Source organism: Hipposideros armiger, unplaced genomic scaffold (assembly GCF_001890085.2).
Source record: "Hipposideros armiger isolate ML-2016 unplaced genomic scaffold, ASM189008v1 scaffold_58, whole genome shotgun sequence".
NCBI lineage: Eukaryota > Metazoa > Chordata > Mammalia > Chiroptera > Hipposideridae > Hipposideros > Hipposideros armiger.
The window spans coordinates 4132198-4204286 of NW_017731408.1; positions in this window are offsets into that span (position 1 = coordinate 4132198).

Genomic DNA, 72089 nt, shown 5'->3' on the forward strand with positions numbered 1-72089 from the left:
GGGAGCAAAATCAGTTGATGACCAAGGATTATTCACTCCACTTTCAGGATACAAAAGCTGGGGCTGAGGTAGAGATAGCATGCAACTGAACATCTTGGGGCTGGTGATGCTAAAAATGGGACACAGATTCCCCGTCCTGGGCTTATACAGGGAGCCACACCACAAGTCTGTCAAATTTGTAAGATGTCCTTGCATTTGCTTAAAAGCAGGACACGTTCTTCTCAAAGAAGACTTTGCAGTTCACATTTGGGTCATTGCTTGAATACTTACAAGCACTGTGTGCTCAGCACCCCTCGGTGTTATGGCCAATTTATTTTTTATTAAATCACTTAGTGGTAGTCTTGATAGAGCCATAATTCTAAACGTGTTATGGTGGTTATTTCAAACAGTTAAGCACCAGAAAAAAAGGCTACTGCTGCTGATGTGGGATGAAGCTGGTCTTGGTCCAATTAACGGCTCACACGTGCTGAGACAGCCAGTTCGACCCTGGATCTACCTCTGGGAAACTGTGACACTTTATTTTTTCTCACATGCCCAATAATGTACCTCTTTTCCCATTTATTTTGCATAACGTTTTTCACTTTCTGGCCTAATTTGTATTTTTACCTAAGCTACATTTTTGGGGCAATGAAGTGGGATGGTCATGTGCAGGGCTTCTTTACATAGTCCATTATTATCTTTAAAAACAAAACAGCTTTTTAAAATTATTATTATCACAAAAGTGACACCTAATCATTGGAGCATTTAGGATATTCATAGTTAATGTTTTAGAACATATATACATTTATATCTTTATATTTTATGTTTTAAAATAAACTTGGATCACACTGTGGTGTGTGTACTGTTTCTGGACCTTTTTTCATATGAGAATATATTGTGAACATTTTCCCACACCTTTATATAGTTCTCTACAATATAATTTTTAAAGACTGTATAATATTTATTTTTGTGTATGTATGTTCCATAATTTAGACAATACTCATTTTTTGGACATCTTTATAGATTCCAGTTTTCAGCTATTATAAACAGTGCTCCTATGGATATACTTGTAAACAAATCTTGGAGTGCGTTCATACTGGTTTCTTTAAAATTAGTTCCTAGGAGTAAAAATGTTGAGCCAGAGAACAGGACCATTGTTAAGGCTTTTCATGTGTATTATCAAATTGCCTTCCAGAAAAAACTGTACCACATTATAGCTCCATCCCATGTCCTCCTGGCCTTTCCTGTCCTTTTCTTTCAACTCATTTACTGCTTCTCTCGTTTGACTTGATGCTTCCTCAAAAAATTGCTACCCCAGGTTTTCAAATGAAGTGATAGATTTCCCCCCTGTTTTTTAAATGCTTTTCCCCAAATGCAGATACATCCTTAGACTCTTTCTCAATACGGAATTTTAGGCATTTAAAAAAAAAAAAAGGAAAAAAAGCTGATTAGAATTGTTCCAGAATAGAAAACATGTTTGCCATCCCGACTTTATGGCTGAAATAAGATAGCAGATGGTTAGAGACCAGTCAGCCACTGGTGTCACATGTCACCCTTCACCATCTGGACTTGGTGGGACAAGAGGCAGGACAAGCAGGAGGCCAGCTTTAGCGATTTTGTGCCTGCTAAGAAATCATACCTACTAAGAAGGACCAGGGTTCGGAGTACTGCTGATGGCCTTCCTTCCAGAGGCAAGGTTTGGCTACGGCATGAGGAACTGCGGGAGGTCGAGGAAAAACTAGACATATTCCTCACGGCTTAGGTAGCTAAAGAGGGCCCATGAGGGAAGCTCCCCACTCTGTTAGCTACTTGAGCACTTATCCAATTCTAAGATGGCAGCGATTTTTAAAATCCAAGTTAAGCCACTGTATCTTTTCCCCATGTCTGAATTTTCTGTTACAACTTGTCTGGAGGTATTCTTAGGAGCTGCTAAGGGGAATACTAATGATTAGTATAAGGCTAAGAGCAGAGGTTATCGACTCAGACATGAGCCCTTATTGGCAGCACTGCCTGATGAGTATGTCCTGGCTTGTCCTTTCTCTTCTCTTGGCTGCTCATGAATCGCCTGTAGAACCAGACCTTTTAACCTCTGCACTGGTCTCTGTCAGTGCTGAGTGTGACCCCGTGGGACAGCTTTTCTGATCAGGCCTGAGCATTTGAAAGCTGGAAGGGGCGGGGATATGAGAGCTGGCTTGTGATTGAGAACAAATCCCAAAAAATCAGCTTTTAACTGCCTTAGCTCTCACTTTGTCAAGCATTTCTCAACTTTTTCTTTGTTGTGACAATGAAATGTTTCTTCTGCCAACATTTAAAACATCCTTTTAAGTTTAATGGTTTGCCTTAATTTTCTAAAGAAAACTATACACAATAATTCAGGAAAAAAAATATCCCCCAAAAACCTTGATGCTTTGGACCTTCTTCAGCTAGATTGCTGGCAGACTTATAAAAGCCTTTTTAATTGTGAAATATGCCAGGAAGCGGTGAACGTTTTTATTCCTAATTCAAATATCTTTCTTAAAAGAAAACATGGTTTCCCAGATAACCTTCTTACCTTCCTATGAACTCTATACTTAGGGAGGCTGTAGTCTGGCTGCATGAGGCCTGAAGAAGCCCTCCGGACTGGCAGGAGCCTCGTTTGTGCTCACTGGGATGTCGCCCTGCTCGCCACATCTCGTCCTCCCATTCCTTTTGCTCACCTCCCCCTCTCCCCACTGCCCTTTGTCTTTAGTTCTTGTGGGTCCTGCTGCTTTTCATTGTGACTTAGCATGGCTCTTGGTAATATGAAAGCTTAGTCATTGCAAACAAGTCTGCAGTGTGTGTGTGTGTGTGTGTGTGTGTGTGTGTGTGTGTGTGTGTGTGTGTGTGTGTGTTAATGCCATAATAGTTTCATGGGTGTGTTTCTTCCCTCACTTGCCCATTTATATAAACTGATAACTGAAATGTGGGAAAGAAGCTAATTTCACATCTGACAGGTAGGCCCATTTCCTAAGACTGAAACCCCCTACCTCTTCAGAATGAAACATGGCTGCCTTTAAAAGAAGTTTCACCGGGGGTGCTTGACACTCATTTTCTTTTTGCATCCCCGGGACTTATTTATTTTATAGCTCAAAGTTCTACCTCTTGACTTCCTTCACCCATGTTGTGCTCCTCCGTCTCTATTTCTGGCAATCACCACTCTGTTTTCTGAGTTTAGTTTTTTGTTTTCTTTAGATTCCACATATAAATGAGATCAGATGGTAGTTTTCTTTCTCTAACTTATTTTACTTAGTATAATGCCTTCAAGGTCCACCCATTTTTATGCAAATGGATGATTGCCTTCTTTTTTTCACTCTGTGTGTGTGTGTGTGTGTGTGTGTGTGTGTGTATCACATTTTATTTATCCACTCATCCATTGATAGGCCCTTTTGTTACAAATTTTTGTGCATTTTTTCTTTATTCTCTTTGTCTTTTCTCCCAACACACACACACACACACACACACACACACACACACACACACTCTCACACACACTCCAGACCAGCCCATTTTATAGCTCTGAGTAGCTTCGTTTTGGCATGAATTTAGATCATTGTCATGCTTGTTCTCTGACTCTAGTTCCACTCTCAATTCTGATTCAAGTTTATAGGCATCTGGGAATGGAGAGAAAGGGGCCATGACAATCTTCATTTACCCTTCTCAGAATGCTTGTTTTTCCGATACCTAGTGAATGAATTGGCTTTGTTTCAGAGAAGGCCAGTAGTTAGTGGGGTTGAAAGCCAGGCATGTTCCCATGTTAATGTGGTGGGGATCATTTGCTCATGAAAGCCAACTTGTGTGTCACCTATCCTCTCTCCCACAGTCTGTATGATTGGGAAAAAGAGAAATTTCCTGGAAAGTCAACTCCAATGAAGCCTCATTAACTCCTCCTAAGAAAGGAATAGTTGGATATTTCTATCCAACTTAGAATCGAGTTAAAGCTTGTGTTTGTACTATCTCTGGAAGCTTGTTGAACAAGAGAATAGTATATGTAAGATGAAGAAAACATTCACTTACAGCATTTCAAATGGATCAGAAGCATCCTGTCTTTTATAAATAATTGTTATGATAACCACAACAATTTTTACATTATCACCACAATACAAAAACCTTAGAGTGATAAAGTCAGATTTCTTTAAAATATGACTGAAGCAATAATAAGCCTTAAATCTACATAAGGATAAGGTTACCAAGTATTTATTTCATATTCTTATTTGAAAAAGATAATGTAATGTGGCATGGCAGATGTTATTATCCCCATGTGCTAGTTGGGGTTAATTAATTAACTTTAGTTGCCATAGCAGGTAAACCCTGAAATCTCAGTGCTTTAATACAATAAAGGTTTCTTCTTACTCAGAAAAACTCTGATGACAAGTGGGCCACCCTTCTCAATCTTGCAGCTATACATCTGGAACATGTGGCCTCTAAGGTTGCTTCAGCTGAGAAAGAAAGAGATGAATGAGGTACACTGGCTTATACCTGCTTTGACTTAGAGTGATCCAAGTCATGTGCTTTCATATTTCACTGGCCAAAATTAGCCACATGGCCACAACCTAACTGCAGGGAGGTTGGGAAGTGTATCTGGAGAGCTCTACTTTTCTCTGCCACACACACCTTTACAAATAAGAAAACTCTTAATAATAAGTAACTTGTGCAAATTCATACAGGTAGTAAATGGAGAAGCTGGGTCTTTACTCAGGTCTTTTGACCCCAATTGCAATGAATTTATATTGTACAATGGCATCGTTTTACATAATCTAACAATATAGTTTCCTAATCAATCAGACTCCCATTTAATCCTTAAGACTTTGAGCCAGTTGCATTTGTGCACACTTGGGGGGAATATAAGGAAGGACCCTGATTATCCCTGTTATAAATATCATGTAGAATCCTGCTTTAATGATGATATTTAACGATGGTCACTCTTCCAGCTTGTTATGTTTTCTTTAATCCCCATCCAGTCAGATCTGTGATGAGGCATTATGGTGGAAGACCATTGGTTTTGCTGCAAGACACATCTCATTCATATCTCTGTATCACCACTTATGAGCTGTGTAATATTTTGAGCAAGTTACTTTCATTCTCTCCATCCATATAATAACAATAACAATATCTATTATGTTGACTTCTTAAAAGTATAATTATGGTAGTATTTATAAAGTGCTTGGAAATAGTAGATACTCAGTAAGTGTTATTTTTCTTCTTTTGTCCTTTAAAAAGTAGCAAGTTTAAGTTCATGAAACAGATCTCTTAGATTTAGAGGATGAAATACAATGCAGTCTTAATGCAAAGGAATCCCATCAAAGCTCTAAAAAACATAATTTCCAATACTTAAACAATGAAAAAAACCTGCTCATGTCAACAGTAAAAAACAATGTGAAGAAATGCAGGGATATAGTCACTGGCTGGATTTGTGAGGTTAGATTGATGAAATACGGGCTGATCTGTGTTTCCTGAAGTTGATAAGTGTGGGTTTTGATGGACCATCTGGCACTGTTTGGCTCTGCATAGCCCAATGTTTTTATGTCAATGATGATCTGTGTTACACAGGAAGAAACAATGGGGTGATAAAGTCTAATCGCAGCAGTGATGAGCTTTCCATATGAAAGCCTGAAGCTGTTGTCAGTTGGAGAAAGCAGAGGAAATGTCATAACCAGGGTGGGGAAGGGTGGCAATTGAGATTTTTGTGTGTTTGACTTGTAGGTCACATCCAGCTCCCCACATATCCCAAAGTCATTATCACACAGGGTAAATATTTTCTAGTTTTCTTGGGCAATGAAAATAGTGCTAGATTTTAAGCATACTGTGACAGAATATGTTCATAGCTTTATGGGAATTATGTATATTGACATGTGGAATCCAGTAGATACAGGCACTTTCAGATTTTCCTGATTCGAATGTTTTCAAAGTCCAAGTTTTAAGATGAATGCAAACCCCCGTTGCATAGTTTTTTAACTTCATCCTCCCACCTTCTGGAGGTGTGTGCTCCTCTTGGTTTGTTTTGTTATAAAAAGTGAACAGTGAAAAACAGAATGGTGAGAATTGCATAGAAGTTGGAATTCTTCATGTTACAGAATGAACTTTCACAGAAATTGCCAAAAGCAGATCTCAAATGCTCTGGGTTATTATTTCTTCCTGGTGTTTTATAACCCTTCTGATTGGAGGAGTCTTATATCTGATAGGCAGGGGCGCTTCATCAGTGAGGTGTGGTGTGGACTGGATATACACCAGTGACTGTAAATCCCAGAGCAGACAAAATGCTGAAGAGATAAATGGTTGCTTTCTGTTCACAGAACTTCCTCTTACCATTTTACAAAACAATTTTAAGAAGCTCTGATTTTTGTTAAAACCTAGCCTGAGCATTCGGGATATATGGGAAAATAGTATTTTGTGACTGGGTGGATTTTTGTTTGTTTGTTCCATAAGTTTTCCCTCCTAAAGTATCAAATGCCAGTCACATTTCCATTTTGCCTTTTAGCTTATTGAGCCCCAACTGTTTTGAGGCCGTATTTTAGATTTTGGAGACACAGAGGTAAAAAAACAGAATAGGTCTCTGCTCTCACGGAGCTCATTCTAGCACTCAGTCTAAGCAGACAGTGTGGGACCTGTGTCACATCCAGTTTTCCCTGGATCACTGGCCTCTTTCGTGTTGTTGGTCACTTCCACATGATTGATGGTTTCCCTATGTTCATTCATTTTTTTAAGCTGTCCATCAATTTATTTATTTACAGAGGGCCTAGGACTCACCTAGGACTTCTGAGTAAACATATTCTACAATCACTGAATAAAGAGGTTATGGTAGCCTTCCCAAGGATTCCACGTTCCATGGACTACCCTTTTTAGCCTGTGGTTCCAATGTAGGGATGTTGGAACCTGGAGATGATGAAGGTTCGCTGACAATAACAGACTTCAAATTCGTTGTTCATGCTATTAGGAGGGGTTTAAAATTTGCAATGTGGCTTTACAGAAAATAAAAATCAGAGTCAAAACGGATACAAGTTATTGAAGATGACTTAACCAGAATATATTCAAGTTATTAAACTTGGAGATGGGAACTTGACAGACCTCATGCCCTTCCAATGTTCCAATGTCCTTTTCTTTCAATGTGCTCTGAAGCGTAATAAGGAGGAAAAAACCCCACTGGGTAAGAAAAAAATATTGCCTAGCTGTGCTGTAATTCAAAACAGATTTCTACATCTTCCTTCTGAAAATTTCTTGGGTCTCCGAAATAACCACAGGCTGTGAGTGTGTATGTTTCTCCCAGCATGAGGGCTGGGAACCCAGCACCTTTTTACAAATATTTCGTCAAGGCAAATAAGTAGAAATCAAACCATCTCTCTGTACCTCCCACCTCTTACCCAGCCTAGGAACTTGTGCCTATGCATTCCGTGAGTTTAAGAACTCTTCACTGAATAGCTTTGTAAACAGAAGCTGGACAAAGCAGTAGAGCAAGTAGGACATTAATTTATCTCCTTTCACACGCCACACCCACTCCTCCTGGCTTTTCTGTTTATGAAAGGTACTTTTCATTCTTTGGCCACTTGGCATGGAGACATCTATGAATTCTCTTCTTTCTTTGCTCCTAACATCCACTAGTTTCCAAAGATTCTTTTTATTCTACTGCCAAAATATCTTTTTTTCCTGCTCTATTTACTCACTTTCTTTCTACTTTTTTAATGTGCTAATCACTCTTCTAATACTTCACTCTACTGGAATTGCTTTCTTTAAGGCGACTAAGGACCCCCATTTGTTTTTAACCTTAGCCCTTCTCTCAGTCTGATTTAATGCTGTTGTTGAAGGGCACTTGCTCCCTTTGAAACATCCTCATCCCTCAGCTACTACATGCCACCCTTGACTGCTTTTTTTCCTTCTCTCTAGCCTCTTGATCTCCATGGCTGATGCTTTCACCCCTACGCAGCCTCTAATGGGCAGAATTCATTCCTCTTCTCTACCGTTTCTAGATGATGTCATCCATTCTTAGTTACTTATTATTTTTTAAGATAATGCATTCACTTGGCTGAAAATTTTAAAACATACTTGTAAATGTACAAAAGATAAATGTGAAAGTTTGCCTTCATTTCTACATCCCAGTAGTTCCTTGGACTCGTTATTTTAATCATTTTTTTTTTTTTAGCTCTTTTGCTTCACCACCCCAATACTCAAAGTAGTATATTTGTACCTCTATTAATTGATTTACCTTTAGATAACATCTACTAATTCCTCACGATGAAAGAACAGGAATTTGCTTATTTATACTTCCCTCCAAATTTTTTGTTGTTATATTATTTTTAGTTGTTTTATTGCTTACCTTAATAAAATACTTAAACTCCCATAGATACGTCACAATTTTAGATAGTAATGCTTGCCTTTTTACCATGACAGACAGGAAGTAATCGTGCCGGCACTTTTTCACTTTATCCCCTCCAACTAGCCTCTGTGACCTATGCATCGCTATCTAATCCCCTTGTTTTCGCTTCTATTCTTTCCTGTCTTCTATTAGAGTGATTAGTCTTTCTCTATTCCTCAGCTCTCTCTACTGATTTGAAAAGTTGTACCTATCCTTCACATTCTTTTCCATGGTTACCCTTAGAATTTTAATATGCATACTTCCAGTCATCTAACATGAATCAAGGTCTCTATCCTCTTCTGAAAGAAAGTGGAATCATAAAATTCTTCAACCCAAACTCTCTCTTCCTGTTTTCCATGTTATTGTTATTTGCTATTTTGGTTAAGCCTAGTTTTATAACTCCCTAAAATAGATTATTTAGAATTAACAGATGTGAGAGCCGTGAAGGTGCCCTGCACAGATGTTCCTTCAAAGTGAGAACTTATTGCAAGGGGGGTAGTTAGCTGACAACCTCCATTTGCTGCACCTCCAGGATCCACAGAAGTGTTCACACTGTCTCCAGCTAGAGGGTAAGCTCGGGAAGAGCACTGAAGCTAGGTATTTCTGCCTCAAATGGGCCTCCTTTACCAGGCCACCCTGCTGCTGGTGCTCCCTGCTGGCCTGAGACTTGCTCAGAGATGCACGGCCATCTCAGACTCTTTCTTCCCAATTCTTCGCCATTCCCCCTCTCCTTTCACAGGTGTCAGACCTGTGTCATATCTGAAGTATTTCCCTGACTACTTTTGATTCCTCTCCTCTTTATTTTCACAGGCATTTCCCTCCAATAAATCTTTTGTACTTCTGATTCCATCATGGTGTCTGCTCCCTGGAGAATCTAAAATTACACCAATGTTTTCTAATCCTTCCTTTGTTGATTTGTGCTTCTTGTACTCCTGACATTCTGTTCAGCCTAGAGGTTTTCTTAGAGCATCAGCCTTTAGTTGGCCTATAAGGTCCTGTATGACCGAAATATCCTTTCCTATCCAACCCCATCCCACACCTCCACCAATAAACATGTATCAGCCCCATAGGCCTTATTTTAACTTCTCAAATAAACTAGGCCTTTCCTTCTTTAGGGTTTTTTTTTTGTTGTTCTGGCTCCTTTGCCTGGAGGTTCCTTCTCCCATTCTTTGTACAGCTAACTCCTTCTCATCTTTACATCTCAGCTTAGATGCTACCCTTCAAAGATACCTTTCCCTGGTTACATCCCCCGTAACTTTTTATTTTCTAATACATCAGCTACTTATTTTTATTGCTGATATCATTTAAAAAAATAATTAATTACGTGTCTATTTTCCACTGTGAATAAGTTTATGTTTGTTTCCATCACCACTGTGGACCCAGCACTTAGCACAAGACCTGGAACAAACAGATGTTTAAGCGATGTCTATTTAATGAATGAATAGCTCCTCCTTTCGTTTTCACTGACACCATTCTTGTTTCTTATTTGAATGATTGCTACACAGTCTTTAACAGTCTTACTGCTCACCACTGCAAGATTAATGTTTCCAAAGTATAGCACTTTTAATCTTTATTTTTGCTCAAAAAAGCATCAAGAACTCCCCATTACTAATGACTGACATTGCTCAAGGACCACCAGCACATCTGTCTTTCTAGCCTCATTTCCCTACATTATCCTCATCCTCAAGTCAAACTGGAAAATCACTAGTACCAAACACATTCTGGGCTTTGTGCTACTCTAGATCAATCACTAGACCGTTTCTCCCCTTCCTTCCTCCCTTTTATTTTTTAAGTCAAAATCTATGAGGACCCCCTCTTAGAGCAAATTCTTCCTCAACTTCCTAAATGAATGCACCCCTCCTGCTCTAAAGTTTCATAGCACATCGTTTGAGGCTTAGTGTATTCCCATACTTTCTTTACATTAAAATAATTGTTTACTTGTTTTATTTTCTTTTACCAGAGTCTAAGATCCTTCATGACAGGAACTCTCTCTTGTACATCTTTTTGTCCTCTACAATGCTGACAATACCTTTCTATTAATATGTTTTTTATTTTTTAAACCTTACTTTTATTCATAAATAATAGTTTAATATAAATACTACTTTATTTTTATGAGTATAAAATAATTCGTGTATATTATAAAATAAGGAAAGAAAAAAATACAGAGAATAAGAAATAAAATTAACTGCAATTGTACTACCTCCCAATCATTGTATCTTAGCATTCTGTTGTATCCCTTTTTATTCTTTTTCTTCTATAAATAATAATTATAACAGAGAGCATACAGATTGTAAAATTATGTGTTTGGAAAGTTCCAAATTTTACCAGGAACTGTCTTTAGAATTCACAGTAGTATGAGTTTTCTAGTGACAAATTTCCTTAGTTTTCTTTTAACTAAGATGTTTTTATTTTGTCTTCATAATTAAAGAATATACTTGCTGGATATAGAATTTTGGATTAATAAGTTTTTCTTACATCACTTTAAAAAAATGTTGTTCCACTCTCTTCTGAGCTCCGTAGTTCCTGATGAGAAATCAGCCCAATATTTGAATTGTTCCTTTGTATAAAATGTGTCATTTTTTTCCTCCCTCCTTTCCAGATTTTCTCTTTAGAATTAGCTTCTGATTCTGACTCTGACTTCTGACTTCTGAGTCTGACTCCGATGTGTGGTTAGCCTTGTTAGTGTTCATAGAGTAGCTTGAATCTATACATTTATATTTTTTATCAAATTTAGAAAATATTTGGTCATTACTAATTCAAATAGTTTTCTCCCCATATTTTCTTATTCTTCCTCTTTCTGGGACTTTAATTACATGCACATTCTACCACTTGATATTATCTAACAGGTCCTTGAGACTCTGTTCATTTTTACCCCAAAACCTTTCTCCATCCTCTCTGTATGTGAATTGGTTAGGAATCCAAGAAAAACTTGAGGCAATTACACTTTTAATTTCAAATGGGAAACAGAATACATGCTACAGTAATGAACAGACAGACATATAAGTATAGTAACAAGGAAGAAGGTATGTAGCTCTAGGAGGAGAGGTCTTACCAATGTACCTATTGAACGTTCCAGTTTCACAGAGAAAATATTTAGTGTAATTGACAAAAACATGAAATAACATGCAACTAATAGCATAAGTTTTATAAAATATTATATGTAAGCCATAGTTCTATGTGCTCTGTGAGAGTGTAAAAAAATTTTTTTTAAAATCTTTATCACCGGAGAAATTAGGGGGGAAAAAAAATCTGATTTCAAGCTTATGGTGACATTTAGTAGTATCTATTTTTGAGTTCTTTCCATGTGCATTCTATTTAAATCGTGAATACTTTTTCATGGGGGGAAATTTCTGACAGTGGTATGTTTATTTGGAAAAAAATATAGTGAGGAGTGAGAGATGGGGAAAATTTGGATATTATGCATTGTTTCACACAGCTCACAAAAAAATCAAAGGGAAGTAAACTTGGTGGTTTCAGTCTTGTTTCCCAGAATAGAAAGGCAAAAACAATATTGAAAGATAACATTTCTATGGAAGTCAAAGATTTGTTCTTTCAGGATTTTATTTATACTTAATTGCATAATTAGAAAATATTTATTTGTTATTTCTCTAATTCATTAGCTTTTTAGTAATCCTTATCGCTTTTCTCTTCTATAAAATTTTATAAATCATATTTTATTATTATGGCTCTGTTAATGTGTGTTTTCTTAAAGGCAGGGTAACAATGCTTTAAAATATTTGAAGACAATGTTTGAATAATTCTCTAATAATACTCACATATAAATATTCACCCACATTTAGTCAGCAAGATGTACCCACATGCACATGCATATATCTCAAGGGAAAATTGGCTCAAATAAGTTTTTGAACCTTTTTTGGTAAAAATTTTAATTTTTAATTTAGTAGAGTAGGTTATAGCATATAAATAAATAAATCTGTCTTCTACCCCCAATTTATTAATGCTCAATTTAAATTTAAGAATTTCAAGATAAACTAATCAGATACAGTTTTCCTCAAATCAAGCCAACCATCAAAACTTCTTTGAAGAATACATTTTCCCTTCTACTTTGAGAATAATCATTGATCTTTCATTTGTTTCTTTACTTGTGGACAAATGAAAGCATAGGAAGGTCAGGGAAGCCCATGAAATATGGCCATCTCATTGACATTAAAATCTGCAAGTGGGGTCATTAGTCTCTTGAGATGGTGCTCAGCCCTGGGCAGCTGCTCTCTTTCCCACTCCTTGGAGTTGTGACCTCTGAAACTGGGTGTGACTGGAAGTGGGGTTAACAAGAGAGAAATTTAGGCCCTCTGGGATCTTACAGAAAGTATTTGGTTTCCTTGAGAACCCTCACAACTTTAGCTCTTCCAGCTTTTTGTCGTAGCCTGCAGTAGGGAACAGGGGAGAGAAATGGTGTGGGCGGTGATCGGGCTGGTGTCTTGCTACAGACATGGAAGATGAACTTCTTGCTGAGTCTTCAGTCAGTGATTCTTGACCAGTCCACAGGCTGTGACTTGTGACTGTTGTTTGCTAAAACTTCAGGAAAGGAAGAAAACTCAGATGCCCAGGTGTCCTAACTGTGTGAGTCCTCTGGTTATCTCAGGGGTAAACAGGCCCCCTGCTTGGTGCTCCAGGTCTCTTGGTTTCTCAGCTGTTTCAGCCTTCTTTTCACACTTCTTTTCTCAATGCCCAGCCCTTAGGTCCTCCTCTTCTTGCTCAATCTGTGGAATCTCAGGAAAGAATCTAATAACAGACATTTGCATTTTTTTGTTAGAGGGAGTTGGTAGAACTATTTTAAGACTTAGATCTCACCATGAAATGGAAGTATTTCCTGTTAACCAAATCAAGGAGGTATTTGCAGGAAGTGAGAGGTTCATCTCATCTGTTTAGGTGATAGGTTGACATTAGAGAGAAGATGTCATCTAACAAATTTATGTATGAATTATAAATCCCTAAAATGTGGTCTTGTGAGGTGCTAGAATTTGCATTGAAGTACTGGATGAGCTGAATTGGTGATTAACTGGAACCTTCCTGTGCAGGACAGAAAATCTCAATAGGTATTTCCGGATTACCAGTTTCTCTCTCTCATTCCTCCAACAGACTGGACATCCCTTGCTCAGAAGCTGCTTGAACATTTTGATAAGAAAATTCAATCCCTTAATGCCATTTTCAAGGAATGTTTACTGGTTGAGGCTGATCACCATCCCAAAGCAGTCTAGTTTGATAATGGGCTATCAAATTATATCAGTCTTGGAACTGTTCTTCCTGGTTTTTGTACTTGTTCATTAATCCTGATCCTGTTGTCTCCTAGAACTGCAATCCAAGCTTAATCTCAACTGTAGACGTCCATTTATTTATTCAAGCGTTCCATATTTATTGGGCCTCAACTCGTGTCTCGGTGCTAAACTCTGGGTGGGGAGAGGGATACTAAGATGAGTAAAACCCCAGAATTTGGAGACGTTAGATATCATCTAGTCAAAATTAAGATAGTCAGGATAAAATGCCCCATGCTGCATGAAAACTGGTTTCTCTGCTCAAGAGCAGTGAGAAGCCAAGAATTTCAGACTCAGGCTTTTACAGCCTCCAAGTACCATGGAGATTCTGTTGTCTTTTAGTACTTTTTGCTGTTTGTGTTACAGTTAACAAGGTCAGCCTTGCTGAGAAATAAACAAGCAACACAGGTGATCTCAGGAGGGGAGGAAAAGTGCCTTTTTCCTGCCCCTCCAAACTCCCTCCGCTCTTGCTCACTGAAGCCTAGGATTTTGCTAATAGAAACTGAGGTCATTACTTATTTTAGGGATGTTTAAAAATCCAAATTAGTCCAGAGAGATAACATTGACTTAAATCTAAAAATGGTGTTAATAGCAGAAATCTTTCCCTTTTTTGGAAAAGAGAGGGGGGCTGGAGGGCGCTGGGAATTTGGGTAAAGGGTTTCTGCTCAGAAAGGAAGAAGAAAAATTTTGATGCATCCAGCTTCATTGCATAGCTACCAGCCCGTTAAACAGAATTGTAGTTAAGCTTGTGTTAATACAGCGAAATGCGGACTTTTACATATTTAAAATCCCCAGAGAGTGGTTCATTAGCATGTGAGCTAATGTTTAGACTGAGCATCAAGGGAGTGCTTCAAAAAATATAAACATCCTGCTTTGCATATATATGGTTTTGAATATTGGAAATGCTCTGCAGCAGAAGTTTTTTATTGTGATTTTTAACTGCCCATTTATTACCTTTTTAGGAACTAGTGGAAAATAATCTTATCGTTCTTAGTGTTTGTGTAACATAAGCTTTCTTTCCTATAGCTCTCCTATTCCCAGAAACTGTGTGGGTGGGTGCCAGAGTGCACGCACACACACACACACACACACACACACACACACACACACACACACACACTCTTTAGAAGCAACAATGCAGGATTTCTGAACACCTTTATTGAGGCTATTTTCTTTCAAAATAATAACATATATTACACGTCCTTCTTAATGAAGAGAAAGCAAACACTCTACAAGATATAACATCTGCTGGAAAGATAATCTAAATTGAAAACTTGTGCAGACATAAGAAGCAAGGGAGAAAATACAGGGACAGGAAGTATGGCAAGATGTGAATGCTAAAAGCAGTTTTTTTACAAACATCATGCATGATAGAAAGTGCATGGATGAAATTTTTTTGGAACAACAACAAAAAAATAAAACCCCAATTCTAATCTTATCTGAAGATTGACAGCTGTGCTTACTTGCTCTAGGCACAATTAATCTTGTGTTATATTCCCACTGAGTTTTCAGATCTTAGAAGGTGGAAAGGCCATATGCACTGACCATCTGAGAATTTATGCTTTCTTTAAGGAACAGTAATTCTTACCTAAATAACTAAAATAATTAATCCCTTACAAGGGATGAAGGACCACTTATGTTTTTCCATGTTAATCACCTAAAGGAAGTCTTGTGATTTTTAGCTGATATAATATCGTCTTCTAAGTTAACCAGGACCATCCAGTCCTTTTGGTAAGAGAATTTCTGTTTGGTATAGAGAAGAGAAAATCACCTGGTAGAGAGCTCTGTTACCTAGTGATGTAGAGGTGTTATGAGGATCAAGTGAGATAAAAGCGAATTGAAAAATTATGCAGCACATAAAGTGCAAGGTGAAATGATATCTGAGTAATGGCATATAGCTGTAGGGAAATACTGTATTGCACCTCCCTCAAGCTTCGGAGGCCAGTGCTGTCTGTGGGTGGTGTCTTAGTTAGTTCTGGCTGCTATAACACGATACCATAGACTGGGTGGCTTAAACAGCAAACATTTATCTCACAGTCTGGAGGCTGGAAGTTTGGGATCAGGGTGTCAGCATGGTGGGGTTCTGGTGAGGATGCTCATCCCGGTTATATCCTCACATCGCCTTCCTTGGGCTCTCTTCCGCCCTTCCCCCATCCTATTTCTCAGAGAGAGAAATCCCACACCACCTCCTCTTCTTATAAGGGCATACTCCCATCATGACAGCCCCACTGTCATGACCCCATCTAACCCTAATCACCTCCCAAAGGGCCCCACCTCCAAATACCATCATGTTGAGGGGTAGGATTTCAACATATTAATTTTTAGGGGACACAAACATTCAGGCCATAGTAGTGTGTAAATTAGGCAACCACTGGTGTGGCATAATTTCAAAAGTGCCTCAAACTCTACCCACTTCCTCAACAATAGAACCACTGCTTTGGACTGAGATATTGGCTCCAGAAAGCCTCTACTAAAAGGCCTTCCATACACAATAAAGGCAAAAGTCTATTTACTTTATCAGATCAACCAGCTCTCACCTAGGAGATGGCCGAGCTGTGAGGGAAGGAAACACAGGACAGATAATGATTGAAGGCACAAGTGCGAGGGTAGGATGGAAAGTACTAGACATAGTTTATTGTGGGCAGGACAAGCCCTCAGCAGTGTCATGGTGGGAGGTCCTAGTAATAGAGGAACAGCCCTGGGTGCTATGTCACGTGTGGGGAATAGGAGACAAAGGAGAAGGAGTATGGGAAGTGGGGGACACACTTAAGCCATATGTTACCTGTGACACAGTATACCTGCAGCCTAGCCCTATATGCCTGACCTCAGTTCATTTATCTCTGAGCATGTCCATTCTCCTCATAAATGCACCTTTGTTTTCTGCCCAGTGCACAAACATCACGACCCATGTCTGAGAATGTTGGGAATTTTATTAGGTCCATAAAGTTTTAGCTGTGGTCTAGTCCACCGAGGCCAAAATAAATAAATAGAGAGAGTGTAAGGTTAACAATTTTTTTAAAAACCTGGCTTAAAGAAAAACTACTGAAGTTCTAAAATAACTTTGTCACAGTGGCTTTTGAGGGGATTTCTCCTTACCAACCAAGAATTCCGCAAAGTGCAAGCTGAGAAACTGCGGTCAAAATGCAGCCAACCAATTTACTTTTCAGGTTTCTCTGAGAATATCAAAATGGGAGTAATAATCATATCTGCCTCATAGGGACGTGTGCGGATTATGTGATCTATTATATGGAGGGGTCTTACTTAGAGTGTTTGCTGCTATTAATAATAGCGTGTGTGCATGTGCATGTGCGTGTGTGTGTGCATGCTTCTATTCCATGGCTAGAATCTTGGAGAATGATTTCTGGAATGTAATGTTTTAAAGTGAGTGCTTCCACCTCTCATTTGGTCTCTCTCTTTCATTGCAAATTCTCTTGCTTGAAGTTCATGGGTTATTTTATACATTATTTTATTAGGTAACTCAGATGGTCTTGACTTTGTTGTCTTCTGGACATTACGAGTGTTACAAAGACTTGAATTGTCCTGGGCAGCCATGATGTAAAACTTGGCCTGTCTTTCCTATTAGATGATAAAATATAAAGAGAATGGATGGAGCCAAGCAGGGCTAATGGAGGATGTGACTCAGGTTGGGGCCCCAAAGGAAGATTGACCAATGTTAAAGGGAGTGCACAAACCCGAGTCCTAGATTTACACTCTGAGAGAGCAGGGGGCTCTGCAGGGTGACCTTGGTCTAGTAGCATGGGGTTTGGGGTACACAGAAGGCCCAGCCTAGCTCTCTACACTGACTGGCTTCTAAAATCCCACACTCTGGTCCCAGTCCCACATGGACTTGTTTCAAATGCTGTATGCTTGGGGAGCAGACCTCTGCCCTTTGAAAGAGTCTTGACTTAATTTTCAAATTGAATTGGGTAGCAAAGAAGTCACTCTAAGAACAGAGAAGGAAATGTTTGCTTTCCGGGGAACAGTGACAAGTACAAAAAAATATTCATTTAAAAAGTGAATATAGTATGCAAAGTCTTGAATTCTAAGGCGTTTGAAATCTGAAGAAAAGAGACCGCACAAACTGAGAAAAATATGTGCCAATGTGTACATAGAAATATGAACTTACACATGAACTCTGAGGGGTAGAGGTCTATCTCATGGCTAGGTGAGTTACTGAAGGTGTTACTAGGAGAGAAACCTGGAGAGATGGGTCTGGGAAGAAATGAGGAACGTAAGCATTTTAAAGCAGGGGAGATCATGGTCATTGGAAGAAAGGACTCCCTCGAGAATACAAGTTCGTGAGTTCCTTGCATGCAGAAATCATGTGTCTTCCACTTTGGCATTCCAGGACTTTGCATAGCATCTGGCACACAGTAGGTCTCAAAAAATGTTGGTTGAACTGAGAGTAATCAGTCAGGCAGCTGTGTAGGGGGTGGACTGGAGTGGATGGGAACAAAAGCAGAGAGGGAAGATGTGGCCATGAGCAGGAGATCATAGGCCTAGAAGAGGGCATGATGGGGACACTGGGATTGGACAAAAAAGGTCTGAGATGTGTTGTAGATTTGTGTTTCCCAATCAGGGTCTGTAGGCATATTCTCAGTGTCAGCATGTTCTCCCTCAGAATTTGAAAATGCTGCCTTTTCTTTTTGATCATTCTGGATGACCGCATTATAACTGAACCCTGCCGTGTGATTTAGGTGTTGTGTTTTCTTTGTATTTGTGGTTGAGTGTTGGGACCATGTAATTACCAAAATGATAGCATTTAACTTTTAAATATGCTGGTAAGCATGTCTGGCTGCCATTAGGTTGGCCACTTCTCACGTCAAAATCACAATAACCATTCCTTACCCACTGCTGTTCAGTAGATGGTTGTTTATCCAGGAGTCTAAACACTGGAAGTGCCCAAAGAACAAAATTGTCCTAAACGATTTTAGCATAATGGTTTTAAAAAAATCTCTTTATGGCAATAAAAATGATTAGCTCTAGTGTGTTTGCTCTAGTGAATGGCCTGGGAATTCAGAGGCTCAGGCAGCATGGGGCAAAAAGGATATGTAAGTAACCATAAATGGTCACTGTAGAGTCACAGCAGCTCATTCTCTCTCTCTCTGTCTGTCTGTCTGTCTGTCTGTCTGTCTGTCTGTCTGTCTCTCTCTCTCTCTCTCTGTTTCCCCCCCTCTCTCCCTCTCTCTCCCTCCCTCTCCCTCTCTCTCCCTCTCTCCCCCTTGCTAGTAAGATGTAATTGTGGTGGTTCTGGGTCATTCAAGTTTTGGCAGGTAACAACTAAGCCAAAGTATTACATTTAAAATATTAAATTGAAATTTGATAGATATGATTTATGCATTCCATTTCTTAATTTAAATACTAAAAAGAAAAAACAAGAGGAGGCATTCATGAAATATTGGGGTGGAGCAAGTGTTTTTCCACACTGGTGTACTTTTGGAGTTAAGGCTCTAGAAATATAAGGAATGCCAATCAAGCCATAAGCCAGGACATTTAAAAAAGAGAGAGAAAAAAAGATCCAGACTGTGTATGCCAAATTATTTTAATCAGTTTTAAAGACAAAATTACATAGTTACAGTGATACTTGCACTTGAAAGGTGCTTTCATAGAACAAGATTTGGGTTTCTGGAATTGTTTAATATGTTGACATGTTGATTTGGGAGGAGACAAGATGGAATATTGTGGCTGAGTAATGTACTGTTCAGTTGCTGAGAGCTAATGAGGAAAGACCAAGGTAGGGTTCATATGTAAATGATGCAACAGTGCTAAATGATGTCCTAATTCATTATGTGGAGGAAATGTTTGCAGTTGCTGACCTAGAGGAAACAGGTTGCTTACCATTGTTTGATAGGTAAACAGCATAGATATGCTGGATTCAAATGACATCACACAGTAGCAGTTAGTCCCAAGTAGTCATGTTGTGAGTTGCGTTTGGTTTTGACATGTTAATATTATCTGGTTCTTTTCATCCTGGTTACTAATATACTGTAATGTAATCCACGAAAGCAGGTATTTTTGCCAGTTTGGTTTATTGCTGTGTCTCCAGCACCTCTGACAGTACATAATAGATAATAAAAACCATTCAGAATGATTATATTTGGATTTTCTTTGTGGCATACTTTTGTGTACTTAATTTGTAGATTTATTTTTGTGCTATTATGGTATAAGAACTTTAAGCCTAGTTCTATGTTGTGCCCATTTAAATAAGATTAAACATAGTTAAATTCAACAATGAGAATCTACGAAAGTTCTTATTTTTATAGGTGTCTATCCTTAGTTCCAGTTTGTCTAATGCTGTAATGGAGTAGGAGTAATCAAGTTATAAACTCTGTGTTTTGTGTAGGTTACAGAAGAAGAGAAGTAGAAAGGGGAACAGAGTAAAGAGAAGAGGAGAAAGATTAGAGATAACACTAAAATCACGAGCCTCAGGGACTGGCTGGAGAGTGACACCCTTACTGCAGCAGTGAGTTAAATAGTGACTCCCCACCACCCGCTGCCCCCTCCAAAAACAAAGACGGTGTACCCAGAACCTGTGAATGTGACCTTATTTGGGATAAGAGTCTTTGCTGTTGTAATTGAGATAAGGGTCTCTAGATCACCTTGGACTAGGGTGGGCCCTAACCCAATGACAGGTGTCCTTCTGAGAGGCAGAAGGGAGAAGACTCACAGACACAGAGAGGCCATGTGAAGAAGGGGGCCGAGTCTGGAGTGACTTGGCATTTACGAGCCAAGACACCAAGAACTGTGGGCAGCTGCTAGAAGCCAGGAGAGAGGCCTGGAGCAGATTCTCCCTCAGAGCCTCCAGAAGGAACCAGCCCTGCTGACACTTTAATTTCAGACTCCTGGCCTCCAGAACTGGGAGAGAATAAAGACCTGTTGTTTTAAGCCACCAACTTTGAGGTAATTGGTACAGAAGCCCCAGGAAACTAACACAACTGCAGGATATCAAGAGAAATCAAGCAAATCTTTTGAACTCATGAAACATTTAAAAAATATATTTTAAATATTTTGTTTTCCTATAGTTAATTTTTTTTTTAAAAGTCCGGTTAATAATGGGTCTCCTAAGTGGATTAACATTTGAGAAAAAGGAACCGCAACAGAAAGACCTTTAAAAACTGCCTGAGCCCAACAGTGTTTTATGTTCACTATGCAGATTTCTTGCCCTCAGGGCATTGTTTCCATGACCAGTGACTTGGTTACTGTCACACATCCCATCCTGTCTCATACAAACACTCACGGGCTTGTGCGCACACACCCGCTGCAGTCAGGGCTCGACTTTCATTCTTCCTCTCTCACTTACCATAAAGAAAGGGCAAAAAGAAGAGGCGACTGCCTTGCTAAGAAAGTTCTTGCAAATGATTGTTGCTAACATCAGAAACCAACGCCAGAGACAATACTACACGTCTCTCATTGACTAACATTATAGTCTGTCCATGGGCCTAATAATTGTCACATTTTCACGTGTTGTCCTGTAGTCATTAATTTCCTTCTTCGTGTAAGGAATACTTTCCATGTGGCTGTCTAGAAGTTAAAAGAGGAAAAGAGTGTTTTTCCTTGTTTTTTGTTTTATCTTATAGGTAGTTTAAAAACTCAATTTAAAAAAATATTTCCATATATGCACTGACTACATAAAATATCAAATAATCATTGAATAAGTGCCACAACCATGAGGTTTTATTCCTGGCAGGAAGATACATAAATTAGATCAGCATGGGCCCTGCAGTCTTCTCTTGAGAAACCTGTGCATTCCTTTCCTGTCACAATGGCTAGAAAAGGCACTTTATATTCTATTTCCCAAATAAAGCCTCGAGTTTAGAAATGCTAGTGTTTTCATCTGCTTAAATCAGAGTGGACTCTGAAGGGTGGGGAGGGGGTATTATTTTTCATTTCAACCATTCAAAAGAATTAGCTTTCCAGAAGAACTTTTGTTCCTATAATAAACCTAACTAGACTTACTTATTCACTCAGAGAAAAAAAAAAAAAGGAAGAGCCAAGAATCTGTCAGCTCCATAATAGTGGTTGACCAAGCTCTGGCATGGAACTCTTATAAGATCTCTGCAGAGCCAGAAGGCTTTCAGAGTGGAGGCGAGTCTTACAGGGAAGCAACCCCGGGGCGAAAAGATCTCAGTCTGACTTGTGCTGATAATGTGTTCTGTAGTCAGGGAAGAAATGTTTCATCTCTGAACTTAATTTATCAGTTAGGATTTCTTACAAAACAAAACAGCTGTCTCCCCCACCCAGAGGCGATAGGGATTGTCTCGCAGTGAAAAAGGCCTCAGTAGAGGAGTAGTTTGATCGATGTTACACACATGTTCCTGAAAGTTGAGTGTAAGTTAACTTTAAAAATTAAACTAGGCTTTAAAAAAATTATTATTTTGACCCCCCATTTTATTGAGATATAACGGACATATAACTTTGTAGAAGCTTAAAGTGTATAATAGGATGATTTGATATATGTATATATTGTGAAACGATCACCACAAGAAGGTTTGTTAACGCATCCATCACCTCACATCCGTTACCTTTTTGTGTGAGTGTAATAAGAACATTTCAGATTTACTCTCTTATTGCAACTTTTAGGTATATAATACAGTATTGTTAACTAGTCACCATGCTGTACATTAGACCCCCAGGGCTTACTCATCTTATACCTGGTTTGTACCCTTTGACCAACATCTGCCAGTTCCCCCACACCCCGACCTCTGGCAATCACCATTCTACTCTCTGTTTCTGTGAGTTTGACTTTTTCAGATTCCACATTAAGTGAGATCATTCCATTTTTGTCTTCCTCTGACTTACTTCACTTAGCGTCGTGCCCCCAAGGTCCATCCATATTGTTGCAAATGGCAGGATCGCTTTCTTTTTATGACTGAATAATATTCTGTTGTAAAACAGCTAGGTTTTGAACAGATTAGGAAACTCAAGTAACTTTTGTGTTATGTATCCATGTGTTGTGTCCACACACAATAAAGCCCCCAGACCAAGAAAGTAGGAGACGGGGGTCAAGTAGTGGGGAGATCAGAGGCTTTGGAGACAGTTCCACATGGGCACAAATTGTCCTTTTCTCACTTACTAGCACTGTGACCTGAGGAAAAAATACTTACCCTGCCTGACTCTCTATTCCCTTAGTTGTAAAATGAGGATAGCCATAGAGAATTCAGAGGGTTGATGCTGGGGAATTAAACAAGGTAATGTAGGTCAAATGTCTAGTATGGTATCCGGCTCCAAAAATGAAAGAACAACAATGAACTTATTTCTCCATACTCTAACCAAGCGAGCATCCTCTACTCTTCATTAGTCCTATTTGTCTATCTATTTTCCTATGCTCTGACTTGCTTACATATTGCTTTATTTCTGGACTCAGTTAAGAGACTTGGTTAGGCTGTAAGTAATAGAAGGTGGCCCCAAATATTGTCAGCTTAAACAAGATGGGAATTTATTTCTGTCCAGTAGAAGTCTGGAGGTAGACAGGGTAGATGGCTGTTCTGTGCATAAGCCCTGTGGACCCAGGCAAATTTGGTTTTGCTCCTCCAAAATAGTGCTTGGCCCATAGCAGGCACTTCCTAGGTGTGGTGCTGTTCTAGATCTTTTTGTAAATTACTTAGAGTTTTTTTTTGGCGGGTCTCGGGTGCAGATGTTTGAATTACTTTTACTCCTCTGTTCATGGCAAAGTTAATCATTTTGGGAAGCAAGTATTCTGTAATTTACAAACTTAATGTTGCCAGGTTTTTATAGATTGAGATTTGCTTCAAACAAGGTAAATCTACATACTTAGAATGAAAACATGGCGCCGTTTCTCTGACAGTTATTTGTTGTAATTCCCTACATCAGTCCAGTGCTATAGATGAGATATAGCTTTTGGAAACTATCAATTCCATCATACCTGTTACCTAAGCAAGAGCAGGTCTGTGACATTAGAATCACAAAGGCAGCTGACTGTGTGGATAGCAGAACTTTAGAAATCATGAAGAATCAGGAGTCCAAATCAATGAAATAGCTGGACCCTAATGAGCAGATATTAAGAATTAGGTTAGCGTGTGCTCTGAGCAACAGGGTTTCTGGTTCAATTCCCACATGGGCCAGTGAGCTGTGCCCTCCGCAACTAGATTGAAGACAACGGCTTGAGCTGAGCTGCCGTTGAGCTGCTGGTGGGCGGCCAGATGGTTCAGTTGGTTAGAGCGTGTGCTCTTAACAACAAGGTTGCCGGTTCGACTTCTGCATGAAATGGTGGGCTGCGCCCCCCGCAACTAGATTGAAAAACAGCGGCTGGACTTGGAGCTGAGCTGCACCCTCCACAACTAAAATTGAAGGACAACAACTTGACTTGGAGCTGATGGGTCCTGGGAAAAACACATTGTTCCCCAATAAAGTTAAAAAAAAAAAAGAATTAGGTTACATTAATGTAATCTGCATCTGACCAGCTGATGGTCGCTGAATCCCCTTGAGGATGATGCCACCTGTGTGATATGTCCTGGAGTTAAATAATCTGGGTGCACTTGGGGAGGGAACACCAGCTCTTGGTTATATATGTGTAAAATACTTGGTACTCACCAGGGGCAAGATAGCACAGAAATATACATTTAGACGTTAATAGTGCTGCAAGAATTGCAGACCCTCATCCAGACACCCAGAAGAACTCCCTCTCTCCTGTAGGCCAGGCTGGTATCTGCCTTATCACGAGGAAAGGGTTGCCCTGGTCTGCAACAACAGTCTCTTGTAAATTCTCAAGGCTGGTTGTTTTAAACTTCAAGAACCGTCTTTCCTGTCCTGACCCCTCTGTATGGATAGACATTTTCTTCCAAAGCTAAATCACAGATTGCTAGAGCCTGAGATGACTGCCGAGATCCTGTTCACTTCCTACTTGATTTTACAGATGAGAAAAGAGAGGCTCAGAGGGGAAGAACCTGTCCAAGGTGACCCAGCCAACAGCAGTGTCAGGACGAGGACCCAGACCGTATTTGGTATCCTGAAACATTGCCGATTGTTATTAATTCAAGCAAAGAGGCAGTTTTTCTCTGTGACTGGATTTCCATGTAACATACTAGCATGTATAACATACTAGCATACTAGATTCCATGACATCAGTAAATCCAAGGGACAGCGAAGCAGGAATTGGAGCCAGCAGGGACAGTTCAACTGTACAACCCCAGGACAGACTCGCTGTTACTAGCTGACACTCCAAAGCCAGCCACACAACTGACATGGCAATCTGAGTTGTCACCACTGCGAGGAAGTCTTTGCAAAGAGTGCCAGCTGGAAATTGTCACGCTTGTCATCAGAACAGAGGGTAAAACGTTTCATTAGGTAAACCCAGCCTGTTTCTAGTGCCCTAACGGGTGTGTAAAAGTCCGTGGTTGGTTCCTAGCTTGTGACAAATCGTTACAGGCAGGAAAAGGCTATTTATACAGTTGGCATCAGGTCTAGATTGTATTTCCACACCTAAATGTATTCTCAAAGCTAATAACATGTTGCTGCTCATGATTACTGCCAAGCTGATAGGACTGCCAAATTTTAATTTTTAAACCTATTCCTATCGTGAGCTTTTTGGCTCTTGGCTGCAGTGCACGCTGGGATCTCGTTACTAGCTGGCCCGCTCAAGGAAATGTAGCTGAGGTGCCAGAGAAGATGTAAGTTAAGCAAATAAATGGAATCTGAATTTTATCTAGTTCCGAACTTGAGCAAACATTGATAAGGAGAGTAGAAATTCTCTGATAATAGTTGTCATTGAAACAGGCTTTTAAAAGGTCAAGGCTTGATTTTGAAATGCTTCTGACCTGTGTTTTCCTTACTGTCTCTTTAATTGTCTACACATCCACAAGCATGCTTTGATTTCTTTCCATCCTTTTCTCTCTCTCCTTTCTTTAGTCATTCCAAATTTCCTTTCATGATCGCTAGGTTGGAATTCAGGGAAGAGTCACTTGCTCCGGTGACTCCTAGCTGCGAGGCACTGTGGCATTTGTTCTGCTGCCTGGCGGAGGTTTTCTCTTTCCTGGATGGCCCAGCTCTGTTGCTGTAGGGGACATGAGGCACGTGGCGGAGTTGTGGGAGACAGTTCCTGAAGCTTATCCTGGGACCATTGGGGAACCAGCCGAGACCACCGGCAGTGGACTTGGCAGGGGCTTGTGTACACTGTGCCCAGGGCAAGGCTGCTGGCTTCTGGTCCTCATTTCTGTGTGGTCCTGGACAGACTACTCAATGTCTCTGAGCATCTTTTCCTTTATCTATGAGGCAACACGTTGGAATATGTAATCTCTAATTCCTTTCCAGCCCCAGTGGTTATTATTCAGGAGACTCAATTTGATCTGAGGCATATCCAATTCCATCTAATAAGACTCATGTTATGATGGGATTCTGCTTTACATTCTCAGAAGAAAACAAAAATAGATATTTGTCTGGGAGTTCCAGTAACTGAATGTGACTGCTTTTAGTGTAATGCCAACGTCAGGGAGCTTACGAAGCATTAATGGAGGAGCAGAATGAGCTGTGGTTTGAATCTGACTTTTCATTTTCAATTGCGGATGATGGTTCCTCTTCCATTTGTGTACCCTGAAAGTAACAGATAGCAACAGAGCAGAGTCAGAATTCCATGCGCATCAGTTATTCCCGTGGCAGGTAAAGTTGCACAGTTCGCCACTCAAGAGTGTCACTATGGTTACCAGCAGGGGATCCTGTCCCAAATGTTCCCCCTGTTCACCCATTGTAAGGAGCTACAATCACCCTTAATCTCTATATTTCGCTGGGTACATTCACATAGATGGGACTTTTTCAACAGAACAACCGAATCTGTGGTTAAATACTAGTGATGGGAGAGAAAAGACAAAACTAAATGAGACCTCTCCTTTATGAAATGCTGAAAAAAAAAGAATCAGTGCCCTCCAGCAGTCTGATTCAATAATCATTGAAACCAGAGTCCCTCCGCTTGGTCTGGGGACTCACTGGTGACTGTCTGTTCATTTGGGATGTGTTGAAACTAATATGAGAGGAAGTATTTAGTGTCATAGTTTAAAGTAATCCATTTGCAAAATTTCACTTAAAAAATTAAAACAGGTTCAAGTCTATCCCTTTAATGTTTATTTCTGTCTCACTGCATTCCAGTGGAGGGAGGAAGGGGCTTGAATTACAATTAAGGTACAGGGAACTGTGTGTTATTCTGGGAGTGTCCATGAGACTGGGTTTTGCAAATGAACTTATCTGACCTGGCAGAAAAAAATGTTGAAGATCTGCTGAACTAAAAGCCTATTTGTGAAGCAACCTCATATCCACCTAGACTGAGCAATCACCAGGGACTTGCCAAGCACAAACATTTTTAATAAATATATCATTTTTTTTGTCACTGGGATTTTTATACACACACACACATACACACTCAACTTTCCTTTATTATGTGAAGTGTGCATGTTGATTGCAGAGAATGCTAGCATATTTAGATAAATCTAAAAGTAAACCATATTCCCAAGTGCAATAATAGTAACCTATCTCAAGGAACTACTGTGAAAATTAAATGAGTGAATATAAAAGTAAAGCAGTTACAACAACCTCTGGCCCAGAACAAGCAAGAACTTACATGCGTGTTAGCTATGATCATTATCATATATTTGGTATATATCCTTTTTATTTCCCCTTCCCACTGTTCCTCCTCCAGTATCTCCTAACTCATTAAGTGGCTTTATCATTTTTTAAAGATATTCATGCCAAAAACTTCACTCCTCTGTCTACTTCATGCTGTGAACTCAGTACATTGGATAATCCTGGCGATTCTATGTTTAATATACATCCAGAATTTAACTACTTCTCACCAAGTCCATTACTATCACCTTTGTACAAACCATAAGCATCTGCTACCTAAACTGGGGCCATGGCCTTTGAGCTGGTCTTCCTGCTTCCTCCCTTGTGCCCCCTCAGGCTATTCTCCACACAGCAGCCCGAGTCCTCTTGTCATTTGCCAGCTCAAAACCCTCCAGTGGTTTCCAAAAGACCTTGGTCCTTGCTAGCCCACTGGCTTCATCTCCCACTGGCTCCCAGCCATGGGTCCTTCTTGCTGTGCCTTGAATGCGCCCACCATGCTTTATTCCCAGCATTTGAACCTGGTGTCATCCAGAGAGAGCCTTGTTCTCCCTCTCTGTTCCTGCAGATCTCTCACTAAGTGTTATCTTATTGCCTCAGAGAGTTCTTCCCTGATCACACTATTTAAAATAGTCCCCTCCTCCACACTCTCATTTTTTACCCTACCTTATTTTTATTTATATAGTGTTTATCCCTCTCTGACATTATATTCATTTGTTTATTCTCCCCACCCTTCTAGATTATAAACAGTCTAAGGGTGGGGACTCTGGGTGTTTTGATCACTGCTGTCTCCCCAGTGCCTGGAAGAGTGCCTGGAACAGTGAGAACATAGAAGCGCTCCATCCATATTTGGAGAATGATGAATGAATGAATATCCTCTATATTCATATATATATATATATATATATATATATATGTTATAAAGTTTATCATACTGTACATTTTTTTTGTGGTCCACTTTAGCATTCTGTACTGCATTGTGTACATTTTCCCTGTTGGTAAATAGACCTTCATGAGACTATTCTTTTTTTTTTTTTCTTTTTTTAAAGATTAGTTTCAGATATACAAGACAATGTAGCAGTTGACATTTAAACCCTCACAAAGTGATAACCCTCCCCCCAATCTACTACCCCTCTGACATGGTATATAGCTGTTACAATTCCATTGACTCTATTCCTTATGCTGTACTCCACAAAATTATAATTGACATTCATTATTATTCAGCTTCAGCCTCAGGTGTACAGTACAGTGGTCAGGCATCTACACCGTCCATAAGTGGTCTCCCTAATAAGACAAGTGTCCATCTGACCCCCTACAAAAGATTTACAACATTATTGATTATATTCACCAAACTGCCTTTCGTATCCCCGTGGCAATCTTGTGGTTACCAATTTGTGCTTTCTAATCCCTTCACCTTCTCCCTCATCCCCACCCCCCTCCCATCTGGCAACCCTCAGTTTTGTCTCTATATCTCATGAGACTATTCTTGTTGGTGGCACAAAAGATCTTTGTATGGTACATGGATGTACAATAATTAATTGAAACAATATCTTATTAATGGACCTTCAGGCTGATTTCAAATTTTTCCAATTGCAAAAAACTGCTGACACAAACATCTTTAGGGATACTCTTAAATATAACCACAGGATAAGTTGTTGGCAATGAAGCGTGACTCCAGGTATTCTCGTTTTGGGGATTTTATTATAATACATAGCACCTATAATCTTTCAGAGTAGTTGCTGCTGATTTTGATCCCACCATCAATGCTGAAGCAACCTTTACTTAAGCCTTGTTTCATATAGAAAGATCCTGGCAGCAGAGAGCAGTGTTTCATTTATTGAACTTGAATAGCACCCAGGAAAAGTGAAATGCCCTCGGCCGCATTTAAAATGTTTCTGTGGTGCTAAGTATGAGGATTGTGTTGAAGACCATTTTGATTTGAAGTGGAAATGCGCTTCAGGACTGCTGATTTGCAGAGCAGTGAGAGACCCAAACATCAAGCAGCATAGCAACATTGCTTCTCCCAACCATTGGGCAAAAATTCTGTAAGACGAATCACAAAGCTTATGTTTCCGCTCTAGCAAAGGATGGTTACATCAATGTGTATGTGGGTAAGGAGGAGAGAGCTCTCCCTGGAAAACAGTGCAGGATTTCAAGGACTGCTGGAGCAAAGATGGCTGGACAACATTCCTTATGGCAAGGATAGACATTTCAGTTTTGTCTACATGCGTTTCCCCATGATAGGCTATCTCCGCTATCCAATAGTTTTCCTTCTGATGCTGCTAAAATGAGAGATGCCCATGCCAAGAATGAATGGCCTAAAGAAGTGTGCATTTCCGTGGTGCTCTAACTATCAGTCTGCATTGGACATTCCACAGAAATGAGAATGGAGGGCGGTTGCCCTGCCCTAGGAAGCTAGCTCTAGGGAGGCTTAGCAGGCACCTGCTGTTGTGACAGGCGCCTCCAAAGTGTTTGCTACCCAGGGTTGGAAATGTAAGCACTCTTCAGCTCTTGCAATTTTATGAAACTGTGTTTAGAGATAAGAGAGTGATAATGTCATAGCACAGAGGGTGGGATGGGTCCTTTAGGTATTCCTGTCAGTGACCAGGAGAGCAAGAAAGCCCTGGTGGGGCTGGTCCAGAAAAGCTGGACCTGTGACCTCATATATGAACTTCCATGGAAATAGTCCCTTGTTCCTTATCCCTGAATTCTGTTCCTGGAGACTTGAGTGTTGTGTTTCCTGAGGATGAAGGGAACATTAAATCTGTGTTTCCTGAACCCCCAGGGCTGCAGCCCCCACAGGTGCTCAGGGACCATGCTGGCGTCTTAGCTCCCCTCTCCCTGTCTTCAGCCTCCTGTACTTTTGACCCTGGCAGTTGTGGCAGAGAAATTAAATAGGTTACCACCCTGCTAGGATCAGACACGCTTCTCTAGATATTCTTTCACCATCTCTCCCATCCTATAATGCATCTCTGTGAGATAGCTGACCCCCAAGTTTTCTGATCAAGAGCAGAATACAAATTCCTCAAATGTTACCATGGCCATCAAGCTCCTAAAGAACAAAGAGGATTTTTTGAAAACATTTTGTGCTCTACCCTGCACTCTGCACATGCTCTATAACACTTCATCTCTACAGCAAGTATTTCTCCTCCCAGGAGTAATTTTAAATTTATCACTGTGGAAGCCCCAGCGATAGGCTCAGTAATTCTGACTTCGGTGCACAGACATGTGGAATAAGTACAGAGAAACTACGAGAATGAACCTACTTCTCTGAGACTCTTTAAAGAGCTCCCTTCTGCCTCCCAGGCCTTCTTTCAGGGCACTGGTTTCCATATGTTATCCTGTCAGTCTCTCGCAGGTCCACCCTCCCATGTTGGAGAGTTTAGTCATTCCGTGTTTTCCAAACACCGCTGCCCTCGGGGCCAGCAGGAGCAGGAGACATGCATTAGCTCCGTACCCCCTGCTTCCTGGACCTGTATAATGGAAACTGGGCTCCCCCATGACTCAGGGCAAGGGGGCTGTACTGGGGACACTGCTGTTCCCCCTCGGGGCCTCTGATTTTTATCTCCCTGATTTCACAGTTTGTTAATGACATTTTCAAAAGCTCTGTGGGCTCCAACATTGTTTCCACAATTTCATTTTTTTTTAATTAAAGTTTTAATTTTGCTGGTTTTTGAGACAATTTAAAGTGTTGTGACATTACAGCTCTGTGTCCTAGAGCTGTAAACGGACTCCTTGGGCCGCTTGAAGGAGGGCTGAATGGTTCTCTCTTATTTTGATGGCAGGTCCCACCCTGCGGGAGCTGTACCCAGGCTGTCCTTGTTTAGCAGATAGAGGGAGGAGGGGTTTGGGGGCTGGGTTCTGCTGGAAATTCTCCTGGGCTAATAAACCAGGTGAAACTCCTTCAGGACCCTGCCTATTTCAGTCAATGGATTTTGGTTGGGCATTTCCTATGAGCCAAGCACAGTGTTACCAGGGGGAAAACGCAATCTCTGTCCCCCAAAGGTTCCGTTATATTGGAGTCTGGGGCTATGTCAGAGCTCTGCCACTTCTTATTTGCATGACTTGGTTAAGCCCCTTGACCTTGCTGAGCCTCAGTTTTCTCATCAATAGAATGGCTTCACAAAATGACTTTACCTGTCCCACTGAGTTGTGATGAGAGTCAATTGTTACTTCCATCCACAGACTACCTGGGACTCACACTCAGAAATATGAAGACATACCTGCAACCAAGTTCTTCATCTTTTAGGGACTTAGTCTCTCACCTGGAAAACACCTTCCTCTATTCCTCAGGCTGTGGGGAAGTCAGTCACAATGGTCTCCAAAAGGCTTCTACAATGACACGGGCATGCAGTAGGTGCTCAATAAATGAGAATCCCCCTGATTTCAAAGCTTTCCTGTGGCCCAGGGGCCTGATCTGGCATGGAGAGGTCCGAGAGTTATTTTGTTGGAACCTGAAGTCTCCCTCGCTACTTTATGTTTTAATTTTATATTAATTTTCAAGACATAAACCTGGGATTCTGATTCCCTGCATCTCTTTTAAATACGTTTGCCAAAGTAATATGTGTTCATAATTTAAAAAATAGTAATAAGATAGTAGCAGAAAACTTAAAACAAAATAGCTGCCCCCTGCCTTCCTATCCTTAGTCATAATCTCCAGAGGCAGCTGTTTCGTTTCTTTTAACTTTATTCCTTTGCATTTAGCTCTATGTTCCTAGATAATATGATGCTGCTGCTATTTCTCCTAATCAGTGACTTTTCTTATGAAAGTTGGAAATTGAAATCTCTTACACACACATACTTCTTTCCAGCCCCAGTCCTCCCAATGCAGTTAAATCATAATTATTTGTTAAATTAGTTCTCAACGTTTGCATTATAAGGACAATGTAAATGTTGTCCACAGCTTACTATGATTATATCTCCCTTCTTGTACAGTTTTTTGTTTTTCCTGGAATTCAAAGTGTCTTAAAAAAAATCTGTTTAGTGTTATGTTCCTACACTAGTTTCCACATTCTCCAGGAGAACAGGATTTCAGAAATTGGTTCCATTTTTTTTTTCTTGGAGATATTGTTTCTGGAGTATTTCATTTTCCTGCTCCAATCTGAATTTGAGGACTTTCAAGACCCTCTACATAGCTGCTGACTTGGGTATTCCCTTTATTGTTATTCAAGAAATTCTTTTCACATCTCTTCCTGACACTTCATTTTCATTTTCTGGATGTCCTTCATTCCTGTATCTCTGTTTCCTCTCTTGTTTTTATGGAACACATCCTCCAGTAGCTTTTTGACACAGGGTACATAGGAGGTAAATTTTTTGAGACCTTGAATGTCAGAGAATTTTTATTGTTCGCTTATGTTGATTTATAGTTTGGCTGCTTATAAAATTCCAGATTGAAAATATTTTAAAATTTGGAATATTGATAGTATTGCTCCAGCATCTTCTAGATTTCAGGGTACTTTTGGAAAAATTCAAGGCCACGCTGATTCCTGGCCCTGCTTTATTCTGCCTGGGATTTCTTAGGATTTTTTGTTTATTCCCAATATTAAGAAATTTCACAGTGGTTTGCCTTGGTGTGATTTATTTTTCATTTACTTCCTTGAGCAGTTGGTCGTCCATTCAGTTTGGAAACTCATGGCCTTTAGTCCTGGAAAAGTTTCCTGTATTAACTGATTTTTTACTTCCATCTGTTTACTTGTTGTTCTTTCTGGAACTCCTATTAATCAGGGGTCAGACTTTCTCAATTGATCCTCTATTTTTAAAAATATTTTCTCTCCCTCTTTCTCATTTGTTTTATATAGAGAGAGGTCAGACAATCAAGTTTGTGAATTCATTCGAGAAAAAGTGCTACATATCTCATTGCTAAATATCACTATGGTCACCTTTGAAGTGCTCCCCTTGGGAAGCTATGCACTGATGCCAGTGCCTAGTCCACCCTTCAAAGCAATTTTGGAACTCTTTTTTGGAATGGCCATCAGAGCTGTTGTTGTATTACCCCTGATGTCCTGAAAGTCATCAAAATATCTTCCTTTCAATAATTCCTTTATCTTCAGGTAAAGAAAGAAGTCATTGGGGGTCAGATCAGGTGAGTAGGGAGGGTGTTCCAATACAGTTATTTGTTTACTGGCTAAAACTTCCTCACAGACAGTGCCGTGTGAGCTGGTTCATTGTCATGATGCAGTTACCAAACAAAACTATTATTCCTCATAGTTCTCTGTGTCATTGCTTGAAATTTTAAACAAATAAAAACTCTGAGCGGTCACTTGGAGTGACCAAATTCAGTAATTCAGAGTTTTTGTCTTCACAATTACCGTGCTGTGACTGTTTCCCTTTGAACCTGCTCTCTAGGCAGTACCATAGAGACTGGACATACAAACTGAGCTGAAGCAAACTCAAATGATTGAACCTTTGAACTTACTCTTGAAATGAACACAATCAGCTGACTGTGTGTTAATGGAGGAACAACTGAAAAATGGGGAGTTTTCCAAATTAACTTTCAGGTAGAGAATAAAATGTGTTAATTTGAAGTTTATGTGCATATTATTGATATTCCACAGTTGCCACAGCAATTGTCTGGAACTTAGATGTAGAAAAGATTTTTTTTTTGGGGGGGGGCGGATATTTTATCACTGAGTTGTTTAGAATTGCTGCACAATTGTGCATAAAAATAAATAGTAAAAAGCAAAGCAACTTTTAGGCGATTTAATTATTGGTTTTAAATTCTCTGCAGCCGATCTCTTGTTGCTCATACCCTTGACTGACAGCTCCCAGCTCTGCCCCTGCTGCCTCTCTGGTGCAGGGGCCTGGGTTTTTACTTGTGCTCCACAGATGTCAATTTCTTTCTTTTTTTCTTTTTAATGAAATATCATTGACATACAATATTATATTAGTTTCAGGTGTGCAGCATAGTGATTCTACATTTATGTATCTTACGACGTGATCACCACGATAAGTCTAGTAACCATCTGTCACTGTACAAAGTTATTATGATATTGTTGACTGCATTGCCTGTACTGTACATTACATCCCTGTGACTTATTTCTTTTACAGCTGAAGGTTTGTAACCCTTATTCCCCTGTATGTTTTTCACCCATCCCCTCTGTCCCCCTCCCTCTGGCAGCACAGATGTCAGTTTCTTTAGGCCTTTTTTTCTAGGACCAGTCAGTTTCTCTGGGGTATATGTATGGCTGCCAGCATTTGGGGAGCTGACCGAGGGGAGGGCCTGGTAGTCATGTTTGATAGGTAGACTCACTGAATCTTGTTTTTGATAGGGGGCTTCAATCCCACACTCTTCTAGGTCTATTATCCAGCCTCTCTGGCTTAGTTTTTCAGAAAGTTACCCTTCCATGTGCTTCAAAGATGGTGCTTTGGGGGCCATAGTCACCTGGAAGTGTGCGTATAGGAAGATCGATATGCTCCATAAATAGGCTTTCTGTCAGTTTCCTCTGTTTTCAGTCCCAATCCTTAACTCTGTTTTCAGAAATACTGGCACATCCATTCTTGGTCATCCCTGGACTTTTTCAGCCCAAATCTTCTAGATTTTTGTTTGTTTGCTCGGTGTCCCCTTCATAGTCATCTTAGGGTCCTCATGTTCTATACTTGCCCGTCAGTTAGTATTAATCAATTTGCTTTCTGTATTCTGTTGGCTGCATCTCTTTCTCAGCATCATTCTCTGTCATGACCTCTTTGTCTTTGTAGGTTTATATCACTTGAAAATTTTTAAGTGGTATTTTGGGATGGGATAAAGATAAATTCACTGTCCCATCTATTTTATTTAATTGGGAGTTTCCTTAGTAAGTAATTCTATTTGTTATTTTTACATAAAAGCAGACATTGACTTTTTTAGGGAGCAGAATTTAAAATTCAAATTACTTTTTGGATAAAAGCAAAATTTCACAAATCCACATTGTGACAATTTTTACTCTACCATCAGATACTGCAGGGAATGTATTCACTCTGTTATTAGGGGTACCTTTGGAGACAAGTTAGGGAAGCTGTTATGAGGCAAGGTGGTTTGGACAAATGCTTTGAGAACGAGGTCCTCAGTTGAAAAGGAATCCATGATATCCTCCACTGGATCAGAAAAATCCCTCCTCTGGTTTACCCACTAGAAAGCCATGTTTTGCAAAACATATGTTTTCCACCAAGCATCACATGAAACCTGGAGTCACCATAGAAAATGATCAGAATAATAAAAAGATGGAAATAGCCTTCCAGCTAAATTCCTATGATCCCTGGTTTATATGAGTCCCAAACCCAGTTTGTAGCTCACAGAGTTAAGAGCTCAACAGTGGGCACCCTGTAGAAATCTATTTGCTTTTCTTGTCCTATAAGTCTGGACCCCAAGGAAGTTATTTTTGTTTCATTTTGTTTGCTTATTTTAATTGATAATAACCAGTGTTGTCAAGGACCCTGGGGAACTGGAACTCAAATTTACTACTGGTGGAATCTTTATTGGACATGGTTCTTGGTTGCAAACAACATAATTTACTCGATTTCAATCAAAACAAAGGAATTTATTAAAAGATATTAAGTACCTTGCAAATTAGCCCTTGAGGACAACACGAAGTGCTTATGAAGTGCCCAGGGGAAGAAACAAGGAGACGTTGTCAATCAACTGCTATTCTCCATCAGTCAAGTTTTGCTCATAGGGTGTTAACTACCTCTCACTGTGGGATTGCACATTTGTGCAGAGCAGGTTCCTGTGGGTTCTCAGAAAAGCTCTGTGTAGGGAAATACCAAGAGGAGGTTTGCGCCAACTTGTTTTTACAGAAAGATGTTGGAATTGGAGGGAGGTTGAGAGTGAAGTATATAGGGAAAAGCTTTGGGGAAGTTGGGAATATGACTGGTATTGAGAGGGAAAATAATAGAAAAAGAGACTTTTAAGAAACATGACTGTGGGTTATAAATCAGTTCTCTTTGACATTTCTTTAAGATATTGAAGAAAAGATTGGAATTGCTTTTAGTTACTTATAGTTATTGGACTGCATTTACTTGAATGCTTTACCTTGCAGAGGCTGGACCATGTGGGGCTCTAGTTTATAAACAGTTGTTGAAAGTACAAGGTACCGTTCAGTTCATGAGAACCAGGCTCCTCAGTAAGAATACCATGTCCATGTTCAGCCTCAGTGGATTTCTGTGGTGAACTTTCCAATAGATCTCAACCAACTGAATTGTGTCACAAGCAAGATAGCTTTAAAAAGGTCTCTGGAGATTGACTCATGCTATATCATTTGCATATAAGCTATGCAGAAAGCCAGCTTAATGAACCTTTAAACAATTGGGTGCTTGTTCCATTTTTTTCCCCTCTTTTTGACAATTCAGGAAGCATCCATGGGGCACTGGCTTCTTTGGGAAAGATGACCAAAAAAGAAGGCAGATGTGAACATTTAGCAGAAAGATTTGGAGAATTGAACATACACCTAATGGCATTTAGAGGTCTAGATTTAACTAACTTTCTGTTTTGATCACTCAGAGCATCATTTCGCAGACTTGCCAGAAGGAGAACACGTGGACTCAGTGATTCAGAGAGGTGGAATCTCCCTTTCTCTTGAGGGAGCTCAAGGATGTGTCGACACATAACAATGAGAGGAGAACTAGGGACTGAGGCTAGTTTGTGGGATCAGGAAGAGATCCAAGTTCAGAACAGGCAAGTCTGGAAGGATCAGGAAGGAATTGAAGGTCAGAGCAGGTAATGAGCTGAGCCCCCAAAAATCAGACCAAAGAGGAGTGACTGGACAGATCTGAAAGGTTGAAACCGAAAACATCTGGACCTCAAGAGGTTGTGTAATTCTAGGATATGGCATTGGCCAGGAGAAATAATTCTAAATTAGAATTTTGGGAGTAATACATTATTTGCCACTTATTAGCTGTATGATTTTGGGCAAATCATGTAATTTCAATGAGCCTCATATTTTCATTGCAAAATGGGAATAGTGAGGCTTACTGTCTTGTAAGGATTAATGTATGTGAAATGCCTGGTATCGTTCCTGATAGGTGCTCAGAAATTATATAATTATTTTTAAGACTGAAGTTGTTTAACAGCAAAATACCTTGCTTCTGTCCCATCTCCATGTGCTCATATCCTAACCCAATGCTGCTTCAGAGATCAATTAAAGCCATTACCACTCTCCCTTCCCCTGACCCCCTGTGCATTCTTCAAGCACCTCTGACCCTACTCTGCTAAACTCAAATGAAACATTTAGAGGCCAAGGATGGCATCTATAAATGTGGCTGAGTTTTGAGTTTCCTTACTGACTTGGATTGACCAGGACAAGGCAGGACCTCAAAATCATGTCATATGAGGCACAATGGAAAGAACCAGGGAAATTTAGCTTGGAGAAGAACTGATCAAATGAATGAAAATATGATAGATCATGAAATATTTTGTTCTATTTGAATCTATTTTGGGTAAATAGTGGTGTCTCTATCCTTAGGTGGCCCCATGTGGGGGATTTGAAGAGAGAATGCTGATGCTGAGATAGGGGAAGTCTCCAAGAACCTCCAAGTTCTCCTGACTCGGAAGAGCCTGTGGTTTTAGCAAGCACGAGCTGGCCCACGTGGTGTGTGTACCGTTGGTGAAGGTGCCATGTTCTGGACAGAGCAGTTCCTGACACTATACAGACTCCAGGCATGGGCCATGTCATAAAGTTGGCCTCTTAGCATGTAAAGCTGGGGTCTCGGGGCCCTTGTTACGATAATTCTGTCAAAGCTCTTTCAATACGTTTCCATTCCCTTCTTCTCTTTCACCAGTTGACAATTACACGCCACAGAAAGTGTACACAGAAGCAGCTTGTTTTGGTTACCATGTAGCCGGGTGGGAGGGGGCTCTGGCTGGTGGCGGATTCTCTGGGGTGACTGGGCATGGGTTATGGGAATGGAGGATGAGGCCCCTCATCAGTTTCCAGAGCATTGCCTCACTTGCACCCTGGAGCCTGTGAATAGTGTTTACATCAATGGTCAGAGTGGAAAGGGCAGCGTGGTCCTCATTACCCCCCAGGACTAATTGACCTCTTCAGAAAAGGTGCATTCTTGATTTGGTGAGACTCTTCCTCATCCGGAAAGGCCAGTGAAGCAAAAATATCTAATGTGAAAGGGTGGGGGTGAGGGGTCAAGAGCAGCATTGAAGGAAGAGAAAGGTGCAGAGCATTCACTACATTGTTTCCACCCGAACAGAGGAGAACAAAGGCCTCACCATCCTGGGAGCATTTGTTAAGAACTCAAACAGATCAAGCGCTGTACAGAGTCTGGTGACCTTTTCCTGCCCTGGGGACCCTCAGTTTTGTCATTTTGATGAATCTCTAAGTTGTGTTCAGTGTGAGCATCTCTGTTAGCAAGTAAGTGGTTGAACATAAAAGGTTCTTTGAGAGAAATGCATAAAATGGAGTCAAGCTCAATGCCACTCCAAAACATGCCCTTTAGTTTCAATTGTTTCCCTCATCCATCTTAGTTATTAAGAAGGAAATATGAAAGAAAGAAAGAAAGAAAGAGAAAAAGAAAGAAGAAAGGAAAGAAGGGAAGGTAAATAATGAACTAAATTGAAATAAGCAAAATGAAAAAATGAAGCTTGATTCCTTTTCGAGTCTTCTATTGGTGATGCAAAGCTCAGGCATTCATGCTTCCAGCCCCCAGAGCCCAAACATTTATTCAATGTGTGGGAATCAAACCTCAGAGAAGTCGTGCTGAATATTCAATTTGATGCCCCCAACAAAGAGCGTATATATAAAGATACAGAGCATCATAAGCACATCTATTTCCAAATGAAAACAACAATGTTGCCATCCATGGTCCACTTTGTGCTTTTGTCAGCCTGATGGTAACAATACCAAAGTGAATCAGAATAGAACTCATTTAAGAAGCATTGAGACTGCACTTGTCTGCAATCTGACGGAAATGTCACCTGCAGGCTGTCTAGGAAGCCCTATCACTCGTTCCCAAGTCTTTCTCACTCTTTCTTCCTTAGTGAGAACTTTTATTTTAAAAAATATTCAAGAGGCAAGGTTGGCACTCCATAGTTACACTAATTCAGTAGTCACTAGCCACATGTGGTTATTTAAATTTAAACTTTAAAAAATGAACTAAAATTAAAATTTAGTTTCTTAGTCACACTAGTCACATTTCAAATGCTCGGTAACCACATGGCTAGTGACTACCTTACTGGATACCACAGCTTTAGAGCACTTCCATCATCACAGAAAATCCTATCGACAGTGCTGATCTGTAGAAATGGGAGTCTTCGAATGTACTTCCTCAGCCTGGGGAAAGCGTGCTCTCACTAAATATCCAGACAAAGTTAAAATTTAATGGGCATATTGGCATTTAATTTCAATTCCTCTTTTGGAGAGTGGAAATCATTGAATAAGGATTGCCTCTCCCGTGATCCTTAGCTATGATAACAAAGGACCCTAAACTAAAACCACTACAAATGGCATGTTCTTGTTATGCAGAAGAAAAAAGTCCCCTTGGCTGTGACATTTGATTTCTTTGACTCTTAATGGTCATTTGAAAATCAACCTTGATTTCTCTTCAGTTGCAGAATTCTATCAAACAGACATGACAGTGCTTCCAACTTTCAAACTATGAATAAGAAAAAGCTGAAGGAAGAGCAAACAGATCAGGGTCAGATCTTATAATCCCTCCTCAGTTCTCTGATCATACTAAAAATCTACTTGGAACTAGCTCTCCTGGTTTATTATGTGAAACCAACAGTACTCTGAGGCTAAAAACCAGAGAAAGACATAAGAAAAGAAAACTATAGGCCAATATCTCTTGTAAACATGAAACAAAAATCCTTTTAAAAATAGTAAATTGAATCCAGTAATATATAAAAATGATAATATATCATGACCAAATGGGGTTTATCTCAGGAATGCAAAGTTGGTTTGATGTTTGAAAATCAAACGTAATTCAATAACTTAGAAAAGAAAAACCATATGATTATCTTGACAGATGCAGAAAAAACATTTAACAAAGTTCAACTTTTATTCATGATATAAAAAACTTAGCAAACTGGAAATAGAAAGAAACTTCCTCAAACTGGTAAGGGAAACCTATAAAAAAAATCTATAGCTAACATCATGCTTAATGATAAAAGACTGAATATTTTCCCCTAAGATCGTCAAGGCTAGGAAGTCTGCTCTCACTACTCCTTTTCAGCACTGTAGAAGAGGTTCTAGTCAGTGCAACAAGAGAATCTGTGAGTTGCTAGTACATGGCATGCGTTTACCAGCCTAAACAGCAAGGCTGTGCCTTTGCCTTAGAATCTGATTGGCCAAGCTCTTTGCGTGGTGACTAGGACCTGATTTACGGAAATCATTCAGTCTCTTGGCAAGTTTGGAGTCCTGTTCATAGGGGGGCATGATCTGCCCAAGTGGAGGTAACTGTTGGGCGTAGCCATCCTTCGGCTATGGCAAGTAGGATTGATGCCCCAGGACTCTTGATTTGAGCGAACCTTACAATTGTCGTGTATGCTCATCCAGCAGAGAAGCTGTTGCAGGTGATAGATGGCTGACACACTGGACCATTGGCCTCTGATAAATGGTAAAAGCCAGCCTTCATGGAAATGCTTATTAATAAGGGCCAGACCATGTGCCTTATGTTAACTGATCCTCCCAACAAACCACTGACATGGGTCCTAAGATTTATTTCCATTTTACATGGGAAGAAACCGAGGCTCGTAAAGGTTGAATAACTTGCCCACAACCACACAGTTAATAACTGGTGCACCCAGGCTTTAAACATGGCTCTGTCTGGCTTTTGTTACTTGGCAACAAGGGGTGTTACTACTCCTCCCCTATTTCGAACTGAGGCAGGACTTTCACCATGGTTTTTCTTGAAGATGTCCTTGATATTAATTTTAACTTGAATAAAGTTGTTGGAAGTGAGGTTAGCAATTGCCTATCATATCTTCCTCTAGGAGGGACTTAGGCACAAGTCCAGGTTGGCTTGTGATCTGTGAGAGGGTGTACGGGTGTGTGATTTGCCTTGGCCTTCACCCCCATCTCCACCCTAAGAACAGTGCAGGTCCCATGGACCCAGTGAGTCTGGACTCAGACTTCTATCTTTCTAACTCCAACCATCTCCTCCATCTTCCACTGAGCTCTCACTACTCCCACATAGGGCAGCTCTGAGCACCAATAGGTCTCTCTTTCTCTCTTTGTCTCAAGGTCTTGGGACCAAGGGCCTGGTTATGTTGGTTATGTATTTTGTTGCAGCCTGCTGTGATTCTTAGATTCACCCCACCATGTAATTCAGGTCCAGCTGGACCCTGCCAGCCAAGGAGAGCTAAGAAATGCTACCTTAATTGTCATGATAAATGTTCACCTTTTCTCTTTCTTTAGAATGAATCATGGTGTCTCCTTGAAACTGTTTTATTTTCTCTTGGCTTCCTCATCTGAAGAAAGGCTTATATAAGCAACTCATTTTTTTCTTTCTCTCACCCTCACCCTGATACTTTCAACAAGTACACTCAATAACAAAGCATTTCCAGGATGACCCGCCTGCCTCTTTTCTGATCTGGCTGCCTCTGTGCAGTGCCCGACCTCACAGCTTCCAAATGCACAGTTGCACGGGCTGCCCTTGCCCCTCAGGGCCCCTCTGCCCCGCCCCTCTTTGGACTTCCCACCTCAGTTCTCCCCACTAACTCGCTTACTCTAGTGTCCACTTCTGCTCAGACCTTCTCCATCTAAATCAGTCTTCCCTAACCTTCCTCCACTTCCTTCAGTGTCCCATTCTGGCAAAGTGACAATGGGTGACATTGAAATAAAACAATCAATTAATCCCTGCTAATGGTGTATTTGACTAACAGATTTCTTCATAGTTTATACATTTCTTCAACAAAATGTATCACACACAATATATGCTACCTTTCAGAGCAGCAGAATCATGTCACCAATGTCACACAGCTGGGTCAAAACCCTGACAAATAGGAATGGTCTTGGTTAAGGGAAAGCCAGAGCTTGCGGGGAGCGGGTGGGGGTCTCCTGTTGTAGAGCTGCTCTCTCATGGGCAGTTACCATTTTGGAAAACGTTCCCAAAGATCAGCCAACGTTTGCCAGGTTTTGATGCAATTGTAACTAGAGTGATGCGTTTGCAATGAAGGAATGCAGGAATTCAATAAGGCACTTAGGTAAAATATCCTACTTTCTATTCAGTTTCCAGAGTCAAATAGATGTACTGCTAGTCACTGTGTTTTCACGCTTCCCTGCAGTGCAAAGCCTTCTATTCTGAACTGTGCCTTGTGCACCTCTCCACTGAGCCACAGGCCATGTTCCTACATGGCAGTATGTTTGCCCACTCTTCCTCTGCCTGATAGCACCTTCCTTCTAAGGTAGAACCGATTCCATTCATTTTGAATGAAGGTGGTAGAGTGGAGTGGCTTCAATGCTAGCTTCTGGTGCTATTGCCAGGCTCAGTCTTGCTTCTATGTCCTAGCGATGTGCCTGGGCAAGTTACCCAACCTCCCATGCAAGATGAAGATAATGACAGGACTTATTACACTTGGGGAATTGTGAGGATTAAATGAGTTAGTTCAGGTATAGGGCTCAGGTTAAAATGGTGGAAGCACGTCAGCTTTATGATCGCTGCCAGCACACACTAGGGGGCAGGTGTGCTGTGGAATCCAGAGCTGGTTTTTTTTTTTTTTTTGGTGTATCTACTAAAACACAAACTCTAACCTTCTCTGAAATCACATTCTTTTTTCTCTGCAATGTGTTATAAAACCTGCTATAGCTGGAAAAATTTATCAACCTCCAAAGCCTTTCCATATAGATATGGAGATGTTTCACAATAAGACAAATCAAACTTTTTGTGAACAGCAACATATTGGCAAGAACCAATTTAAATCCAGTGAAAATCCTTTGTAGGCTACAAGAATTCCCTCAGTCTCTTCATATTCTAATGCAGGGGTCAGGATTCTGTGTGCAATGTGGGGTGGAGGCAGGGGGGCAGTCCATCCTACACATGGCTGTTGAGAGGTTGCCCTTCATTGCTGCTGAGGCAGGATGGACATGGGGGTGGGGAAAGGGTGCTTAACATGAAACCATGAGCCATTAACAATCTTTATCCTGTGTGGTGTGTGTGTATGTGTGTGTGTGAAAGAGACAGAGTTAGAGAGAGAGGTAGGTAGGTGAATTTTTTTTGTCTAAGTTGCCCTGCATTATGTCAACATGACTTCCATGTTTCTCATGGTCCCCATGACACTGCAAAGAGACAGCAGCAAAATGCAATCAGACCCAGGTCCCCATGGTAGCACTTCACATAGATGGTTTTGCTTTTCAAGTTGAAAGAAACATAACAAGCTAAGAATTCCCCAGCCCATCCAAAACTATAATCTAGTGTACTTGAGATTAAAAAGCTTGTTCTAAAATAAATGAATTTTAATTTACTCTTCTTTCTTGCCCCCTCTTCCCCTTCTCTCCTTTTCTCTTCTGGCTCCCCTCTCTTCTTTCTCCTTCTTATTTCTAGGAAAGGAGAGAATTTTTAAAGTTGCTTAAGATTTTTAATCTTGCATAATCAAAGAATCAGATAGCTTTGGAAGTTCTGCTTTTGTGCTTCCATTTTGAGAAATAAAGTTTGGCATCTATTTTGCCTCATTCAATGTACTTGTAAATGCAGAAACCCACTACCAGAGGGCATTGCCTGTATATATATGAGGCCAGATAATCAAGTTTGCAAACTTGCCACCGTGCACTTACACTGTACAAACAGCTTGGTCAAGTTTCATAACCTTGGTATATCAGTGTCTCACAGCTGTGTTCGTGTCGACGTGTGGTGGTGTCTTGCTGAGTGGAGTTCATTATTGTTGTTGAGTGTTTTTGTGTGCCGTCGCAAGAATGTCTGAGCTTGAATTAGAGCAACGAACAAACATTAAATTTCTTGTTAAACTTGGCAAGAGTGGAAGTGAAATCAGGGACATGTTAGTCCAAGTTCATGGGGTTAATGCCATGAAGGAAGTGGCAGTGTACAAATGGATTAAACGTTTTTCTGAGGGGAGAGAATGCATCACTGATGAAGAGAAGTTAGAGTGGCCAGTAATGAGCAAAACTGATGAAAACATTGCAAAAATTCATCAAATTGTGTGTCAAAATCATCGACTGACTGTGAGAAGCATAGCAGACCAAGTAAACATTGATAGAGAAACAGCTAGGAAAATATTAACTGAAAATCTTGGCATGAGAAAGGTGTGTGCAAAAATGGTCCTGAGGGAGGTCACCGATGAACAAAAGCAAAAGAGAGTCAATGTTTGCCAAGACCTTTTGGAGAGGCAAGACGATCTTTTGGGTCATGTTGTCACTGGTGATGAAACATGGGTGTACCGATACAACCTTGAAACAAAGCGTCAAAGTGAACAATGGAAGTCAGCCAATTCTCCACGACCAAAAATGTCTGTCAGTCCAAATCAAGAGTTAAAATGATGTTGCTAAACTTTTTTAATATCAGAGGAATTATTCATTATAAATTTGTACCAATTGGACAAACAGTTAACCAAGTTTACTAGCTGAAAAGGCTGTGTGAAAAAGTTAGACGAAAACAACCTGAACTTTTCACCAATTCATGGCTCTTGCATCACTACAATGCACCAGCTCACACAGTACTATCTGTGAGGGAGTTTTTAGACAGTAAACAAATAACTGTATTGGTAGACCCTCCCTACTCACCTGATCTGGCCCCCAATGACTTTCTTTACCCGAAAATAAAGGAAATCTTGAAAGGAAGACATTTTGATGACATTCAGGACATCAAGAGTAATGCTATGACAACTCTGATGGCCATTCCAGAAAAATAGTTCCAGAATTGGACTAGGTGCTGGCATCAGTGCATAGCTTCCCAAGGGGAGTACTTCGAAGGTGACCATAGTGATATTCAGCAATGAGGTATGTAACACTGTTTCTAGGATAAGTTTGCAACATAATTGTCAGACCTCACATATGCACAAACACAGATATCACTATTGCAAAATAGCAGGTACCATGGAGAACAGAGTGATGAACCATTTCCTCATATGGAAGGAAAATACCCAATAAAACCCAAGTAAAGAACCTAAAATACCACCCCTTTACTTTAAAGCATAGAGCTATTTACCCGGTGCCAGGACTAATTGGTGCCAACTGCCTTGCTTATAGAGATGCCAATTTTATGGATTTCCCACTCTCTTTGTGGGAGGATGAGTTAATAACCCACCCTTATCTGGTGCATGTTTGAATCTTATTTCTGAGGTTCTATCCAAAGGCAGCAGCCTTCCTCTGTTTGAATAAATAAATCACATCGAAAATTGAAAAGAGAGTCCATGTGATCAATGCTTGCCTCAACTGAAAAATACTAATAAGCCTGGTATGCTTAGTGCTGATATTTTATTACAAAGAATATCAGAGTTACTAGGCTGGTGTTTTCAAACTTGTTATTATAGGATTCTATTTTCCAGATAAAATCTTACCTTGAACCTTAATGTATAAAAGAGATAGAGTGGAGCTGCTTGATTATACTGGGGGTGGGAGTGGGGTGTCCAGGGCGCTGCGCATTTGTCCCTACTAGAGTCCCCTGGCTCCCTGCACCTCCACTGAACCACGGAGCTTCTCAGGCAGATTGTGAAAAGTACTGGCTAATATACAGGCTATCATTCGATATATATGACTTACTATTACAGAGGAGGACACTGAGGCCTGAAGGATGAATGGAGATGCTAGTGTCATGGAGTTGGCCCTACCAGGACCTGCACACCTCCTGGTTCTCCCAGCTCCACGCTCATGGCACTTAGCAACCCAGCCACCATTTGGATGTCATATGCTCACCGCTCCTCAATGAGAAGTAAACATTTATGCTATTTTGACCAAGAATATAAAGCCATGGATTGAAATAAACTATTTGGAGCCAGTGTAGCTCTTCGGGGCTTTCTCCTTTTTCTGTGGATTCAGTATTTTGGGCTCTGAAATAAAAAATATGCTGCTTGTAACAGGAGATTTGGCTTGGTTCACATGCCTGTGCTCTTTGTAGAAGTTGGATAGCCAGGCATCCTACCATCCTGCCCTCCACACTCCTCTTCCCTGCCTCCTCTGGGTGTTGCCTGGCCTTGTGGAATGATAGACAGGCAGCATGAGGACATGCTCCGGCCACGGAGGCAGCAGAGCCTGCCTCCCAGGGCACTGGGCAGAAGGCTGGCCAATGGGAATCGCATCTCAGAGATAGCAGCAGATAGGTGACAGTGCGTGTGTGTGTGTGTGTGTGTGTGTGTGTGTGTGTGTGTGTGTGTAGAATGATTTTCCCCCTAATTAAAAAATAATATATGTCATAAGGAACCTTTATAAAATACCGTAAGCACAAAGGAAAGGAAAAGTTAGCACACAGAACATTTTAAGGTGTATATCCCTGGCCTTTTCTTTCCTTCTTTTCCTCCCTCCTTATTTCCTCTCTTCTTTCTTCTATTTCATTTTATCCAAATAGGGTCATTCCCTTTGTAACCCCCTTTTATTAATATTTCCCACCTGTACTGTGAACATCCTTTTGCAATACATACATGATAATAAATAATTGTTAATGGTTTAGAAATATTCCTTTGTATTGTAACTCATTCAACTAAATTTCTACTCTTTAACATTTTTCAGCTTTTATAAAGAACACTTCTATCACTATTTGTATTCATGAGTCTTTGCATATTTCTCTAGGATGAATTTCTAGAGGTGGGACTGATGATTATGCAAGGTGGACTCTTTTAATGATATCATCAAATTGCCTTCCAAAAGGTTTTACAAATTTTGTTCTAGAAGCAAATATAAAGGTGCACAATTCCCTACACCTTCATCAGCTGGCCAATTTAGGGTGAACACACAGTGCCAAGGATGCTGGGGCTGGCCAAGGACAAATATCAGCAGGACCATGCCAAGTACGGCATATCCAGGGTATAGGATGTTGCATTCAAATAGTATTTTAGTTTTACTGATAATTTCTGCAAATGTGCTATGTGTCAGTTTTCAAAAAATAACAGAAAAACATTAAAACAAAGAGCTCTTGTTTGCCTTTATGTCTCTCCTGAAAGAATGTAATGTAGGACACAGGCAGGATACAACCTAATTTGACCTTGTGGTCGTCAGTGTGAAACTCAGCATTCATCACCCAGGCAGCAGGTATAGAAAGTGAGGGTGAGGAGCTGAAGAGCCTCCTTTTGTCCCAGAGGGAGGAGTGGGACCGAGAAATTGAGGGAACCGAGGTTGGCCCACCTGCTGCCTCGCTGGCCTCCTGTTGTCCCTACCTGGTGGCCTGAACTGTGATTGATGGGCAGCAAGGCGAGGGCGGCAGATTTCCTGTGTTCCTGCCTCTCCTTCCTAAATAGTGGTTCATCAAGGAATTAAAAAAAAAAAAAAAAAAAAAGCTACCCACCGGGCACCATCTTTTCCTGCCCCTGCCTTCCAGAGCTCCATCTTTTCTGTCTCTCTGAGTCTGCTCTCTGCCTCTCCCACAACCCCACTTGAGGATCATCAAAGGAATAAAAAAAAAAAAAAAAAAAAAGCTACCCACCGGGCACCATCTTTTCCTGCCCCTGCCTTCCAGAGCTCCATCTTTTCTGTCTCTCTGAGTCTGCTCTCTGCCTCTCCCACAACCCCACTTGAGGATCAAGTGATGCAGAGAACCTGTGGGCTGTGGAGAAGGAGCTGAGCAGGGTGTGTAACGGGGAGGTCTCCCGAGTGTGCTAAAACCCAAACAAGAACAGATTTGAGGATCCCGGGCCCGCGGGAGCTCAGCAGATCCCTTTGGGCATCTCTCTCCAGGGAAGGGCTCGTAGAGATGGGCTTTGAGTTGGCGCTTCCAGTGTGATCTCCAGGGTCCTGAGCCCTGGGTTTTCTCTGCCTTTCAGCTGCCTCCTGCCTCTATTTCCTTCCTCTTCAGGCTTGATAGTTGCCCATGAAATCAGCCCCTTTCCTCCTACAACCCACTGCCTCAGTGTCCCGAAGACTCTCTAGACTGGCCTTGATCAGACCTGTGTTTCCCATGCGTATACCCAGGCTGCGACAGCAGCTGGAGAGAGGCACACAGCCCTGCAGATAGCTGGGTGACCCTTCACATAGGTGGCCTTAAACCACAGCTGGGCACTTAGCGCTCCCCAGTGGCCTTCTGTTTGTTATTATTTTCCACTCTCTACAAAAGGATTTCCAAATGTTTTCCGCTGTCCTTAAACATTTCCTACTTATTGTACCACCCCCCTACCCACACAGCGAGCAGCGACTGACCCCCACCTCCAACAGTTCTCAAAGAGCTAAATGGAATCATCAAACGGGACATTCATTATTTTGAAGAGTTTGCAAAAATGGGGTGGGGAAGAGAATGTGACAAAATGTACCAAAGCAGAGACAGAACCCCTCGTAGCGGAAGGAGGCCCGAGTATAAATTCCCCAGCCCCCTCCACCCCCCGGGTTTCCCTCTGTCCCACCCTTCCTTCAGATCTTTCTTGTCCAGATACAAGTTCAAGGACTTCCAAGCAGACAGTGCAGACAGCCCCCTTGCCCCACTGCCTGGCAGTAACAAGATTCTGGTTGGCCTGCTCACAGAACGAATCTCTGTTATTCCTTAGCTGATCCACCATAGACTCAAGATGACTATGGTCAGACTTAATTTTCCACTGAGATTTAATTAACAATTTTTTTTTTCTGGGCCGTGTTCCCTGGGGCACATTTAGATGCATGCTCAGTGGCTAACTTTTGGGGGATTTTTCAGCTCCACCAACCTTCTCTCAACTTTGGACGTAGCACATAGACACGGAAACGTGTAGGGAGAACCTGATGCGTGAGAAACAGCCAGCACTGGACTCCTTGAACGGTCTTTATTTATACAGGGACATAGAGTGCAAAGTCCTCTTTCCTGCTCTTCAGTGGATGACCTGTCCGTGCTGGTGGAAGGTCATCTTATCCGTCCTGAAACGGGCAGGGCACCAGGCTAATGGGTATCCGCTGTGAGTCTGAGAGGTGCACGTGCATTCACTTAAGGCAAGGGAGGGCCCTGCCAATTTGTTCGCATTCACTGCCAGTTGGCAGTGAGACTGAGTCCTCCCCGAGGAGAGCCAAAGAGAGCGGAAGGCCCCGCCTGGGGTTCTGGCCCTAATCGTAAGCAGTAGCTTTCATGTATAGAGCATCTGAGCAAAAACGGGCTAGGATGGGCCCGGCCCCTCAACAATTCACTGTACGCTTTTCTGCCAGGGACTATAATTTTTTTCCAAGGGGAAACTTCGCATGTGTTTTTGGTATTTTTAACGTGCGTGTGTGCGTGCATGTTTGCTCTGGGTGCTGAGCGTATGTGTTTATCGAAAGGAACTGGCAGGCGCTCTCTCTCTCTCCTTTTCTCACTTTGCGCGCTTGACCCTGTGACCTTGTGTTCTCCTGAAGGCTCTGCCATGCAATTTCTTCAGTCTCCTTCCTGTACAATAATTTGTCCGGGACTATCCCATGGACATTTTTATGTCGACAGGCTGGAATGTTTCTCTCCTCCCTGGGAAAACCTCCTTTGGTCTTAGTGAGCTCGGAGGTGGAAGAATTCATAAGAATCAGGGAGCCCGGCTCAAATTGCCTCCTATTAATTAACTTCCCACAGGGACTGGAGAGGCGGTAAGGACATCTCCCTGCGGTGTCTGAAGAAGGAGAGTGGCAGGTTTCCTTGCCTGCCAGAGCGGTGCAGAGCCTCACAGAGCCACAGGCACACCTGCTGTGGCTGAGAGCCCAGGTAGAAATAGGGAGGTTAAGGCTACTTTGGCACTTCTACTTGGCTGTGCTGGGTCTCTTGTCCTCCTAAGAACCTGGCAAAGAAGGATTATCAGTCCCACTTGACAGATAGGGAAAAGGAGCCTTGGACAAGTCAATCGCTTTCACCCAAGCCACACATTTTAGTGGATGGTAGAGAGAGTGTGACAGTTAGCCCTGTGTCATTTTGAGCTGAGTGGTATTGGAAGGTTGCACGAGGCTCATGGGACACAAGTCCCTCTTGGGAGCCCTAAACATCCAATCCTTAAGGCTTATTTTACCCAAAGCAGGGCTCCTAATCTGATACGAGGCAGCACCAGGAAGGTCCAGCCCTCCATACGTGAAGTTCCATCATTACAGTCATTTTTTCATTTAATGGGTTGTCCCCAATTATGGTTAAGATATCTTCGTGTGTATAATCTTTTTGAGCGGTCATTTACATCTAACTATAAATTTATTGAGTCTTATTCAGTAGAACAACTAATTGATTTTCTTCCCCTTCCTGCATTTATTCTTTCAATCAATATGCATTTAATCTTGTTTGAGGACAAGATACTGTGTGAATCGAAAAAGGAATAAGACCTGGATTCTGCCCTAAACGAGCTTACAATTTAGAAGGAAACCTAAACCACCATAAAGTAGCATATAGTAAGTGCTCTAAGAATAGCACAAATAGAACTAAAATATCAAGTGAGAGAAGAAACTGAGGACAAACACCGAGGGAGTTCAGGAGCACACATTAGGGAGGCAAATGTGGGTTGAGCGTTTCTGAAGGAAATTTCCATTCTATTGTAACTGATGGTGGTAGAGAGGGTACAGGTGGAGAGAAAAGAGATGAAGGCTTTCCCAGAGGAGGGAAAGCCATGAGCAAAGGCATGGGGGTAGGAAGGTAGGAAACTGCCACATTTGGGGAATTCAAATTGTGCAGTTTAACTGAAATGTAGGGTGTGTGTAGGGGAGTAACAGGAGATACAGATTCAAAAGGTATTTTGAGGCTTATATTTAGAAGACCTTCAGTGTAAGACTAAGGAGCATGGTGATTTGTCTGGTAGGTGGAGCTTTTGAAAGTTTGTGACCAGGAGGGTGCCAGAACTCAACCTGTGCTTGAGGGAGATTGATCTGGTGGGAACCATGGACTGGAGGTTCCTGGAGGATATGCTAAACGGAAGCAATCAAAGCCTGAACTAGGACGATGGTGTTGGGACCTGAAAGGAGGGAACAGATGCATGAGATGGACTTTTGGCTACTAAGTAGCTGCAGTATTTGAGGGAGATGGAGACGTTAAAGATGGCTGAAGTATCAAATCTGGGTAGGTAGTGGGAGAGTGTGGAAGAGAAAGAGGAAGCCCAAGAGAAAGAACTGGCTGCGGGTGGGAACATGAGGTGTGCCATTTGCACACGTTGACCGAAGGTAGCAGCTGGCCCTCCAGGCCCAGAAGGTTCTCACAAGTGGGGAGAGTGTTGAGCGAGCATGAGAGGGCACTGAATGGGGCACTAGGGAGAGGAACACAGCCATGAGAAGGTGCAGGGGCCCAAAGACTGACCTCATTCCAAAATCTCTGTACTATGTGGTGGACCCTATTCTAGGTGCTGGGATTCAGGATGAACAATGACAAGTCACTGCTCTCATGCAGCTTTTCCTTTTGCTAAGGCAATCAATTAGACCAAATTCTTAGGCAGAGTCCTACACCATAGATTTCCTTCACTGGTTATTATCCTCAGTGTGGAACAGTTCAGCATCTCCTCCATTTCAACCTGAAGGAAGGACTTCCAGCTCCTCGAGTAATTCTGGACTCTTCCCAGTCAATCCCCCTTCCCATCCACCCACCACCACTCATCCTCCTGCAGAAGGTACGACTAACCTAGCTTACCTCATAATAGGTTTGCTCTGTCTGTTCTTGAACTTTAAAATAAATGTACTCACACTTTTTTTGGCCTTTGCTTGCTCAACGTTATGTTACAGAAAGTAGTAGCTTCTTGTTTTTATTCTTTTTTTTTACTTCTGGATATTCCATTGAACACATAGCCCCACATTCTGCTTATCCGTTATACTCCCTATGGACACTTGGGTTGTTTTCAGTTTTTGATGATTACGAACATTCACATCCATGATATTAAATGGACAAATGCACTCATTTCTCTTTGGTGTTTATACCTCGGAGTGGCATTGCTGGACATTCGTTAACTATTTATTAAGCACCAACTTTATATTAGGCTCTGTGCCGAGTGACTAATATTGAATGTGAGCGAGACAGACATGGTCCCTGCTGTCATTAATTTTGCCGACCAGTGGGGGAAGCTGACATAAACAAATAGTCATACTAAACAATAGAGAGAATAAGCACTCTGTACAAAAGGGAAGAGGTGAGATACTCTTTCAACTTTCCCAGCACCCCCAGGGGAGCGTGTAACCTCCAGGGAGAAGCTCACTGGGCCTGAGCCTCACACACTCCTTGAGATGAATGATTATTGTACCACTGCTCTGACTCCCATGGGGTAGAAGTGAAGGCTGGACTAGAGGTGGGTTTCTGTGGGCTTTGGTGGGGGGAAGTGAGCTGTTCAGCTTGGCTATGTGACAGCCCCACAGGCCTCGTCCTCAAGTGCGTTCCTTGGCCTGGGGTACATTTCTGGCCTTGCTCTCTGGCTCTGGAGGTGGTTGGGATAATTGAGAGCTTATGCCCCGCTCCCCAAAGACTGGTTTTAACACATATGCAACCTGCATTTTTAATATTATTCCTTCTGACTGGAAGCATTTGGAAATGGTCCTTGCCCCTGGTTTTAAAAGGTGGCATTATTTTATGAACATTTAGACATTGATTAATAAAATTCCGAAACCATTAACTAATGGGGAAAATGCCAAACTTTTCTGTGTATCCAAGAAAGTAAATGTAATAAAAACTATCCCAAAAGGTAAGTTAAATTATAGCCTTTGCATTTTTTTTTTCTCCTGATGGCCCCACCAGATGTTTTAAAATGCAGGACACAGGCCCCCACCCCCCCTTTTTTTTTCTGTTTTCTCCAGGGAAAGGAGAGAGAAAACTTGGCTCAGATCTACTAACTTTCAGGAGTTAAAAAATAGAGCTATGGCAGGCGGAGGTCTGTGGGGAATCCCCATGCTGCTGGCTCATAAAGGTGGAGACAAGGGAATAGGGCTCCGTTGATTTTTTTTTTTAATCCACTTTTTCTTACTTACCCCCACCCACCCTTCCAAACCACCGTCAGAATTTTGTTCTGATTTCTGAAGCAAGAAACTGAGCTTGTGAAGTCTCATCCAGCCCTGTGAGGCTGAAAGATGGCCATTTTGTTTCTGCTTTGCTGAGCCGGGCAGGGCCTTTGGTTTGAGGAGACCCCGCGGAGCCAGAGGTGGGGGTGGCTCACGGTCCGTGGAGTATGGTATCAGCACCTCTCCCCAAACATCCTTCTCAGGCTTTTACTTTCTTTGTAAACTGAGAGCTTGATTTCTCCACCACCCTCCCTTAACCCCCATCCAAGTTTTCTTAGTCTGAAAGAAAATAAAACAGCTAAAACCTTGAGGGATAGGATATGTTCCATCTTTCAGGGCCCTGCAGTCACATCCTCTGATTTTGCCACAATGAGCCAGGGAAATGTTTATCACCTGGCTGCAGCCCCTCGGGCTTCAGCTCCCAGCTGGCTTGCACAAAGAGGCCTTTCCTTTCCTTTCAGCGACTTCCTTGTCTTCAACTAAAGAACCAACTTGTCTTCTGGAATGAAATGCAGAAGTCAGGAATTCTCCGAGGATTGACCCAACCCTTAAAATTCTATCAAAAAAGAACACTGCTAAGAAGTGTTACCTCATGTTTTTGAGTGGAGCTGGACATCGAGACAGTTCACAGAAGACGGGCTGCTGGGCCTGGGCATGCTGTTCTTCTCCTTCCTTCCACAGACCTGACTCTCCTGGCTGGTGGCACCATCACTGCCACAAAATAGAAGCTGAGGATTCTGCGGAGAACCACCCTTCCCCACAGTAGCCAGGCTGGTTCTCTCAGAGTTGATGGTGTGGGACCACTCTCCATGCGGGAGGAGAGAATGGGACGTGAAGTTCAATCTTTTGTTCCCTAATGTTTAGTTTTCCTCCGGGCAGCGTTTCCTATTCTGTAGTCCCTCAGAATCACTTAGGAAATGTCAATAATTATAAAAATGCATAAATAGCATGAGCAGGTGAGGAACCTGGAGATGGCTGGCAGGGTGATCTGGCTTAACTCAGTCAGCAGGTGTATCTGTGCCACTGCTGTTTTTTAGTAGAGGGTAGTGCTGTGTTATCAAGTGTCTTAGAAATGTGCTTCCCCCCAACTAGAAAACACCCAGAATTCTAACATGGAGGCCTGGATTGGGGCAGGGGAATAGGCAGAGAAGAGATAAAGACCAGAGGGAAAGGCTGGGGCAACACAGGCCAGTGAAAAAAGAACAAAAACCTAGACTCTAGTTGAGGCTCTGTTGCTAGCTAACTTTGTGACCTTGGGAGAACCATTTGACCTCTCTGGGTTTGCAAAAATGAAGAGGCAGTCTAGTATATTGCTTAAGTAGTTGGGTTCGGAGTCCACACTCTGGATTCATCTCAGTTCTACCATTTATCAGCTGCATGATCTTGGGAAAGTATCTTCACCTCTCTGAGCTCCAGTTTCCTCATTCATAAAATTGGGATAATAGAGTTGTGATCAGGTTTAGGTGAAATTATATATGAAAGTAGTTAGCAATATATTTGGCACATATTCAGTATTTAATATATTAGCTATTGTTATTATCTATCTCCAGTAGGCTAATGGAATGCACACACAAAATATTTTTATCTCGTGCACGATCAACTTATTTAAAATAGAAGAACTCTTTATAAGGATACTAATGTCTTACCTTATTTATTTTAAGGTGATTATGGGTATATATGTTAGAGGAAAGGGATAGTGATATACTATTATGGTTTCCTCTACAAGTAAAATAATTTACTGTCGATGTTAGAGTTTAATACAGTAAATATCTTGAAGATTGTTTTTCTTCTCCTCCGTCCTCCTGTTTTTATTCTAGATTTTTGTCTTTGTCAGGACATGCTAAGTTTTGCTGCATTGAAAACAACCCAGAAATCTCATTTGCTTAACCAAACACAAGTATATTTTTCATACACACTGCACGTCCTCTATGAGCCGATAGAGGTGTGCTGTGAATCGCAGTCTCTTAGAAACCCAGGCTGGAGGAGGCTCCCTTGAGGCACTTCTGTGATCACCATGGCGGGGATAGGGAAGGTGCCAAATTACACACTGGTTCTTAGGCTTCCATGGAAGTAGCACCAGGGCCATTCTCTAAAGCTGAACTACTTTATTAAGTTCTGAGTCTTCCTTTTCCCGATATGGTTTTCCTTATAGTTTTGCAGTCACTCTTTTCTTGACCATGCTTATAGAGAAACTGCAGTTAAAATAATAAGCCAATGCAATCTTGTTCCCCATCGTCAAACCAGGCCCCTTCTTGCTCTTACAAGGGATTTCATGAGAGGAGGATTCCAGTGAGAGGAGAATGTATTTTAGTTCCTAAAAGTTTCTCCCTTGCCTTTTTCAATATATTGTCTCCCTAAATTCCTGGTTGTTGTTTTTTTTTTAATTAAAATTTATTGGGGTGACAATTGTTAGTAAAATTACATAGGTTTCAAGTGTACAATTCTGTAATACATCATCTATATATTACATTGTGTGTTCACCACCCAGAGTCAGTTCTCCTTCCATCACCATATATTTGACCCCATTTTCCCTCTTCTACCACCCAACTCCTAGTTTTCTGACATCCTCAAGAAAAGGAAATGCCCAAAGGATTCATACTCTGTCATCATCACCTACTACAAAAACTTGACTATAGCTGGCATCTGGTCATCTCCATACTGAACCCAAACTAGCCTTCTAGCCTGGGCACATGAGAATTTCAGGGTAGTTTAGGCAGTTGGAGAACAAGATCAACACAAGCCAGATGATACTAACCACTATTTGTCTAAACACTGGCATCTGGGATGCGAGGTTGTCAGTTCTTTCATTCTTCAGGCATCTTGGTGAGCCTCAGGTCAGGCAGGGTTAAGATGTGGAGGGAATAAGGTTTATAGAAAAGATGAATTCAAATAAAGTTAACTATAAAATTAATTTATGTAAGAGGAATTTGATTTCTTCACTAAAACCTATTATAAAATATGCATGGTTTGCACAAGGGAAAAACATTGAATCAAAAAACTGCAGAAACAGGTTCAAGTGATTTCCATGGAGGAAGCCTTCTCGGTCTTGAATGACAAGTGGTTTTGTAGTCCATTCTTAGCTCCTGGTTCTGAATGTCCCCCTCTCAACCTCCCTTGCATGAGGATTTACTGGTGCCCTGATCCCAATAACTTAACTTTCTTCTTCTCTTTTTCTTTTGGATTATGAATGTCTACAGGAGTTAAGCTGCAATAACATAATTTGTCACTGTCTAACATGCAGTGTTATGTTTGAGCCTTTTGACTGAGCCGAATAAATTAGTGTCTTACTTTATTAATGGTATAAGTTCAGTAGACTAGGTTTATTTAAATTGAGAGATAAGCTGCAGAGTAAGGGAAAAGACTGAATGAAAATGCCACTTGTCGAAAGACGTTGCTTAATTTTCTGCCACTCTCCCACTGGGTCAAGCTTTCCCCTCATAGGGAAGCGTGGCAGTTTTCAACATCCTAAGCAAGAAACCCTATATGTTTTCACCTTCTTCCTCATTTCTGTAGTCCTTAGAGTCAGTGGACTAAATGACCGTTCTTCGTTCATTATTTGGAATGCTGCAGTCTCTTCTTGGGAGGCCCCACCTCCTGCTCAGCCCTTCCTTCAACTTTTCTGCCAAAATTAACTTATGCCTCACTCACCCAGTTTGTTCAAACCCACCCCAAAACCTTAGAGGGGCTTCCAGTGGCTCTGCAAAGAGGGTCTTACCTTCTGTTCCAGAGGCTAACCCTTTTCCTTTTATTCCTGCACAATCCCCTCTGCTCCTAGTCAGAGTTCCCCCAAGCCACACCCAGTCCGTCTAATAGTGTTCCAGCCAATCTTTCCTTATTTCCACAATTCTAGTAAAGTCTGATTTCTTTATGAGGCCTTTCCCAATTGCTTAGGAAAAGAATGGGTCTGTCTACTGGAGAGCCATCGGCATGGCCCTTTGCCACTCATTACTCCTTACCTCATAAGAATGATGACAACTGTATTCAAATCTCTTTCTCTATATAGAAACAGGAGATACATATATATTATATATGTATCAGTGCTATTACTCTGGTGAACTCTGACTAATACCCCCGGTGGGTATTTTTATGATTATCCCATTTTACAGATGTGACAACTGGGGCACAGAGAAGTAGGCAGCTTGCCCAAGTCATCAGTACCAGTACGTGGTGTAGTTGGGATCCTATCCACATCCAGAGTCTGTACTCTTTGTCATGAGATTAAATACATATCATTGTATTTAACATTGTATTACAACATTACATTGTATTCGGAGTTGTTTGTTCATCAGTCTGCCTCATCTGTCTTTTTTTACTGGGTTATTTATGTTTCCAGCTGTCAGTTTTGAGAAGACACAATCTGCCATCTGGTGAATGTGCTATGTAATGTCCCAGCCTATGCGTCTGAAAGGAAGGCGTTTAGGGAAGTTGTTGATGCATGTAATCAGTGGAAAGGCAGTTAATGATTCAGTTTGTCTGCTTCCTTTCTATCTGATGATCATGTCAAGACAACTGAGCAACATGCTGTAATTTTACCACTGGACAAAATTGTAGGTAGTGTTTAAGGAATTACATTTTGGGTTCCCTAAGCCAATAAAAGATATTTTTTCATATTTTTTTATTTCATATTTCAGAATAAAAGATATTCAACATTTTAGAAGAGTTAGATATTTAAAGGTTTAAATGTATGTGCCAGCCTTCTGTAAATTTTTAAGTGCAGCACAAATAGGGGTCAAATAGTCCTTGCTATTCTGAGGCAAATAGAAACACTCCAGCAAATAGAGCCGAGTCTGAGGAGACCCGATGCTGTGGAAACTGCGTCTTCCTCTCAGCCGTAACCTAGAATCTTGTCTCCGTGGGGTGGAAGTGTAGGAGCTGTCTTTCTAACCTAACATTCACGCTTGCTTTCCTTCATGCATTATGTTAATGGAGTTGTGTTTATAGTAAGCCCTTGATGTAGCAGTTTTGTTTCTAAAAATCAGTGAAAGCTCTGTGACTTCAGCAGCTCTGTTGGCATCCTTGTTCTGGGAGCAGCTTTTATTTTCCATTGGCACTATGTGATTGTTTCTGCAGACATTTTCTTTCTTTTTTTTTCTGAGATACTAGGCAGGACCAGCAGGATAGAATGGGTGCCCAGCCACAGACCCACCCTCTGTGTGTGTATGTCTCTGTCTGTCTCTATCTCTCTGTCTATTTCTCTGTCTGTCTGTCTCTCAAACACACACACACACACACACACACACACACACACACACGCACAGATACAGTCTTGTTTAAGCAGTTTACCACAGTACTATTTTCAACCTTTCAGGCTATCAGGCACCAGAGTGTTTAAAGTTTTAATAGGCTTAGAGGTGACTCTTGAGTCCACCAACATCTGCATTCATCTGTAATTTATGGCTGCCTCTTATTTAGTTGGTTTAGTAAATTGTACCTAAGAGTATTCTTTGAGTCTTGGCAGCCTGGTGTACAGTTTCACGATTCAGCTGTGTTTTTGCCAACTATTTGGCTTTTTTTTCCCCTCCTCTTTCTTTTGGATGACATTCTCAAATACTTAATTTGGAGCTTTGGTCTGGAACACACTTTATCAGACACCTTTTGTGTGCCAAGAGACCCCTTATACATTCTGTGCAGGCTAACTTTCCACATGCTAACACATTTATTTCTAAATTGCTTTTAAAGTCACCACATTTCCAAATAACAGAAGGTAAAGTGTGGTGCATTTGGACCAATTGGTTCTCATGGGCTCGTGCTTCTCCCCACAGCCTCCACCCTGCTTCTCTGGATGTTAGTCAAGGGGAAATTCTTTTCTAAGTGGAGAGGTGAGGGTGATGGTGCCTAACCACGCCATAAAATTAATGTCTTTTACAAAAATAAAAGGGTTTACTTTGTTATGAGGTATGTGAGGACATGTTTTGGCCTTACTTCATGTGCTCAGTCTAACCGTGCCCCCAAAGATTAAACCAAGGCTATTATGGGTATAATTTATTTCTCTTTCAAGTCTGTCATTGTGTGTGTAGATTTGGGATATTGCATTTTCCCACTTTGAGGCGTAAGGTCCATATGTGGCAAACACAGATTTAAGGCCCTCTATGAAAAGTCCCTGAGGCAATTTGTTTACAGTGTTGCAGAATTTGATTTTCCAGCTGAATCTGTGACTAACTCACGGCCCCCTTTTCCTTTCAGTAAGTATTATGGAGAGCTCCACCAGCCAGGACTGCGCTCCCAATTGTGTTGTGGCCTCCAAACGAGAGAAGGCGTAATTCGCCTGTATTATGATTAATACACTGTAATCATGTAATCTGCTAGGAAAATGTGATCTTAAGACAAAATTTGCAGTGGAATTAGATCCTCCACTCACACCATTAATCGTCCTTTAAGGTCTGAGGAGGGATTAGTAGTTACAATAAATCTTTCAACATTCTTTTTTATGAGTAGAGAATAATTCAACCACCTTAACCCTTTGTGATAGAGGAATGGGGATTTAGACAGTTAGGTGTGAAATATAAACTGCCCTCCACATATCCTTCAGGATTCATGACTTTTCCATCCCATTACACTTGTGGGCCAGCTGAGAAGAGTCTGAGGCCACCTGTACATCCTGACACTGACCCGCATTCTGTATTGTTGCCTATTGCTGTTCTCTCCTGGTGCTGAGATGCTGGATATCAATATAGTTTGTGCACACTGAGGGCTGAGGTATGGGCACTGTGTATCTAAGATCCTTGATTCTTTTTGAATCTGGTATTTTTTTTTTCTCTTCTGCATCTGTCTTGCATAGCAGAAGCAGAGAAGTCATCAGAAGATTATGACAAAGGGTATCATAGATGCTTGAGTAAAAAATAAACGGAATAAGCACATTTTCTTCTACTCAGTGGTACCCAATCCCTAAGCCCATGCAGAGGTTGCTGCCACCAAATGCTTGTCATAGTCATGTAGGACGCAAGGTACCAAAGTTAGCCTCCCTGACTGGTGGGAGCCCTTCCCCTTTTTCCATGAACCTTCCAGGGCAAGGGCCTGCGAAGGAAGGCTGACACCAACGGTAATTTTTTTTGGGGGGCTATAGCTAATGCAAATGTGTAATTATCTTATTAAAAGTGCTCAGAAACCTCTTATTTCGCTAGAAAGTAAGGAAGTGCTTAAAGATTAATGGAGACATATACCAAGGACAGAGGAGCCAGCTTGAAAGGGCTCCTGTGGGTTGATCTGGGTCAATTGAAGCATAATAATAAATAATGACAGTTATGGATTATAACATGTTGAATAAAATGAAAAACTACATGTTCATATTGACAGAAGTTAAACAATAAGTGGGGAAATACATACTAATAATTATAGAATAAAAAAATAAAAAATAATAAAATAGAAGGCCATGTAAAAAATATAGAAGGAATAATGACCTTAGAAATCCACACTGGATGCTAAGACCAGTGAGCGAAAATTTGATGAGAAACAGGATGTTTTATAATCTCAAAGTGTCTCCCCACAAATTACTTATTTGTTACAGAGGGGAAAACCGCTACTTTACAGTGGAGGAATCTAGGGGACACCACCTTATCCAAGTAATCTAAGTCAATACCACCAATAATAGGACAAGCTAACAGCTTGTGCCTCCTATTATGGCACGCTGAGAAGGGCGCAGCAGCACACTGTGACATTTCTATAAAAAAATGCATGATCTCGAGCCGGCCAAGTGGCGCATTGGTTAGGAGTTGGCTTCGGACGCCAGCTCTGAGCAGCAGGGCCCCGGTTCAGATCCCACATATGAGGGCCAGTGACACTGCGCCCTCTTCAGCTAGGATGATGAACAATAGCTCGACCTGGAGCTGGGTTGCTGGGAATTGCTGGTGATGCATAGGCTGTAGTGGGGCTGGCCGGCAGCTGGCGTGAGCTTTCTTGAGCTGCCATGAGCCGCTGTGAGTGACTGTCCAATGGCTGGTGAGCAACTGCCTCACCTGGGAAGAGCGCAATGATCACAATACCAACATGGGCCAGTGAAGCTACATCCTCCACAACTAGACTGAAGAACAAAAGGACAGCAACTTGTCTGTTTCCCCTCCCTGATTCCCCAACGCTGTTCCCCTCCCCCAATTCCCCAATAAAATCTTTAAAAAAAAATGCATGATCTGATTCTCACAATGAGGAAATTCAGTCAAACCTAAATTCTGTAAAACAGCTGACCTATAATCTTAGAAAGAGAACAGGTCAATAAAAACAAAGGCTGGGGCAGTGTGCCCGACTGAAGGCGGCTAAGGAGACATGACCACCAAATGCAGCGTGTATTCCTGGAGTGAATCCTGGAATTAGCAATACAATACAGCAATTAGCTATACAATATATTTGGGGCAACTTGGACAAACTTGGAGAATCGTCTGTGGATTAGATAATAGAGTTGCATCAAAATGGCATATATTATTTTGAAAATTACACTGTGGTTTTGTGAGAATGTCCTTGTTCATAAGAAATATACACTAAAGCATTACGGGGTAAAGGCATATGATGTCTTCAAGTTACTCTCAAATGGCTCAAAAACAGTAGGCATATATATGCATAAATACATAAGCATGCATATGTGCACATATACACATATATACACATATGTGCATATGTGTGCATACTCATATATATACACATCTATCTCTATCATCTATCTATCTATCTATCTATCTATCTATCTATCTATCTATCTATCTATCTATCTATCTAAAGGGGGAGAATGATAAAGCAAATGGAATAAAATAAACAATTGATGATTCAGGGTAAAAGGCATATGGGGTGTACCTAGTACTATTTTTATAACCTGTCTTAAATTTTAAATCGTTTTAAGATACAAAGTTACAAAAAAATACTCATAAAAGTGAACTTGATTAAACTTGACACCAACAAACACCTTGGGACACTCACTACTGTTGCACACTTGCTTTCTACCTAACCCTGCTGGCTACTCTCTGAACTCTCTGCGTGGTAACTAATAGCCAGGGACAGGAGTCTTTTCAGCCAACTGGATTGCTACAGCGAGACCACACACACACTCACCCTGTATAAGTGAAACAAAAGTGAGCATCCCTGACACCTCTTGCCACCTCAGTCCTCCCATCAGCGAGGAAGGAGAAGGTCCCAGCCCAGGGGAGGGAATAGATTCTTACCACTCTAGAGAGAGCGTTACACGCTGATGGCAGAGAGGTGGGAGGGGGCACCTCTGAGGGTCTGTGGACCCCTTAGGAGTGCTGGCTATAACTTTCCCAGTCAGGGGAGGCTCAGCAATTATGACAGGAGGTTGCAACAGCAACCACAACAGCTGCAAGGCTCTCCGGAAAGAGGATCCGGGGCTTTTTGTTTATAGCACCAGCTGGTTGCTGTCTTGGCCAGGACAAATAGGCATTCATCAGGCAAAGTCACACGTGGACACGTGACCCACCAATCCCTGGAGATGTTATCCCTAAAAGCAGCCATCCTCGAACATAGCATTCTGCCTTAATTCAAGCTACTGTTTTTGACAAAATTCTATTATTTTACTTGAAATTTAGCATCCCTAGGTATCTGTTAATTTAAGAGTTAATCTGGTGGTCAAAGAATGTGCATAGCTGAAATGTAGTATTGACTTGGACTTAGGCTTTACAACACAATTTAACAATTCATTGGTTATTATTTGGCAAACACAAGATTTGCAGTCCAGATCATTGTCAACAGGTCAATGGCTAACATTAGATGTATCAGTGTAAGCCAGGGTGAACATCAACGCTGCCATTTGGGGTGTGTGCGTGTGTAAAGGGGACAGGTTTGTATTCAAGGTGTAGAAATGAGAGAATTTTGGATCTCAAGAGGTTTTCAAGTGTCCTGGAAAAATAGCTACTAAATTTCATCTCCTGGATACACTTCACATGTCTTTTTAGAGTTTATTTCCTTTCATAAGGGATTCAAAGTGATTTGTAATAAGAAAGTCTTAGGTATCTTTATAGGTCATTATCATAGTGGTGGTTTCTCTTCATTGGGCCTTCAGTGTATAGAGGGAACTGTGTTATCTTGTTTAACCCTTACAACCACCCTAAGAGATAGGGCTGTTTAATGAGGCTTCAAATCCAGGGTTCTCTGTCTGTTAGTCCCTCAGCACTTAACTATGTAAATGTTCAGGGCAGCTCACTAGAAACAATTCATGGAGAAGCCTACTGGTGGGCATCAGAGATTTCTCTTGCACATCAGAACTGGGTCCACTTACCTGTGGGAGCAATGCTGATGGAAAGTTCATTCCACTTGTTGGGGCTCCCTACTGTGGTTATAGTGATGTTATAATTGCTGGGTCCTCTTAAATCTGTACTGAAACGATACATCCTTTGGCTATGCCTGTATGGTATGAGTAGAACATTTTCAAGTTCATTACCAAACCCATGACTGGATCTGTGAATTGTTGATGCAACACTTTTTGCAAAAATTGAATCAAATATGCTCTTTGATTTGGTGTTTGGCATTCCACGTAGTCCAGACTTTGTGTTTAGTTCCTTCCAGTAACAACATACTTGTCTCTTCTTGTAATTGGGGAATGCCCCCACAGCAGCTGATCTTCAGTAGGAGCATCGAGGAATACATTTCCAGTGCCACCCACAAATAAATCTGGGCTGAACGGTTTATTCAGAAGAAATATTTCAGACACATGACTGACATAAAACTAACAAATACAGTGTCAATATTGTACTGCAGAGTCTTGTTTAATATGTTGAAAACATTCAAACCCAAATGTCAAGAAAACAAAGTTTTACTCTGACTCAAGGTCCAAGGCTTACATTTTAATGTGGTTAGTGATGAATGTTGGTAAACAACTCTCAATTTTCATCTCTGTTCACCAAAAGAGCACTCTCATGCCTGTAATGATTGGCTTGGACCTGCAGAGAAAACTTTTCTAAATGCTACACTGGGCAACAAATGGTAACTCAATTTATCTTTTGGAAGTCCAACAAGTCTCTGCTGTTATTATAGGAGCTAGCTCTAACAGTTTTTAGAGTGTAGGGCATGTCCAAAACATTGAAATTCTGGGCTGGTTTAGATTAGGGGCTTCCTTTCATTGTATTCTTAGAGCGCCTGTTGGAGAACACCTAATTTTTCTCTGCCTCGCACATCAACACAAGTAGAAAACCTGTCAGAGACTAAGCCTGTAGACAGTCTTACCTGGAAGAAGAGTTCTGGAATGTTTAATTTTGGGGATGTGAAAGAGGAAGGGGATTAACGTGCTCTCAGGCAGCCCCTGAGTACAACTGGGATCCCCAGGAGAGCCTGCAGAGGGTATCCTCATAAGCATCAGGAGAGACAGAGAGAGAGAGAGAGAGAGAGAGAGAGAGAGAGGGAGAGAGAGAAAGAAAGAAAGGAAGAGTGTGGAAACCATAGAAGAGGGCAGGGGAATGAGAAAAACCTTACAACATCAGGGAGCCAAGTAGTTGTGGCTTGATGAATCCTGCATCTTATTTTCTTTGATTTTTCCAGAAAAAGCTGGCAACGAGAATAGAGGAATTTCAAACAATGTAGTGTGCCCTTGCCAAGATATAAATACAGAAGAAACATTCTAAAGGACCATGTACAGTATCAAATTATCTGCAAAGATGAGGAAAATAATGACTTACATTCTCCATCCTCTGCCTGGTGACTCACTAAAGTGGAAAATGAAACAGTTGGAGATTAAAGTTACCCCCCCAAAAGAGGGGGAGAGGAGAGGCCTCAGGAACAGCCGATCCAATTAGCCAAGTTAAGAGGTGGCCAGGATGTTTGCGACAGGAGGTGGCAGCTAAATGTTTTGTGTTTCCTTCTGTTCTCCATAATCTTCAGTAAGGAAAGTTTCAATACTGGCTTGCCACACTTTGTCTTGGTCACAGATATTTTCAGAAGCACCTAGTGTGTGCTGGTGTCATGTGAGGACATGCAGACGACCATTGTTGTGCATGCACACTTGTGAAAAGACAGGGTAGGAACAGATAGGTGCCTCTGACCCACAGTCCTTACAAAGACCCCTCTGTGTCATGTCTGTTTTTTTTTGTAATGTTCTTATTGAGATATAATTTACACATCATCCAGCCACCCATTTCTATTTTATATATATATTTACTTGTTTAAAACCTCTCTCACTTACTAGGTCACAGGCTCCATGAGCGTAACAACTGTGCATGTTTTATCCACCAGTGCACACTCAGCACTATCATAGTGCCCAATGCAGCCATTGGACAGCTAATATATACTTTAATAAAATCATAATGAATGAATAAAAAGAAAAAAACTAGATTTCTAAGGCTCATAGATTGGCTTTAATAAGCCACCTATTCTTTTATTTTTTTTTTCTCCAAAATCGCAGGCAATTTTTCAAGCTGGGAAGTGCCAAGGAGAGAGAAAGGGCCTCGATTTCGTAGGAGGAAAATGATGCGCACTTACTCTGTCCCCAGAACACTCTCACTGGCGCACGTGCTCCTGTTTGACCGCACAGATGAGCAGAAAGGGACGTCGGTGGGGTGATCTCTCAGCGCTGCGGATGCTGAAGAAAGAGGAAGAGATCAGATCTATGTCTCGAAGGCATCGGCTTTGTGCCGTCTTCAGCCTCGCTCTCTGTTCAGCCGGCATCAGTTCCCCTCACGGGTGCGTCTGGAGTGCGGCTTAGGCTAAGGCCACGGGGAGAACAAAAGACTTGAGATGCCTGCCCACCTTCTCGTTCTCCATCTAAATGGGACAGCAAAAAAACATATACTTGATATAGAGAAAAAGAGAAGGTAGGATCAGCTTCGAAGCCAAGTTCTCAGGTCAGGCTTGGAGCGTGGAAGGAACAGGGGGAGCAGTAAGAGATGGGAGTGCGCTGGAAGGTCAGGCAATGCTGTGCTGAGGAGGTGGGCTTTCCACTGCGTCCTGGGACCAAGGAGACGCAAAGGGAAAGTGAAGAAAACCCAGGCGAGAAAGCATGAGCTGCATTGGGGTTCTTCTGGGGCTGGCCCCGCTGGAGTGGAGAGGTCACGCTGGGTTCATGGGGGCATTTGGCTGGGGCCTTGGAGTCTTGGTTCTGCATATTCGTGCTTTGGTGAGAGGAGTAGCAGCTAGCCAAAGCTTCTTTGGCTTTGGCCTCTATAGGAGCGTTGTGCTTCTCCACCTCTCCGGCAATGCTCCCTACCACCCTGGTGTGCTGTTTTCGTGTTGTTCATTCCTTCCGTAGCATGTGAGAGGATAGGAGCCATGCCCACAGATAGGTATTTCTGCAGAGTCAGCTTTGGAAAGCAGTCATATCGCAGAAAGGAAACATGGTAGATTCTGTGTCTTTCCTGCGTAAGGAGGAAACTGCCCCAGAAGCTCTCCATCACAGGCTTGGTACAAAACAAGGTCTTTTTCTGTTTCTTATTTGCATTAAATATCTAATGCCATCACTGAGTTGTGGACACTTAGCTCTGTGAAAGCTATTTAAGAACACTTTTCCTTCTTAATCATAGAGCTTTTTTGTTCTTTTGGCTAAGGCAAATGAATACATAAATACATATAATAATCACTATTAGTATCAATAAAGGGTACTAGCTGTCACTATTTTAAAAAGACAGTGACAAATTTAATGACTGACTCAGCAGAAGTTCTGTGGAAAGATTCAAACCTCAAGGAAGCACTGACTTCTCAGCTTGTCACCCCCCCACAGATTCTCACCTTGTCTGCCTTGGTGGGTGGGCACCAACAGTTGATAGTGAGTGGTGATAAAAATCAGAGGTGATCTCCCTTTCCACAGAAACAAGTTGTCATAATATTTAAATCACTTAACTTTTTAGATTTGCAAAATGAGGTTCCCTAATACAAGTTACTTCCTTCAACTAACTTTTTTTTTCCTTCTCTGTAGAAATCTTCCTCTCCCTTGCTTTTCTCACTGACTTTTTTTTAAAGTTTTTTTAAATTGTGAAATAAACATTTTTAAAAATTAGTTTCAGCTGTACAACACAGTGCAATAGTTATGCTTTTTACCCCGCAAAGTGACAACCCCCCTCCCCCAATCTGCTGCCTCACTCCCCCCCCCCCATATCATACATATCTATTAGAATTAGGTTAGGGAGACCACTTCATGGATGGGGTAGAGGCTTGACCACTCACTGACTTTTAAAGGCATTGATAAAAATCTAACAGGGAGAGGAAGTAAAGAGAAATAAATGTTGTACAGATGGTGAGTATAGAAGCTTTGTGACTAAAAGCTGGTCAGAGTTAGCCCTCAGATTTTAGCTCGAAGATGTTTTAAGACTGTGTTTTGAGCCCTTCAAGGCCATGAAATTAATATGGCCATAAATGAGGCAGTTATAAGACCCTTCAGTGATACTTTGACTCAAAAGGCAATCTTCAGGGCAGCCAACTTCCATCAAAGACACATCTTTTTTTCAATTGGTGTAAAACGAACTATTCCTTGGCCAAGTCCTCCAAGTTCTACTTTTCTTCTCGTTTTTCCTTCTGGCTTTTATTTTATTTTTATTTTTTGTTTCCGCTATTTGTTCCTTCCCTTTATGGTGAAATTTATATTTAGTTCATCTTTATCTTTTGATTTTGACCTGTTTTCTCTTCAACTGGCAATGACTCCTTAGGAAGCCTTCTCAAAGTGTGTCAAGCTATCACAATGTCCTCCATATTCTATTCTTCTGTCACTGTTCACCCATCTTCACATTTCCTCCTCCTTTGCCCTATTTTAAGGTTCTACTAGTGAAAAGCGCCCAAAATTTATATGCTGAAACCCTAACCCCCAAAACAATGGTATTTTTCGTATTCGGAGGGATAGCAAATTGGGATGGTATTAGGATGTAGGGCCTTTGGGTGATAATTAGGTCACCCAAGAGAGTGGAGCCCTTATAAAAATTAGTGCCTATATATGGAGATGAAGGGACCAGAGCTGTCTCTCTCTCTCCACCATGCGAAGGTGGATGCCTACACACTAGGAAGCGAGCCCTCGCCAGACACAGGATTGCAGGTGCCCTGATCTCAGACTTTCCAGCTTCTAGAACTGTGAGAAACAGAGCTTGTTGTTTAAGCCATCTAGTCTGTGGTATTGTTTTATAGCAGCCAAAACTGACTGAAACATGCCAAGTCCTGAATAATGGGCACTGTGGTGCTTGTACTTGCCTCCCTGTTGCTCTGTCAAGGAGCAGAGGAATTCTCTCCTGGCTGAGATTCACTGAGCCAAGCTATAGACGGTAAACTAAAGATGATGCTCGGAGATAGAAGTGTGGTTTCTCACAAGGGTCTTTGAACGTCTGAAGATCCTTAGCTATCAATCTGAGCATTTGGTAGGGATGACATGTCTCTACACTCTCAACATGCTGGTTAATGATGATCTATTATTTGACTGGCTTAGATAATGTGCTGCAGGAGGGGGGGGTGGAGAGAGAGAGAGAGAGAGAGAGAGAGAGAGAGAGAGAGAGAGAGAGAGAGAGAAGAATTTAAAAAAAGCAGTCCTCTTTTAATACAAAATTGAATGGATTCCTGGCTGGAAGTATCTTTAGGGAGAGAATCAATCGATCGCCATGCTTAGCGAGGACTTGTGTAAAATATGTAGCTGTTTTTATAGAGGTCTTAACTAAGCCTTGGAAACTGGGAAGTCATTTAATATGCTCCATGGGAGCGGGGATTCTGTGGTGCTAAGTGTAGGATATTATGGTTTCCTCAACAAAGAAAAAATATGCACATACACCTGTGAGGCAGAGTGGAACCACTTACTAAGGTCATAAAGCTGTACTTTACAGTCAAATTGTTTACCTCAGGGTAACTGTCAGTTGTCATGTACTGTCTTGGAGCCGATGTTCCTCTGTGGGTTGGAGCTATGACTCAGGATGCTCATTCCAGCCCGGATGTATAATTTGCACAACAGTTTCTTTTTGTCAGCAGCAAGCTCGTGTGCTCATTGTGAGCCCAAGGGAGCTGTGCACTCAGTTTTTCACAGAGTGCCAAGAGCAAGGGGGTGATGGGGACTCCAGTGTTTATAAAACCACTTGTATTCAACTTTGGATTAGTTATCCGTATTTTTAGTCATTGGGGAGAATTCTGCTGATAAGCTCCCAGATAAGCATAAACACACAATAAATGATGTGTTCCTGGGAAAAAAAAATCTGCACTTAAAATGAAAGAAGATGGAGTGTGTATGATAGAGGTTGGGATGGGGTTGGAGTTTGAATCATACTTTTAAGTCTACTAAGGCAGCTTGCTGTATAGAGCAATTTGCTGTATCTTTCTAGAGTAAAAACATCAATATTCATCTTTCAATGTATCTTTTGTGTAAGTCCTGGTCATCACATGTTTCCGGCACAATTTTAGTGAAGGAAAAATATATAATAGCTTCATATTTGTAAACGGGCTCTGGTAGATTGAAAGCATTTACATTGAAATTCTTGAAACAGACTCAGATTTGCTTTTAAGAGAGGCGCTGGAAGGGAGAAGGAGGCAGGCAGTGGGACGCGGGCCTTGCTCTCAGTGGGTTGTGCTCGTGCTCTGGAGAAACTTCCAGAAGGCAGGCAGGGTGGTCTCTGTGAAGTGGGGCTTCTGCATCAGTGCAGTTACTCATTAGAATTATGGGATAATGCCAACATAACAACCAGAGTGCACTCTCCCCATCTGGAATCACCCATCCAGGGTGATTGTACCCTGGATGCCAGCTTCCATAGACATGTGCTGTTGGTAGGCTCACTCCTAGGGAGGCTAGAATATCTCCTGAGTTAATTGTATCTCTGGCCTTTACCTTTCCCCAGGACACTTCTGGAATGGAACCAATTCCAAAATGCATCCACTCAGGATTAGTCTTGCTCGGTTGTGAACCTGTATCAGGTATGAGAGCTGGGTGAGCGACTGCTTAGAAGCCTGCTTCCAGCCCCAGCAGCTCAACCAGCCTGCCCCTCCCAGCTCCTAGGGCCACCTGCCTGGGCTGAGAGAATGGCAGACAGTCAGCCTGAATCAGGTTGGGCTTTTGACAGAAAGCAGTGGCCCCATCCAGAATCTCTCTTGCCTTCTTCCAGAAGGTCCAGCCAGCTGGATGTGTACTCAGCACTTAATGGCCAGCAGCTCCATCACAACCCTTTTTTCCTTAGACTGTGAGGTCCTGCTGGCAGGGGCTATGCTTCGTGCTTCTCCAGTTGGCCGCCTTGGAGCTCACGCTGCCTATTAGTGAAGCAATAGTGGACCATCCTCATTAAGAAAAAGGCTCCGGAACCACACTGACTTGGTTGAACTGTGTAACTTTGCATAAGTTGCTTAATTTCTCTGTGCCTCAGTTTCCTCATCAGTGAAATGAGAACAGTAATAGATTAAATGGTTTAATATATGTAAAGTGCCTAGAATGGTGGTAACTACTGAATAAATGTTAGTTATTATTTTTAGTCACACACTGGACATTCAGGTCTTTTCTTTATGTCTAGTGTATGAATATATGGCATGTAATATGTATGTGTTCTCTGCTTTGTTTTAGAGCTATTTTAAGATGGCATTTATCTTCTGGCTTAAAGGATACATTTCCAAAAGGCACCTATCATCATCTAGAGTTGGGAGACAAATCAACCCAATGTACCCAAGTCACCTGGCCCAAACCAACCCATCCTTTTGTTCTCCTGAAGTTTGAGTTTCCAGAAGGCAGGGCCTGGGAAGCTGAGCACTCTTATGCAGCGGTGTTATTGTAGGCTTCCATATTCCTTGATTATAGGCAGAATTACCCTCTGGCTCAGGTCACTCAGAGAAATTCCACAGCATAGAAACATAAAACCTTAGTTCTTTTCCAATGGAGGCCTTCTAAAAAAAAAAATCTGCTTGTCCAATATTTTTGTTCTTTTCAAATAAAATGCTCTTGGCTGGTTTGGGTAGCTCGTTGTATTGAAAATGGAGGGTGTTTATTTTGCTCCTAAATGGCCCCTTTTTTCTAAGGAGCCCAAAAGGTTTGAGAAGATGATCTCATGCTAGGGGAAGTGGGGCTCTTACCTGGATTGTGTCAGAGGTAAGGCAAGACAACTGGGCAATTGTCCTCACCTAAGAAGGAAAACCAGCATTAGCAATAGGACTCATTTGATATTTAAAGTCATATGGATAAGTTACCCAATCTTGATATCTTACTAGATGGGTAAGACCCTATGCTAAAAGCTACGAGTGATTGATTGACCATGTCCTCAAGGTACATGAATTTAGCATAAATGCTCTCTTTTAAAGTAATCTCTTAGTGAACAGTGAGTCAGGGCCCTGTAATTTGTGCTGTCAATGTCTATTTTCCAATCTCCATGAGCACCAAGGTTGACGCAGAGAGGGGAGAGACCTGCAGTGAAAACACTGAGCAGACTCTGTAGCACGAGCAAATGTGTTATCATATTTGGAATGCAACTGGCTTGGGCTTGAGCTATCAAATGTCCGAGTTCTCTGGTCCAAATATTTGGGGTGGGATGGCTTTGATTCTAAAGGCTCTCTTGCTGATTTTAATTAGGTAGAATCACAATTTGAGATGAGCTGTTCACTGGTTGTTAACCAAGGAAGATGGCCTGAAGCACCACTCAGTCCCCAAGAATTTCTCAAGTGCTCTTTTCTGGCTGTGAAAACAGCCTTTCACATCCAGGAAAAATATGGAGGGCTTATTTAGTGGAAACTATGCCTAGAAGCTGTCAACTTTAGATCACTATAAACTGTATAGATATGAAAACAAATGGTCTTAATGTGATTATATGCGTTTTCTGTTTGGTATGTGCATGTATAGATCTGTGTGTAATCAGGGAACCTCCACCCCCAAACTAGCCCTTCATTAGACTGTCATGAAGGATAAAGCCTGAAAGGGGAAGGGGAGGGGGGCGGGATGCAGGGAGGGGAGAGCAAGAAGGTGTCTGTGCTCACGAACACCAAATTGGAATATTACCTCTTAGCTATTTCTTCTCACTCCTTCCCTGGGGTCCACAACTTCTCCATGAGCATGGGTGTTTCTAGTTTCCCCAACACCTTATGATCCTGGAGTGAGGAAAGGGGCAAGTGACTGTAAAATGAATTAAA